General features: G+C 45.4%; 1 protein-coding gene across 1 annotated transcript; it reads right to left on the reverse strand.

The window, feature by feature from the left end:
- Nucleotides 1-8183: 8183 nt before the first annotated feature.
- LOC138487262 (nicotinamide N-methyltransferase-like) lies at nucleotides 8184-38651 on the reverse strand. Its single transcript, XM_069613888.1, has 2 exons — nucleotides 38435-38651; nucleotides 8184-8619 (listed from the first exon to the last, which is right to left on the reverse strand). Exons 1-2 carry the CDS (start codon nucleotides 38620-38622, stop codon nucleotides 8184-8186), a joined length of 624 nt encoding a protein of 207 aa, XP_069469989.1. The 5' UTR covers nucleotides 38623-38651.
- Between the last annotated feature and the right edge of the window lie 33438 nt (nucleotides 38652-72089).

The raw sequence follows: 72089 nt of genomic DNA on the forward strand, positions 1-72089 counted from the left end.
CGGCGGAGAGGTCGAGGAGTAATAGCATTGCTAATTTGCCCTTGTCCTTCAGGACATCAATCTGGGTTTTTAGGTCTAGTAAAGCCGTTTCGGTCCCATGTCTGGGCCGAAATCCGGATTGTCGTAGACCTAACAGATTGTTAGATTCAAGGTAGTTTTGGATCTGCAGATAAGCTGCCCGGTCCAGTATCTTCAGCAGAAATGTTACTGTAGTGATGGGTCGGAAGTTCGTGGGTATGCTTGGGTCAAGGGACGGTTTTTTTAGTAGCGGGATCACCCAGGCGTCTTTAAGGTTGTCCGGGACAATACCTGTTTCAAAGGATGAGTTAATGAAGGTTGTAATGAATGGGGCTAGGTCATGGGCGGAGTCCTTAATGATGGGAGCTGGGCACGGGTCACCTTGGCAGTTGGAAGGTTTCATCCTGAGGATGATGCTTTCTACTTCGGTGACAGTGAGCGGTGCGAAGGTGAAAGGTTTGATGTTGACAGAGTTGGAGAAGGTGGGCCTAGGGGGGGAGAATGAGCGGTTGTATAAAGTATGTTTTGTTCTTAAGGAGAATTCCCACCTTGTAGGATGTATGTGATTTGGTAAATGTCCGAATTGATTAGAAAAGGGAAGAAGAGATGCTACAAGATGGCAACCCGTGAATGTTAGAAGCAATTGTGGCATGTATGCAACACTCCCTATTGCACTGTGGACAACATCATTAAGAATGATTTGGAAGCCACTAGGGCTGATTTTCCATGTAGTTGAGGTATGATAAACATGAAAGATTTTAAAAAACTTGTCATCACACTAGTTATGCAGTTGAAGACTGACCCTAAAATGGCAGCAGTTTAGGACAGATGTAGAAATAGAAGAAATTGATGTAATTGTATCAGTTATGAAAGTCTCCCTCACTTTGGCTGACATTAAGATGCCGCCCACCGGCACGAAGAATATACATGTGCCCTTCATAAATCATTAATTTGAGACGCAGCCTCCGGGACAGTGTGGCAGATATATTAGCAGTTCTTCACCACTGGACTCCCATACGCCGTGAGTTTTCCCGAGATGGTTGGACTTGAATATCATGTTGGGTAAGTGGCTGTCATTATTTTATAGGTTGTAAATTAGATTAAGAAAAGTAAAACCCCAGTTGCAGATCACGTAAATATGGGTTAACCATGGCAAGATGATACAATGCAGTGATGTCAATTTAAGAAAGTCTAACATACAGAGTAGCTACATGCAACAAGGATGAATAACAGAGTCATTGATATCAATGGAATATATAAAAAAATGATGCTGCAGCATCTGAGCAAAAAAAGACTATCTTTGCTATATGAGTCTAATATATGTCAGGCAGCGATATATGCCGGGCAGTGGTGCACTAATAATAGATGATCCAAACAACATATATTAGGAGTACCAAGAAATCCCCTGTTTCTCCTTCTTTCCCTAGGGTGCACAGGACAGTGGTATTCCTTTGAAAAGTCTGAGATGGAAGACATTCCATCCATAACACGATACCTGTAATTGAAAGGTCAGTATATTTTCTGACCTTAGCTATATATACTGATGAATTGGTAGAGTAGGAGACAAAATGTGGTGAAAATAAATATATAAGTATAAATCAGTTTTTCAGAATGACTTTGTGTAAATACAATGCGGCTGGAAAAGATGAAATGGGTTCCCCTGTGATACCACACATTAAGGTCAGTGGTAAGCCTAAGAAATGCCTATATACACCACTAATGTGTGTATTGATGCAGACACTCTAACTTAGGTTATATAATTCTGTATTTCTTAGAGAGAACAAACTCAAATGGGTTAGAGAAGATCTTGAATCCCACAAGAATTAATTAAGTATTTGTCCTGACGAAGGCCTATGAGATAGATTATTTAGAGATAGGAATGTATTGACGAATCTCTATTGGAAAGGCCGAAACGCTGTGTATTGACATTTTGTTATAAGTACATACTGTAGTAGCAAATTAGGGATATTGAACAATAAGAATCCCACAGGGAAGTTGTCGTGTGCCATACCAAGCAAAGAAAGTCATTGAGAGTCTGATACAAAAAGAAGTCATATGGACCGACTAGTCCTTTGAGACCTCAACATTGCTTTTTATGTAAAGGTATAATGAGATTGCCCTTGGAGGCATTTGCTACATCACTCACTGATATCAGTGTTTGAAAAGTGGCTGAACGTAGTATTATTTTTTGTGTTTTTTGCACAGATCAATTGGCACTTTAACTAAACATATTTTCCACGTTTTTAACTTTGAAATGAGATATATAGTATGTGATGTGTTTTAAAAAATGTTGTATGCATTTGTACAAATTCATATGGATTTTAATTAAGAAAGATGTTCTCAAAACACACTTTGTACTGAAAGATTTGGAGAATCAAAAAGAGTGAGATATTGCTTTACTCGTTGAGGGATTTATAGGCTTTATTGGGAAGGTTGTTGTCCCACTTCCAGTGGCTAGGCATTCCTTCCTGTGGGCCGACAGCAGGATGCAGACCCTCAGGTGGAGGTCATCTCACCGCATATGGCAGTCTTTTTGTGTGCATGTTATGGGGCCCATGGCCGACACCTTCTGTGCCACCTCCTCCCAGATGGCATTTTTGCATAGTTGGGTACTCTGCCGGTGGTCAGTGTCAAACGGTTCCCCAGCATGTTGCACTATGGAGTCCGTTAGCATGGTGGGCACTTCAGGGACTCTAAATGTATTGCTTGCTGTCAGGATGCCAGTATCAACGTGTCCAGATGGCAACAGAAAGTAGGTGATTTAAAGTGGATTGTGTTTCTCTAAATGGCCACCAGTGAGATTGCTGTTCCTGTGGTGATGTTGTTTCGAGTCCTGGCGTTTCCGTGGCTGGTGTTTCCATTTGTTAAACGCTGGTTACGGTGCCACTGACATTTCTGATAATGGTGCCACCGATTTTAGTGCAGGGTGACAGCGTTTTTTGGCACCGTTACCTGCATTCCGAATTGCTTTCTCCCACAGGGTTGTGATGTGTCAGAGATTCCGTGGTTGTGGTTGCCAGAAACTGTGCCAGAGGGTCCATGGAATCACTGGCACATTCCTATGACTATGATTATAAATATTTGCTGGAATCCGGCTTCTCCGACATCTGAACAATTTATAGAAAAAATGGAACAAGTGCTAGATCAGATCCTCTTGGAATCAAATATTGCGAACACAAGGGTGATCATTCCAACCTTGGAGGACCCGGTAAGTCCCCATTCTGAGAACCATTCCCATTCGAGGCCTCATAGGGCTCAATGGGAATGGGGAAGGAGCTAATTAGCTCCCTGGTCCCTTAGCGGCTCCCGCTAAGGGACTTTGTAATGCGGCGGTAAGGGGTTAATGGCAACGGCACCCTTACCGTTGCCCTTAACCCCTTACTGCCGACCTCATAATGAGGCCCTCTGTGTCATTGCTCTGGAGCGCTAAGCAATGTGGCAGGAGCAGACCCTCAGTCCGAGGCAGTATAATTGTGTAGAATGGGTTACATTGGTGATGTTGAAGATAAAAACTCGTTTGACCTCGCTTTGTAAAATGTTTTGCTTCTGGAGCCATGCTGCCCTAAAATAAAGATGCCACATCATTTACATGATTTCAATAGTTTATTAAGAGCTGCTTGCAAAGCGAAGATAACAAGCATTGTTGCTATGCTTACAAAGAGTAATATAATGCTTCATAATGGTCACTGCAGTGATTTCTGTCTTGAACTTTATATCACACAGCTTTCTTGAACAGACCAATGGCTATCATGAAGCAAAGGCTGGCACCTGTATCACTAACTTTGCCCCATAAGCATACACCGATTAAACATATTGGGCCTCATTCCGAGATTGGAGGTAGTCATGGTGCTATTTGCGCCATGACTGCCACCAATAACGGTACCGGCACCGGTCTCCTTCAATGGGGACTTACTGGAGTAGTCCGACCTTTGCGGGTTCCGGTAAGTCCCCATTGAAAAAGCCATTCCCCATTCCCATTTGAGCCCCCTTAGGGCTCAATGGGAAGGCGCTAATAACGGTACCGCAATTTGTGGTACCGTTATTAGCTCTGAAATCCCTTAGCGGGTCCCGTCCATAACGCCTGGTAAAGCCAGGCATTGAAGGAGGGCCCGCTAAGGGAACTTGCAGTTGGGCGGTAACGGGAGAACCGGCACCGTTCAACTTAATGGTGCCCGGTATCCCTTACTGCCCCACTCAGAATGAGGCCCATTGACCTGCATTTAGCTTTTTTGTAATGGTTCCCTGGTAGAGATCCTATAGCAATCTGGACGCCTCTGTGCAGAACATAAAAGTCGTCCCCAACCTACACAACGTGACCCATAGCCTAATTTGGTATTCTGTAGATTTGTAAAGAGACATTCTTTTTGTATATCAATGAAATATAATAATGATACCAATTAGTTAGTCAGTGGTTACTATACGATTCTTCTCGTTTCTGACCACATCAGTGTATTATCTCAACAGAATTTGTTGTATCGGCATCAGATATTAAGGTTGAATGTCCTCTCCGGCAGTTGTTGAGCTGCCACTGGGGCGGCTTAATTGTGTAGTGAGTGCCAAAGTGTGACTGCTGAGAAGGAGGACATGAGGGCGGCAGGAGAACCTAGTTTGAAATGTGGTCTGAAGGGCTGAAACAAGTGGTGATAATTGAGTGGAATGTATTATGAAATGTCGAGTATCAAAATGACTTGTCTGAATCAAGCTATTACTTGTTTTTGGCAAGAGGGGAAGAAGTGGCTGGAGCCTACAAGAAACAAATAATGAATATAATGTGAATATTAATTAGGGATACTACGTAATGTACTTACTAGTGTATACATACATCACAGAGCCTGGTGCAAGCAAATAAATACACTCTGAAATAAACCTTATCTTGTGGATAATGTCAAGGTTCCACAGAAGATTGTGAAGCACAAGCATTGTAAACCCTATTTATTTTAAGGTGGGTGTAAAGTTATTTATCTGGGGCAAAATGTATTTTTACAATTAGCTTGCATATATTTGAACAGATATCTGTTTGAGATTCACATTTCTTTGCAGCTGGTAATTCATGCAAAGAAAATGATGCATTTTTTCCTTAACAATCCTCTTTGGATCAAGTAATAAAAAGTATAGTAGCGCCCCTTTCTGGTGCACTTCTCTGCTCGCACCACTGGTCTAAGCACATGCTGGACCGCACGGGTAAAAGTCGGGGGGCAGGATCTATGCAACCTTTATTGCTCTTCTTCGCCGGGAGCACTTCCCGGTTTTCTGGGAGTAAAGGAGGCTGGTATGCAACTTGTCTTTATGGCTGGCTCCAGTGGTTCGAGGCTGTTCTCTGTGTTAAGAAGGGGTGGGGGAAATGATAAATGGTATATAAATAAGACATCACATTCAACTCTGCAGCAGGACATCTCATGGGGTGCATGTCCCTGTTGCAGAGATATTTGTGTGTGTTTAACTGCAGGTGACAGGCTTGAAATGAGGTAGGGATCACTTGGCTTTCCCTTTTCTGAAGTATATAAAATAGGCAAAGTTGAAGTAGTGCTTCTGAGGTTGCTTATATGAGTATCATTGAGAGTGGCAGTAATACAATAGTGAGAGGTAATAGCAGAGAACTATTGAATTTGGTCATATTATAATAGGAGAGACTGCATGACATACATGTACATGCAAAAGGCCTACAGTAATCAGCAGTCACACTAGAAGCATCCAGTATGCAAAGTGTATCCGTCTGAGGACTGTTGCGTGTGTACCATCGAGATTGCTAATAATACCTGAGGGGGAGTTAATAGACAGCTAACATGAGAATCACTAAGGTTGGACAAAGTATTAGAGGGAGGGTTCATGGAAGGGATTTACTTCTAAATGGTTATTAGGAATGGGGCAATATCAGTCACATGTCAAGCACACATGATGCAATCTTTCATATTCTGAGGTTGTTTAAACAAATCCCATCAACATTTTTAATTTAGCGAAAGGTTTATTGCATTGCAGCTATGTATGCATACAGGTTTATGTAGCACAAGCCTGCAAGTAAGCATCAGAGTGTTGTATAAGAAGAGAGGGTACTGGGAAATTAAGAGGTAGAGGAACTTTTAGTGGGTTGAGGTAAGGGTGGTTTAGTTTAGTTAATTATTTATATAGTGCCGCCTGGCCCTGGGGAATCCAGGTGCTTGTTGATGGTTACATGTTACATGTTACAAGTTAAAGTTACAAAGGTTACTGGGTTGCAGGTTACAAATTGTGAAAGTGTTGCAGGCTTGGTAAGACTAGGTAAGCATTACATAGAAAGAGGACATTAAAATACAGTTGCTGGTAATGTCTGTGTAATAACGCTGTTATGGAAAAATATACAGGTTATGGCTTATTTACAAGGTTAGGGAGTATGGAGTTTATAAAATATATACAATAACTTTGTAGTAGGTCGGTATTTAAGCTTCTTTGGCCAAAAGCTAGGTTTTGGCACTATGTCTGAAGCGGTGAAAGGAAGGTTCTGATCTCAGGTCGGTAGGTAGAGGGTTCCAAAGTTTGGCGGCAAGCACTGGGAAACTTGTGCCACTGGCTTTTTGGAGCTTAAATCTGGGGATATTTAAGCAGTGAGTTTGGGCTGACCTGGTTGGGCGGGCTGGTGTATGTTGCGTGAAGTTATCTGAGAGGTATCTGGGTGCTTGGTTGGGTAGGCACTTGTGTGTGAGGGAGAGTGTTTTATAGTCAATTCTCTGGGATATAGATAGCCAGTGACAGGCGCGTCTGGTATCAGAGATGTGCTTGTGTTTGGGTATGTTCATGGCTGCTCTTAGTGCGTTGTTTTGGATAACTTGAAGTTTGTCAATGTTCTTTTGGCTGGTACCCAGGTAGAGAATGTTACAATAGTCGACTTTGGATAGTACTACTAGTGCTCTGGCTAAGGTGGTGCAGTTGGAGGTAGAGAGGTAAGGTCTTCTGGCATTGATGAGCTTACATGTGTAAGCGGTAGAAGATGATATAGCGTTAATTTGTCTTGTCAGTGTGAAGGTGGAGTCAAGGTAAATACCAAGAGTTTTAACGCTATTGGAGACAGTAATGTTGTTACCGTCAATGGTGAATGTCTGATAGAGTTTGTCAAGTTTGTTAAGTCTGGGTTGAGAGCCTAAGAGAAGAAGCTCAGTTTTTTCGTCGTTGAGGAAAAGTCCGTGTTTGGTCATCCATTCTTGGATAATGGAATAAATGTTGTTGAGTACTGTGTTGTCGGTGGAGTAATCGCCTGTTAGTGGGATGAGTATTTGGGTGTCATTGGCAAAGTTTGTATAGATGGCACACAAGTGGTCAAGTATGTCGCAGAGGGGCTTTGTAAACACGTTGTATAGAGTGGGTGAAACGCAGGAGCCCTTGGGAACACCACAAGTAACTGGGGCTGGTTCAGCAGAGGCTGTAGGGGCAAAGACACTCATAGATCTATTAGTCAAGAAGGACTGAATCCAGGCATTGGCTTTGTCAGAGAATTTGGCAGTTGAGGCTAGGTGTTTGCAGAGAATGTCGTGATTTACCAAGTCGAAAGCGGCCAACAAGTCAAGGAGGAGGATACTCATCGGTCTGCGACTGATGGTGAGGTGGAAAGCAATAGTAATAGACTTGGCTTGTACAGATCTGTATGGAAGGCATTCACATCTGAGTCATGCACAATGCAGCCATTTATCCTTCAGAGGTTACTTACACGAGTACTAATGAAGTTGGTAATGTTACCATAGCGATTGTTTGAGGCTGGCAACAAGACTGCATCTGTGAAAGCCCAGTATGGCAACCTCTAAAAGCCTGAAATACATTTGTTGTTTGGAATGTGGCTGAATGGGCTCACAGATGCCTAGTAAAGCCTTTTAATTCTGAGATGAAAAGAGGAAACGTTATGGTTGTGCTTAGCAGGAAGATATGATATGTGATTTAGGATCTTAGAATGAAAGTAGAGAGGTAAGTTAAAACATAGTGATCTATGTCTGGACTCTGCAGCTAGTCACTATCTTTTGAATTATTTTTGTAGCCCAATTGTGGGTGCAAAACATATTTTAGAATGTCATCTATTGTCACCCATGTACTTCCTAAACAAGAGGTTTCAATATCCTGGAGGGAAAAGGTGTAAAAGGAAAGAATCTGACCCATGACGTAGACCCTCAAGAGTTCTCCCTCACAGATGTTCTCATGTGAGATGACTAGCCCTCAACTTCTTTGCGTGCATTTAAAACTATTAAACCACTATAATTACTTACATCCATCAAACCTAAAGCTTTTCGTGGCAACACCTTTAGTTCTTCAACAAAATAACCATTATCAGTAAGCGTTTTCCTTAGAAAATCATCATCCACACACAGGTGAGGAAATTTGAACTTGCCGACCATGTACGTTGTTGTTTCCATGGAAACAATCATTATTAGAGCCCCCCCAGGTTTTAACAGTGATGAGACATTTTTCAGGGCACTGCAGTAAGCCTCCTTGTCCTGGGCATGGACCTCTAAGCAGTGTGACAGCAGTAGGCAGTCTGCCTGAGGCAGGACGACTGGAGAGAATGGATTACTTTTTTTCATATCGTATTTGGGAACTTGTTTCAGTTTTCTCTGCATCATATTTTGCTTCTCGATCCCCGTTTCCCTGCAATAAAGAAGATATGAAATCATTATCATGATTTTGTATATATTCAATAAGACCTGCTATTTTCAATGTGAAGTCAACAGTCATGGTTGCTATGCATACAAAGTGTTATGCAAGGTTTTATAATGGTGCCCCATGCAAGGCTTCATAATGGACCATAATTGACTTCAAGATTCCCCTGTGTATTGAATATCTAAATGGACGAATTTATGTTGCATCATACAGCCAATGATAACCTTGCATCTGTTTGTGCTCCCATCACCCAGTCTCTCACTGAACATGCTGGTATCCATTTTGCTTTTTATATGGGTTATTTTCTAGAGTGCTAAAAGCAACCTTGACGACTTTGCATATGATATAATGCATATGATATAATATAATGCCTGATTACTTATCAGTATTTATCATTATACTGGGTCATACACTTCCTTGTCCCTGTCTTTAATTCGTGAAGGTGATTTGCCGCTGGAGACGGGTGACTTGGTCCCCAATCCTACCATCTTCTCCCCGGTCAAAAGTATCAATTATTAAAGCGCTCTTCAAAATGGAGTCAAGCATCATAATCTGGGCCTTACTACTTCATATCTCCTCCTGTATCTCTAGTCCTTAACTAATGAAGCTATTGAGACTTTCTGTATACATTGAGGCTTATTTAGTGATCATCCTGCTCTGGTTTTGAGTTTGTATTGGGGAGGAGCCTGTGCTAGAGATAATATTATTCAACAACTAGCAGAGGTTACGTGTGGTGTGTTGGGGTGGATATGAGTCTATCCCACCCCCCTAGGTGCTTCAGACTGAAGTGAGTACTATAAACAGCTGTGTAGGGGGGGCAAGAACCATGCTAAGAAACTCAGCATGGCTATAATGTAATGGGAATGATAACTGCATGAATTTAGCGCATACACTGAACAGAGCGCCATTTTGTAGTTCACAGTCCTGCATGGCTGCGCTTCTCAACTTTAGCACACCAGTGGAACTCGAATAGGCCCAGAGCAGTAAAACGAGATTAGCCCACATGGCCAATTCTTACTGAAGCGTTTTCTCGTTTTGTCATTGTTGTAATGTCATAGTATCGCTGGGAGGAATGTGCCTGGCACGGCCGTGAGACAACACCAGGCTCCTTGCAGTGCCCATTCATCACAGTATAACTATCAGTAGGCCTCTAACCCCCACGGAGCCTACCCAGAGCCATAACCCACACTACTGACCCAGTCCAAAGACCCGAGCATTCCCTGATAAGCGAATGACCCCAGCCCTCAGCCATAAAACCAATGACCATAAAAGATCTGAGCATGTACAGCCATTTCAGCGCTTCACATAAATACTGCATTTGTAATGCGAGGTACAGGGAGGGATACACTATAGATCATAATGAGGGTGGGGGCCTTGGGTGCGAGAGGTCTGATATCAACAATGCAGAGAATAAGTGGGGCAGTTTGACTGTATTTCTTCCTCCCTTTACCCTGGCACCAGTCCCCGAGTCTCCCAGGTGCATGCCAGAATTTTGTAGTAGTAGTCTTAGTATATCATAATAGCAGACATAAATGTAACTCATGAGATGGCTGATCTTCACTCCTCAGAGAGATGAGCCCAGCTGACCCACGTGGGAAATGACAGATGGCAGAAAAGAGGACCAATCGTAGCTTGGCATCTCCTATGGAGCACGCCCATGTGTAGTGCCTCCCCAACCAGCTATGCTACTTTGTACTGTATGTAAAGATGTTTTTATGCATTTTAAGCTTCTGCTTGCACTGATTTTAACCAGAATGTTCTCATGCATCAGAGTCCTTTGCTGATACCTTTTGTATTTTGTACAATTAAACCTTGTTATCCTTGCAAGCAATCTCTTGGCCTTTTGCCTTACAGGGTTGTATTTATTCTGGCGTGAGCGTAAACAGGGACTTGTCTTCATTTGGTGACCCTGGTGATGTGATCCCAACTCCCCCCGCTCCTCAGAGGTACCCAGGTGGCCTCTCTGCAAGGGCTGCTCCCATTTACAGCGACCAGTCCAAAAACGTGTACCCCTGAGTGGCCCTGTGGGAGCCGTCTTTGCAGAATCCTGCCTACTCTTTGGAGCGGGTGCTGACCCAAGGAGAGGTGCAGGCCGGTTTTGGAACCCCATGAACGGAGGACTTCGGGAGAACACGTGCATGTGAGTAAAGCCTGCAAGGGATAACAAGGTAGGGTTGGATGTATGGAGCAGTGTGAATGGTGTGAGCATGCAGTGATTGAATTTGAGATTGTGGCATATTTGTGGAGCGTGTTCATTTTTTTTGCTGCGTGTTTATTAATTTTTTAGGTTATTACAGAAAAGCAAAAAGAGAAGGTAGAGAACCTCCCTGAGTGAGGGGGAATGGTGGCACCACATACACTCTTTTAATCAGTGTGGGAAAAATCATGGACAAACATAGGAGCTCTGTATAATTAGAGAGTTCTGGAATAGTACTGGTTGTTGTTTTAGCTTATTTTAGTTTGTTTTGTTAATGTACTTTACGTTGTAAGGAGGAGGCCCAGGAGGGTCGTGTATGTGTTGCGCGTGGAAGTATCAGGAGAGCGTGAGGCGTATGGTTGTGAAAAGGTTAATGGGACGGGGGAATTGAATTGACTATTTTTGCAGAACTTATTGATGACATTAGGCTGCAGTATTGACAAAACAAAACTGTGTATGTTTTGACGACTTACTGTATTACTGTGGTGCCGCTGCATAAGTGTAGTCCCACCAGCAGACACATGGGAGACTCAACCATGGGGTGAGAAACTCCCCTCGAACACCTGTGCAAGGCCCTGCACCTTGCACTGCAAAAAGATTAAGATGCATCACAATCAGTGGGTGACTGAGACTAGAGGAGGGGGAATGCCCCACTTCTAGCCAGATCAGGGATCTTTTGACAGAACTGTGCTGGAACATATGTCCACCTTTCTCACAGAAAAAATATAAGGGAAACCATTGCAGAATAGAAGGAAAGAAACAAGCTCAGGAGACAATGGGAAGAACGTGGAACCCAAAAAAAGAATATATCCGCTAGCAACTCGCCCAGCGGAAGGGTACACCAACCCGACATATGTATCAGCGGGCACAATGGCAGCAGCATCAGCCAAGGCCTCACCTACCCTGTATGTCTCACATCCAAGGTGAGCATGAGGGACCTAGAAGAAGCACTGGCATCAACACAAACAGAGTTAGCCAGGCTAAGGGCAGCATGCGATGGGACAAAGCCAGGCACACCAGTGCCACCTCTGGGTACACCGGCACAATCAGTGGGGGATGAATGGAATTCAGGAGATTTCTTGTTCAGAATAGACAGCTCACACATAAGGACTGTTCATATAGAGCATTATGGACAGACAGCTTGGGCTACAAGAATGTAGGGTCACAACGAGGGGATGAGGAATATTGGAGTGATTTCAATGCGAACGAAGATGATGGGGAAGGGGACGCAGAGCAAGTGCTGTGGCGCACACCAAGGTCAGGAGGTTTGTGGGATGGAAGATTTAGGGAGAGGTTTGGCAGAATAGCGTTAACAAGATAACAGGGAAGTGTGACTAAAGGTGGAAAAAGCAAGATAAAAATGCAAATGCCACTGATACACAAGGGAGCAGGGAGGTGTTATTATGTACATGGGCACAGATGGATAAGAAGATCCTCCTTAAGGCACTCACACCCCTCACAGTGGGGGCAGGGAAATATATTCTTTAAAAAAACACTGCAGGGTACCCTTAGCATTAGGGGATATCAAAAGCTTGTTAGTGGCCGCAGTTGGGGATCAAACAGAAAGTAACATTGAGCAATTGTGCCTATGATGGGGCCTCCTCTAACAAGATCAAAGCGAGGGTGTGGGATGCACTGTGGTGAGCATTCCCAGACACTCCAGATTAACATACAGTGTTCAGTGAGGGATGATGAAGACACTGCTCAGTTCATTCTTACGGTCTAAGAGATGTGGAGGGCAGAAACGGGCAATGCTTGGGACCAATCAACCCCCTTCTTACGGTCTAAGAGATGTGGAGGGCAGAAACGGGCAATGCTTGGGAATGCTTGGCAATGCTTGGGACCAATCAACCCCCTTCTTCTATTTCATAGTGAAGCAGGGCCTACCCAAAGAAGTGCAAAAGGCATTCTACAAAATAGTGGGTATAGAAGCCATGGTATGGCCTGAAAATCAAAGCATCATAGTCTATCATTGTAGAAAGACCAAAGAGCGTGAGAAAGAAACAATTCAACGGCGGCAGGCTGAGGAAGTGAAACTAGTCCAAAATAAGTTAGTCCAAGTAGCTGCTGTGGTGACAGGGCCAGCACCAGCACAGGCAGAAGAGGGAGGGTACGCCCCTAATGGAGCGAACTCAAGAATAGCAGCAGTATGGGCTGAGGGAGGACAGGGACATTGGGGAGGAAACCTGCACTTCTCGGGACGCCAGTGGCAGGGAGGACAACAAGGAGGATGAGATGGGTTTCGAGGGTCAGGGGAGGGTGGATTTGGGAGTATGGGCACCAAGAGGACGGGGAACAGGGAAGTGCTGGACATGCGGGATGTGGGACATTTCTCGAGAAAATGTCAAAGTAGGCATGGTGTGGGGTACAACTACAATCAGCAGAATTATGGCCCAAAACCCCAACGAAAAACCCAAGGCGCCCCTCCCACTATAACCTCCATACCCTATGAGAGCCATCAAGCATACACACAGCTACCCCTGCAAGTTCCAGGCCTATATCATCAACACCACCCGCAGCTGGCAGCCCAGCACTATCAACCCCACCCTAACCCACAGCAAGCTGAAAATAGAAACACCTTGAGTAGCGTGCCTAATGGCACAGTGGCCCCGTTTCAAGGTGCTACAGTGGTAGGGGGAAACCCTTTCTCATTCCCTGTGACAGACACATACCCTGACTGGAACAGCCCACAGAGAGCACTTGCATGTCCAGTCCTGCCAATGACCCTAAATCCAGAAGAGGAACCATTGGTCAGGGCAGACATAGGGAATAAACAATTTATCTGCATGGTGGACTCAGGAGACGAGAAGTCGTGCATCAGTAAAGGTGACTTTGCGCTATCAGGCAAAACTCTCGACATTCAGGGATTCTCTGGGGTTGTTTTAATGGTTCCATACACAAAGGTTTTAGATGTAAAGGTGGGAGGGACGGTTGTATTGGCCCTCACATCTTATACTCTGAGAGCTCTCCTGGCAATTTGCTTGGTAGGGATCTGCTAAGCAAGCTGAGCGTGATGATCTCATTTAACGACAATGGTATCATCTGCGCCACACCTGGCATGTGTTCAATGAGAGCTATGCTCGTGATACATGCCATGATACGTGATGTAGTGGTACGAGGCATCCCTGTAAATCCTGACATGTTCCTATATGACATCACAGTACTCGCACAAGCTGTGCCTTTAATTACAGAACCTGCTGGAGAGTACCCACTGATTTTATTTTTCGGCCTGTTGTGTCCCTAGAACTAGTTGCAGGCACAATACTCTCCCTGAACCTCAAGGGTCTGCTGGTGTCAGACAAAATAATTTTTGTCCTAGGTACTGACTCTTAAGGATGTCAGTGGTGCACCATCCTGCACATTGATCCTACTATGCCCCTAAAAGAATTGACAGATGCAAAACCTTTTGAGGATAACAACAGCAATGGAGAGATTATGCCTGAAATTTTGCATATCCAGTACAAAGCCCTCTTATGGCTGTTGTTACATCACCCCCTTTCAGCCAGGCAGACTTACAACAGGTTCCCGTCCATCTCTGGAAAACAAACCCGCATGATGTAGGGATGCTAAAAGAAGTGACCCACCCCCCATTAGAATCACACTAAAAGCCGGGGCAGTATTACCCTGCATGACACAATACCCGATGTCCAGGGAGGCAGAAGAAGTGATCAGGGAGGTGATGCAGGGATTACTACATCAGGGATTAATAGTACCTTCCAACTCCCCATGTAACACGGCCATATACCTCATAAAACATGCATAAGGGGCCGTTGGAGGATGATCCAGGATCTCCGCCCCCTCAATGGTGTAGTACAGGAGGAATGTCAATTTATCCCCAACCCAGCCTCCATTTTGTGCAGGATCCCCAAGGAGGCGACCCATTTTACAGTGGTTTATTTAAAGAACACCTTCTTTTCAGTACCCCTGCACGCAGATTCACAGTACCTTACAGAATTTACTCTGAGGGGAAAGCTCTGTGAACACACTTGTTTGCCGCAAGCGTACTGCGAAAGCCCCAGCATATTCAATAGGATATGGCATGAAGATTTAGGCAACATTCATGTGCTCAGCACAATAATTTCATACGTAGTTGATTTATAGGTATGAAGTGACACTGAACAGCACTGTCGCACAGACTCCATCGCACTATTGCAATTGCTGGCCCATAAGGGGTACAAGGTAGACAAAGCCAAGCTCCAGTACTGCCAGCAGGAGGCACTCAACCTGGGAAAACTCATCTCTGTGGACGGGAAGAGGATTATCCCTGACAGAGCAGAAACAGTGAGGGCCACCCCCAAGCAAATCACAGTGAAAGACATGCAGAAATTCTTGGGGTTCTGTAATTACTGCAGGGCATGGATTATTGATTATGCAGTGTACACAATGCCACTCTTACAGGGCCACAAGGAAGCACAAAAAGAGAACAAAAATAGAATAGACCACAAGCATGATTCAAAGTTTCAATGATCTAGAAGAAGTAATCTCAACAGCTCCCGTCCTTGCCACCCCAGATTACACACAGGAGTTTTACATATTCTCACACTCAAATGGCACACTCAGGACAGCACTATTGAGACAGAAGAGCACAATGGGCCACAAGCTACTGGCATACTAAAGTGGCACACTAGACTCAGTGATGCAGGGGCAGTTTACGTGCGAACAAGCTATTGCTGCTGTGGCATTTTCAATAGAAAAGAGTTTAATGATTGTGATGGGGTGCTCAGTGACTTTGTATATGGAACACTCTGTATTCGGTCATCTTAGACCGTGCAAAGTCCACCCTCACCACCCAGTGGTTATCAGCGTACGAGAATATTCTCTTGAGCCCACATATCCATATTCCATGATGTAAAACAGTGAACCCTGCCAGGTTCCTCACAGAACCATGCACAGACGAGGACTTGCAACAACATGACTGTGCCAGTTATGAGGGAGAGGAAAATGATATCCCTAAAGAAAGGGACAGCCCTTTAGATGAAGGCGAGGTACTTTCATTGATGGATCAGCAACCATTGCTCAGGACAAAGGACAGAGACATGTTCGGGCAGCAGTGGTGCGATTAGAGGCAGATGACTATGAGACACTGGTAATGAAAAGATTACCCAGCCATTACTCAGCACAGGCTGCAGAGCTTGTTGCACTTATTGAAGCTCATTGGGCCTCAAAGGAATGTTTTGCCACCATCTATTCAGACTTTACATACTTCACCATCACAGTGCATGCAGGTCTTTTGCGCTGGTGAAGGAAGGGTTCAGGCGTGCGCACAGCTCAGCAGTACAGCATGCCGCTCTGCTTACTATACTCATTTCTGCCCTAGCAGAACCATCTGCAGTGGCAGTCATCAAATGCGCAGCATATAAAAACAATTTCCAGATAATAGAGCTACAATGCAGGGCACCGCAGGACGAGAAGGAATTTTGGCTCAAACGCAGCTGTGTGTAGTCTCCAACTGACCTCTTATGGAGACAACACAGCACTGGGAAATAAGTGATGCTTGTGGAACTACTACGCATGTTTTTTGAGCACTTGCTTTACCCCTCTCACAGCTGCAAACAGCATATTGCAGCAACACCTTGCAACAATGGTCGTCCAATCCACCACATGCCAAGTGTTTAGCACAGGCATTACACTGCAAACATTGAGAGGGCCTCTACCCCGGCCCATCAGGCTGACTCGTGAGCTGCATATTGACTATGCAGACATGGGAGAAAGATGCAATGAGGATCTATACCTCATTGTAGTCTTGTGTACATTTTCGAAAAGGGATGAGGCCGGTCTGTGGGCCCACCCATATGCCAAATGTGCACAAAATTCCTTGTGGGGGAGGTTTTCCCCCGATGGGAGGTATGTGATGTTCTGAAATCAGACAACAGCACCAATTTTTTCAATGAACATTTCAAGGAAATCACAACACTCTTGGGGATCAAACACTGCTTGTGTTCCATTTACCACCCCCAAGCAAATGGTGTTGTGGAACTGATCAATGTCCTCCTCAAAATCAGGATCTCCAAATTGTGTAAAACCCTGAAAAAGAACTGGGTGCACTGCCTACCCATAGCTCTTTTCAATTAATGCACACGGCCCAGCAAGGGCCACCACCTCTCCCTCCATGAAATAGTGACTGGAAGGTGAATTAACACACCCATCTCCCTGACCCACACTAAAATCATAACCCACATCAAGTTACCTCTCCCCTCCTCACAAGAGCCATCTGTCCTAGTGGACCACTATAGCTCCTTGCTCTCCAAGGCAGTCAACCCCCCGGACACCAACATCAAAGACAACATTTGGTGTAACACTGTCCAAGACACCCACACAGGATAAATCTCCCAGCTCCATTCCAAAATTCAGCCTAAACAGGCCTCCCTGCCTATCAACAGTGCCTTGCCCACTCCCACCCATGTCGATATCCTACCTTTCAAATTCCAACCCAGCAACAACATCGACCTTGAAAGTATCATCGACGGCCTTAAACGGTCCCAAGGGAGATGTTCTCTCGGCCCACCTGGTCAAAGATTGCATAGAGCCTCTACTCCACCTCAACTCCAACATCATCAACTCCTCTTTCAACCCATGCTCTGTCCCTCTTGCACTTAAGGAATCCTGGATTGCTCCGCTCCTCAAAAAACCTACCCTCGACCCAGCCATACCCCCCCAACTACCGCTCCATCACCACTGTACCCTTCCTCCCCAAAATTATGGACAGCATGGCCGACTTACAAATTCAATCCTTCCTATCACATTTTAGGTTCTCCCCAGTCAGGCTTCTCCCGAAGCACGGAACAGAAACAGCCCTTCTCAAACTAAATCAGCTTGACAGTGCCAATGACAGGGGATCTTTGTCGCTGCTTCTCATCCTAGACCTATTGTCATGGTGCATGCTTCAAAACCTCCGGAACTGATGGGCCCACCCCAGTCACTGGCACCCACAAGAGCTTATCAAGCCCCAAAGGAGTGTCCTAGGACCTCCTGGACTCAGTCCTGGCCATGTTGGCACCAGGCTCATAATATGTGTTGAACTTCATGGGACTACTTACTCAGCCTAGTGAGGCTGAGCCTTTATGCATACCCAGGGTGTGGCTGAGGGACTACTTTACCTGAAAGGCAGGGTGTGGTAAAGGGACTACTTTACCTGGACCTACTTGCAGGGCTATTTAAGCCCTGCAGGAAGAACATGCTTCATGTTATTCTGCACTCCTGCAGCGTAACGCTCACCGTGTCTGCACAGTTCTCGAACTTCTACAGCCATGCCCGTTCTGAGATTCCAATCCATTGGTACCTGAGAGAAGAAAGAGAAGAGAACAGGAGTTAGTACAGCAACAAAGGCCTTACCTGCAGTATTCCCTCCAATCAGTCTTGCCTTGAGCTGATCTCCGGACCGCCGCCCTTGCAGAGAAGAAGTTATCCGCACAGGCATCCAACACTCACCCGAGGCATTATTCTGGAATACGTTGGAGCGGTTCTTCCCATCGCCGTCCAGGAGCCGTGCTGTGCCTGCAAAGAAGGAAAAGAAACAGCAGGTTAGTTGCGCACGAAAGGAACAGTTATTCAGACATTCAGCGCCACTCACTCGCGCTAATAATCACCTGCAGTAAATCTACTCAGCATCTGAGGAAGAGTCAATCCTTCATCCGAAATCAGTGCGAGACCGCGCCTGAAAGAAAAGACAAAACTCAGGTTTAAAACTTGGGCAATTGTCACGACCCTCGCCCAAAACCCCCTCTGGCAAACCCATTGGCCAGGTGAAGTCAGGACTCGGGCCTCTAGAGCCTGGCATTCTCTTCAAAAGCCCTCATGGGGCCAGTCCTGGCACCTATAGCACCAGGCTCAAACACCATGAAAAACAATGTGCTTGGGAACTACTTTATTGTATTGTCAGCCAACATGGAGGCATCCACATAGCTTGTTTCCTAAGAACCAAGCTATGCGGTCTAGTGTTTTGTGTGTGGTAGCCTAGGAAATTCTTTACCTGGACTATTTTGTTGGGGCTATTTAAACCACACCCGAGCAAGACAACACGCTTCGCGTTACTTTGCAGCTTGCAACGTGACGCTCACCGTGTCCAGCTATTCCCTCGAATCTCGGAGAAGCAGAACCTGCAAGGAGACAAAAGGAACATCATTAGCAGCAGCATCTTACCTGCAGTCTTCATCTTTAAACACTCGCAGCTACTGAGACAGCTTCCTCGAATCTGCATGCCTCCCGGACAGAACAACCTGAAAGAGGAAGATAGAGGCAACATTAAAGAAAGCAGCATAGACATTTACAAATTACGAACTGCTCAAAAGGCTTACCTGGCAGGTCGCCTCTCGGCTGGCACCACTCTGGACATTCCCCTCTTGCTGAAGAACACTGCGACCTACAAGGAAGGAAAACACAGGTTAGCAAAGGCAAGACTTTGCTGCGCTGCGCATAGCGCTTACTTACCGCATCATAGCACTCTTAATGTGCCATAATTTACCAGCGGGGCTCAACGAAGCCAATTCGCTGCGCTGAAGCTCCACATACCCAAGGGAGAAAAAATAGACAATTTAAACAAAGAAAGGCATGCAGGATAGCAACAAAACTAAAGAACAGCAATAAGACCTACCTGAACAATATCAAACGGGCCGGCGTCAGTGAAGTAACTGGACCGCACTCGCCCATGAAAGACAACGCACCCCTGCAAAGAAGGCAGGACAGAGAGCATGCCTAATTCTACCACAAGGTGAGGAGAGGGCACCAGAGGTACTGAAATCATATGGGGGTGGAGGAGGATACTTACCTCAGTCCGTCAGTCCTGAACACAGTCCTCCTGTATTTTCAGGCAGAACCTTTCCCGCAGACCACATCAGGGCGAAGCTGAGAAGCCTACCGGCGAGTAACCCGGATGGGTGGCGTCACTGTGGATAACAGGTGAGCGTGACAGCAATAAGGACTTTAAGCACCTATACCAAGCATCCATTGCCATAGAGACTTACCTGCTTAATCCAGCTATTCCAGACTCAGCAATAGCCACACTGGATCAGTGAAGTAACTAGGTCCGGGAAAAGACTGTGCTTACTGCGCCCATGCTAGAGAGGTTGCAGGACGGAGAGCCTACCTCATAAAATGCCTCCTGGGGTGATAACAAGGGAGAAGATGTGAGCAAGCATCATCATTCAAGCAGTGCCACGCCAGTGCAGACATCATTCATGCGGCTACATGCTATTCCCCCGCTGAGACCAGGTGAGCGTGACACCTATCTGCAGCTTTTGACCTTGTTGACCATAAGATCCTCTGCCAAGCTCTCACCACTGCTGCTCAATTCTCCCCTGAAGCCTCCAGCTGGATCACCTCCTTTTTGGTGAATAGATACTCCAGAGTATTCTCTGGCGAGGCCACTGCTTCTCCTGCACCCAACTCTTGTGCGGTTACCCAAGGCTCTTGTGTTTCACCTACGCTGTACAATGTACACACCAAGCCCTCATTCGACTTCTTGATGATCTAGGTATCCTGTATACCAACTACACAGATGATACCCAAATCCTCATCCCCCTATCCGGCGACTAACAGAAAGACACCACCAGGATCAACGAGATCTATGAAACTATCCAAACCTGGACGGCCGCACATAGCCTTTTTTGCCTGAACAACGAAAAGACCAAACATCTTATTGTGGGGCCCTCTGCCTGCCTGAAGAATCTACCCAGGAATACGCCTCCTTCATCATCAATGGCCACAAGATCCCTGTCGCATCCTCTGTGAAGACCCTCAGGGTCTACCTTGACTCTTCTCTCTCCATGTCCCGTGTGTGGGAGCGAGGGGCCAATGGGCCCCTCTCTACCATCACTTCTCAGTACAAAACTCGGACCAAGTGCCTCTAGTGGTGGGTACGCCCCTCGCCCTTATGCGATGCTAACTTTTGGTTACATTTGTGTAGATGGGACCACCAAGCAGGACACAGGGCATCCATTTTTTGTACCCCCTTTCGACTTCACCTTGTTAACCAGGTCTCACTGCGATAGTACAAAATGCATCTCTCCCTTGTGCCCGCCGCAGTAGCTCAGAGCACATGGCCCCCACCCTCGTCCCCACTCCAACTGGAAACTCTGCAGATCCATTCTCACGCTGAAGCCGGAGCTGCTTGCAACAAATAATAAACGTAACGCATCCCTTTTCCTCTGAGATCACTTCCTGCATGTGAACCAACATGAGTCAAGCACATAGCTTGTCCATCTCCACAAAAGTGTCCTTGCCCTCTTACCCCCGCCAGTTGAAACTTATTTTCATTCTAACCCTGTGTCCTTGCAAGGCATTCCTTTCATGTGCCAGACTGCCAACCATGCTATGAAGCCCACCCAACAGACCCCCAACTAACATTAGACCCCTGCTGCAGTATATCGTGCCCAATACTAACAAGTGCCACATACCTGAGATTCTTGTGAGACTAACCTTATAGTTCAATGACAGTATTACAGAGGTCAAGGCCCATAAACCTGTGACCTGTATAACCCAAATGTTGTAGATAGTATAAACTCCTGAGTGATTTGTATAACGCATGATACACTACTGAGGGTCGTTTGATCAATTATTATTTAGTGCATGCATTACTCAGAATGTATTTTCTTAGCTTAGATAGTGACCACCGTGCTTCACAGCGACCTGACCTTCACCCATACGGAGCACAGATCTCTGACGTCAATCCTCCCGCCAACCAAGCAACCAACCCGGAGGAAGAGATGATGCCCACACCTAAGACACCACCACGGCTGACCAATCCAGGTCCAACATAGCATCCTATGTTAAAGATGTCGATGTACTATATAAATGTGTTGTAACCCTGATGTGGTCAGAGTACTCTCAGAGATCTAGATAAACTTTTCCTTGGACTCTTGCAGCTGGCTCTTTTGTGCCTTATTCCGTGTCCAGGGAGTGTCTGTTTTATTCATTTTTACACGTAGAGTTAGGGTGGGCACAAATATTTGGTGACCCCCTGCGACGTGATCGTGGAGGTGCCTCAAGGCCGGCGCCGTGCGGCGAGATCCGGGACGCCCCCAGCAAAACAATCGCCTCCGCAGCCGATCAGCCTGTGCGCACTACGAAGAAGAGTCAAGGGTTCCCGGTTGACGAATACCCGATTGAAAAAGCTGCTCGCCGAGGCGGGCCACGGCTTGGTTGGGGTGCGAGCCTGACTGGGGTCGGACTGCGAGCGGCGACCCTCGGGTCACCTGACTGAACACGTGAGTGCCGGTTGCGAAGGTTACGAAGGAAAGGTAAGGGGGAAATATGGGAGACAGGTGGTAACGGGTAATAGGGAAGAGTAGGGCCTGTGTGAGTGACGATGAGGCTTTTCTGATCTATCCTTTATATGGCCATTAGGTTTTTGTAAGAAGTGAAGAGAAAAAATAGAAGTGGTATCCTAGGCCGAACGGGGTAGAAAGCGGCGCCGCGTAGCATTGTCTCGTCCAGTGCAGAATAAATAAGTGGAGATACAGAGAAATAGTAGGAGTCTCGTATATTGAGTAGACTCGGAGTAGTTATTTAGAACATTCTTTTTCTGGGTACGAAAGGATTCTTGGAAAAGAGTAAAAGGGTGTAAGAGGTGGGCAGTGAATGAGAAGAGTAGGCGAAATGGGAAAGGGGTGGAAAAAAAGAGCAAAACGGGGAGAAAAACGTACGCAGGTAGTGCATGTGCATGATAAGTGTTATATGTGCTTTTGTGTTCTGTCCATTTTTTTTTGTCAAAGATATACAAGTACTGTGATTAATTTGTGATTAAAGTGGCAAAACATTCAAAAATGAACTGTTGAATTTGAACGTGCAGCAACTATAAGGTTAACGTTGACAAGTGATTGATATATTTATCTTGATACAAGTAACTGAGAAGACTCATGATGTATTAAAGACAAGTGAAGAAGCGGTTAAGGGGAAAGGGAGGTCGTAAGGTAAGTACAGACAAAGAGAGGAAAGGACACACATCGTCATGGGGGGAATAACACCACTAGCGCATATTTGTCAGCACCTTCCGTTACACAGTGAGAAAATACAAAAATACCACGACCAATGGTTGACGGAGATAAAAGGGGTCAGTGTGATGCCAATTTGGCCAGAAGGTGGATCATTCGATAAAAGAGTATTGGATTTAGTATCTACCCACTTGTTAGCAAGGTATAAGGGGAAACAACTGCAAAACAGAAGGGAAGTACTAGACTTGTGGCAAATGTTTGAAGAAGTTACACCTACAGCAGAGGTAAATAAAGAAAGAACGAACGAAACACAGAAAACGCAGGAAGAGGTAAGCGGAATGCCAAAGGGCGAGTGCACAACCACTACAGCTAAAGGCGATACAACTAAAATATATCCTTTAATGTCAAGGCCAGCAGAAGGATATAGTGAGCCCCTGTACATACCAGCATGTCCTACTCCCACACCCACAACCAGAGCAGTTGCTACAGCACCACCACCCTATGATAAAGGAGGTTTGTATGGCCCAACAAGCGCACCCCCCGTGAATTTGGCACACTTCACTGGAGAATTAGACCATCAGCTAGCGCATGCACAGATGGAAATAACGCGGCTAAGAGCATTGTGCGATAGAGGCCAAATGCTGCCAGGGGGAGGAGAAGTGCCACCATTATCCATAGCGGATCTAACGCCAACATCGAACACAGCAGGGGAAGTGGTGCAAGCGATCTCAGAGCCAGCGCGATCAGTATCATCACAAGAAACACGCATACCACAAGGGCAAGAAAAAGAGTGGCGGGCAGGGGAGTTCCTGTTCCATCTAAATGACAAACCCGTGAGGATTATATGCCCACCCACCCCAGAAAGTGAGAGAGGAGAAGGAGGTGAAGGGAAGAATGAGCAAGAATCGGAAATAGAAGAAGTGTGGAGTGACTTAGACGAATATGAAGAGGCTGCTGCAGAGACCGGGTCCCCACTGCCAAACCGCCGGTACCCAGATACACCATCGCCACCACTATGGCACGGTAGATTAAGACAGCGAGGGGGAAATCTGATGGTAAGTAAAATAAAGAAAGGTGCGGTAAGTAAGGTAGGAAAGAAACACAAGTTACAAATGCCATTGATACATAAAGGAGCAGGTAGGCCACACTACATTCTATGGGCTCAAATGGATATAAACAATTTGCTAAAGGTCCTCCCCCCACTGTCGGGAGGGGCTGGGAAATGGATACACGCCTTTGAGAAAAACACAGCACGGGTGCCGCTAGCGATAGGGGATATGAAGAGCTTATTAGTGTCAGCAATTGGTAACCAAGCAGACACCGTGTGGGAAAAGGCCGGATTCCCTGGAGTCACTATGAGTTGTGACCGCCATGATGGATCAGCGTTCAATAACGTTCAAGCACAAGTATGGGATGCATTGAGGCGCACTTTTTCAGACATTCCAGTTTTACATTTAGTGATGCAGTGCACAATGGAGGAGAACGAGGATCCTACGCAATTCATACTGCGGGTGCAGGATTTATGGAGAAGCGAAACTGGCACGGCGTGGAACCAGTCCACCGCCTTGTTTTATTTTATCATCAAAAAGGGGCTCCCGAAGGAGGTGCAGAAGGCCTTGGACAAAATAGCTGGGATAGAAGCCAAGGGCTGGCCTGAAATACAGAGTATAATTGTGCACCACTGCAGGAGGATCAAAGAGAGAGAAAGGGAGATAGCACAAAAAAGGCTGGCAGACGAAGCAAAGCTGCTACAGAACAAGTTAGTGAAGGTCGCCACCGTCAACACCAGCGCAACCACAGACCGAGAAAACGAGGGGGACGAAGGAGCGGGAAACAGACCAGCAACAATAGCAGCACTGTGGGCCACAGGAGGACAAGGGCAGTGGAACGGGGAAGAGCAATAAGGGGGACAACAGTGGCAAGAAAGACCAGCAAGAGAAAGAGGTGGGTACCGTGGCCAGAGAGGGGGGTTTGGAGGTATGGGAAATAGAGGATTTGGCGGTCAGGGAATGAGAGGCGGACCACAAGGGGCATGCTGGAACTGTGGGAGATGGGGACACTACTTCAGAGATTGTAGAATGTGGCCTTCAGGGTATTTCCAGGGGCAACAGCCCATGGAGAACGAACAAGGTTGGGGATTCCCACACCCAGGTAGCCCCTATGGACTACCGATGGGAAGTGGGAGACAGCAAGACCAATGCTATAACGAACCTCAGGTATAGCAAGGACAGCAACTACCACCACAACCAATGGCAAGACAAAATGCAGTGGGAAGCGCAACCAATAATTGTTATGCAACATCTGCGAACGGTGCGCCCGCACTGTACCGTGGCGTGACCGTGATTGGCAGTGCCTTAAGTGGCACTACAAATCGAGCCGGGGCCCATCGAGGGGGCGTGGCCTAACAACGGGGTCTTGATGGGCCGTTAGGCCACGCCCCCTTGACGAGCCCTGGCTCAATGGCCTACTGGCACCCCTGCCAGGCAGCCTTTCGTAGAGATTAGCACCCTCTCCCCTATAGGGGAGAGGGTGCTGATCTCTGCATTTATTTTGTATGGGCTTGCCTGGCAGGGGACAGCGCCTCGCCTATTCAGCCTTAATGGTGGTGCTGCCCCTCGCCAGCTGGGGAGGGGCAGCGTCACCATTAAGGCTGAAAGGGTGAGGCCACTGGAAGCAGAGGCCTTTTTCCTAAAGACTGAAACTCCGCGGGAGCTGCAGTATTTAGAAAGCAAGGCCTCTGCTTCCAGCGGCCTCACGTTTCTCCATAATGGTGGCGCCGGCCCACGTGCATCCCTTGATTAAAGGGATGCCTCGCAGGTGCGGCGCCACCATTATAGCTGAAAGGCATTTTTTTCTGAAGCCTGAAGCTCTCGCAGACGAGCGAGAGCTTCAGGCTGTAGAAAAAAATGCCTTTTCGTGTAGTGACAGGGGCTGCCCGGGGAGATTAGTGGGCCCCGACAGGGCCCCGCCTCAAAACGAAATTTCGGAGCCTGCCGGGGCTCAGCCCCGGCAGGCCCCGGCCCACTTAAAGCCCTGGTGATTGGAGATAATGTCTTCTCAGTGCCAGTGCAACAAAGACCTTCAGATTAGGACAGCCCACAGGGAACACTTCCGTGTCCAGTCCTATCCACCACCCTATGTGCAGAAGAGGAACCACTAGTGGCGGCAGAGATAGGAAATAAGCAGTTTATCTTTATGGTAGACTCTGGAGCGGAGAAATCATGTCTTATGGAAGGGCGGTTTCCGCTCTCAGGCAGGAATTTAGAGATGCAGGGGTTCTCTGGGGCTATTTTAAAGTTCCTTACACTAAAGATCTTGATATAACGGTGGGGGAAAAACTGTGCGCGTACCCTTACTGTATCACGAAGACGCGCCAATCAATTTGCTGGGGAGAGATCTGTTAAGCAAATTAAATATGACCATCTTGTTTACAGAACGAGGAATAGTGTGTTCAACACCAGGAGTATGCCTAGTACGAGCCATATTGATGATCAGCACAGTAATAAACGAAGTTGTGGTGCGGGGAATACCCATTGATATAAGCATCTTTATTTATGGCATCAAGGTATTAGCACGAGCGGTGCCAGAGATAACAAGAAAAGAATGGAGAACACCATCAGATTTCATATTCCGCCCATTTGCACACACAGATGTCGTACCAGGCACGATAATGTCCATAGATATTGAGACATTTTAGGTATCAAGCAAACGTATTGTGGTCATAGGACTGGACGCGCATGGGTGCGAGTGGAGAACTGTGTCATGCATGGACCCAAACATAATGCTACGAGATATAACAGACGAGGAATTGTTCACTGATGGTGAGAATGATGGAGAAATAATAATGGAAATAAGCATACCATGTGACATTATGATCCAGTACAGAGAGGTACATAACCCACTGATGGCTAGCATTAAGGCCCCACTGACTATATTTGAGGAAGACATGGCAAAAGTAGCACCTCAAATTTGGACCACAGGGCCCCACGATGTAGGGCTACTACATGAGGTGACACCAATAAAAATAAAACTCAAGCCAGGTGAAATACTGCTGAGGGTAAAACAATATCCCATATCAAGAGAAGCGGAGGAGGGAATTAGGAATAAATGCACTCCTGAAACAAGGCATCATAGTGCCATCAAACTCCCCATGTAATACAGTGATTTTTCCAATTCAAAAAGCAAAGAAAGGGCGTGGCGGATGATCCAGGATCTGCGCCCACTCAATGACGTCATTCAAAAAGAGTTCCCATTAGTGCCTAACCCGGCATCAATATTGTGCAATGTGCCAAAAGAATCAACATGTTTCACTGTAATTGACTTGAAGAATGCTTTCTTCTCCATACCACTCGACCCAGGATCGCAGTACCTGACAGCATTCACATTGGGGAACAACAGGTATGAACATCGCAGACTCCCGCAAGGTTATTGTGAAAGCCCAAGCATTTTTAACAGGGTTTTACGGGAAGACATTGGAAACATAGATGTAGAAAGCACCATCATTCAATACATAGACGATTTACTCGTCTGTAGCCATACGGAAGAAAAGTGTTGAGAAGACTCGATAGCACTACTGAATGTGCTAGCTACCAAGGGATACAAGATAGACAAATGGAAATTGCAATACTGTCTTTCCGAGGTTGTATACCTCAGACAGCTAATATCAAAAGATGGGAAGTGAATACTCCCAGACAGAGCAACTGCTATATGCAACATAATAATCCCAAAAACTGTGAAAGACATGCAAAAGTTTCTTAGCATTTGTAACTATTGCCGAGCATGAATCCTTGATTACGCGGCATACACACGTACCTTATTACAAGCGTTAAAAGAGGCACAGAAAAATAGAGCGGCAATAAAATGTACGCAGGAAATGTTAACACAGTATTTGAGACTAAAAGACCTCATTGCTGACGCACCAGTCCTCGCGAACCCAGATTATGAGAGGGAATTTTTCTTGTTTTCACAAGGTCACAAACATTTGGCCTACTAGAGTGGGACACTAGATCTAATGCAAGGTCATTTCACATGCGAACAGGCTCTCACAGCTGCGGCCTTCGCGATTGAAAAAAGCGCCACCATTATCATGGGATGTTCGGTAACGCTATATGCGGAGCATTCCCTGTTCGCCATCCTTGAGCGATCAAAATCAACACTAACGACACAAAGAGCCACAGCATATGAAGTAATAATCTCAAGCCCCAACGTACATGTTGTGAGGTGCAAGACAGTGAACTCAGCAACATTTATTACAGAGCCATGCACGACAGAGGACATACAAGAACACGATTGTGCCACATATGAGGGGGAAGGTGATGACATCCCGAAAGCAAGCGAGAATGCGAGGAGGGAGAAATATATTTCATAGATGGGTCAGCATCAATAAACCCCGAAACAGGGGAAAAACACATTGGAATGGCGGTAGTGCGCATGGAGGAAGATGAATATGAGACGATTGTGCAAAAGCGCCAGAATTAAGCCGAAGGCTGTGCGGTGACAATATACTCAGATTCAGCTTATGCAACTACCACAGTGCACTCAGGGTTGTCACGGTGACGCAGACGAGGATTCAGGAGGGCAGACGATTTTCCAGTACAGCACGCAACATTGTTGAATGAACTAATAGATGCATTAGCAGCACCATCGGTAGTGGCAGTGGTGAAATGCCAAGCCCATACCAACAACACAGATGCAATCTCATTGGGAAACGCGGCAGCCGATGCAGCAGCGGAGGAGGCCTCATATTTCAATGTGACACTAACACTCGAATGCATTGCAAAAGCAGCCACCACAGATCCACAAGAGGAAGCATACAATAATACCCCAATAGGGCAGATAATAGAGTTACAAAGAAGTGCGCCCACAGAGGAGCAAGAACTGTGGAGCAAACAGGGATGTAAACAATCAGCCTCCAATCTCATTTGGAGGCAAGAGACAACAGGGAAGGTTGTAATGACCATAGAGTTACTAGAAATAGCATTCCAACAGCTGCATTTCCCCGACCATGTAGCAAAACACATGGCCGCAGACATCCAGGAACACTGGTTCATCCCCAATTTGCAAGAGCACTTGTCAAAATTCATTGTAGAATGTATAACATGCCAAACATATAATTCAGGAATGACATTAAGAACACTGCGCGGTACACTGCCCCGACCAACAGGACAATTTAGAGAGCTCCACATAGACTATGCTGATATGGGAGAGCGGTGTAATGGAGCAAGATATTTGATTGTGGTGGTGTGCCCCTTTTTAAGGTGGGTGGAAGCGGGCCCATGTCCCCACCCGGACGCAAAATGTGCAGCCAATTTCCTTGTGCGGGAGGTGTTTTCACAATGGGGAATATGCAATGTCATTAGATCAGATAACAGTACACACTTTGTGAATTACCTCGTTAAGGAAGTGACATCACTCTTGGGGGTAAAACACAAACTGTGCTCAATTTATCATCCAATGGCGAATGGGATGGCAGAAAAGATCAATGGATTATTAAAGAGTAAGTTATTTAAGCTGTGTAACACATTGAAGAAAAATTGGGTGTATTGCTTGCCCCTAGCACTGTTCCAACTCAGGACACAACCATGTAAAGACCACCATCCAAGCCCCCACGAAATTGTGACTGGGAGGCGAATACACATGCCAGTATCCCCGATTAGAAGAGCCTCAGATGCGCACAGGGCTGCCACAGTGCTGGGGGAAGAGTTCAAGGAATACCTAACCCAGTTAACGCGCGCAGTACGAAGCATAGCACGACAAATAGCACAGCCTTTTACTGAAAATGTGGCGACTGATACTACCACACCAGCCACAGACAGTTCAAGCGGGCACTGATGCCAGGAGTGCATGTGTATGACTGCAGCTTTGTGAGAAGGTGGAATTCACCCAGGTTTCATGGCCCTTATGAGGACATTTATAGCACACCCATCGTGGTGAAGGTAAAGGGATTGAAGTATTGGGTGCACTTATCCGATGTGAGGAGGGCACACAATAGTACAATCCCACAGGAAGAGCAAGATAGCGCCACTGGAACAACAAATGAGGTTGAAAACAAATAACAAAATTGTCAGTAAAGAAAATGTGCAGAGATCAAAGTCATGATATGTATTTTGTTCTACACGGCTTATCTCCTCCTTCCTTCTTTTCTGTCTTTTCCTCCTCTCCTCTTTAATTGGCCGACATATTGTCTATACACTTCAACTATCTCTCCCTCTCTGTCTCCCACCTTCATTCCGACTACTATCTCTATAGCAAAGGTACATGTGCAATAGAGTAAAAGAAGAAGCATGACTGAAAATGATGATTAAACATGAAGTTGAACAAGAATGTAAACATATGTATATATTGTGGTAACTTAACGAATTTATATCGCCCCTCCAGGTTAAAAATATCACAACAATCTACAATCGCAGAGAATTAAATAATGTTAGATAGTGATAGGGTCGCCATTAGGGCTAAAAGGTTCAGTAACGTTAAATGTGTTTTGAAATGTGCTGCGATTTTGATGGCAGTAATGTTGTTTTTCGCAGCTTGGTATTATACCCTTTTATCATTTGTTAATGACATGCAAAGGGGAGGAAGCGGGGCTAACATGATACGAGAAGGATCGCAAATGATATGGACTGAGGTAAAGGCTATATGGAAAGAGTCACATGAGATTAATGTCAACAAAACAGATGTGATACAATCCTCAGAATACATCACTGTAGGATCAACAAATGTGCCAGTGTTAGGTTTCAATGTAAATATGAGTAATACTTATGGATATAACGAATATGATGGAGATTATTATTGGTCAAATGATTTAGCTAACACTAGTATTAATGCACAAACAACCATGCACCCTACCTCACACAACATTGCTGCTACTAATGACGATACACATGCCATAATAAATAATAATGATACAACCTGGGCTGGAATGTTCCTAAAACATTATAAAAGGGTGAAAAACAATAACCAGGAAGGGAGGAGGAGGAGAAAAAGGGGGCAGGAGGGAAAAGATATGACATCTATCATGACCTCGGGTTAGACGAAATTGAAGATCCCCGCCACCCTGATCAATCAAATAAATGGTATTCCAACATGAGTGCTACGGAGAAGCAAGCAACAAATGAAAGCTGCTACAACTGTTCACTCATTCCGCACGCATCAGGAACACCGGAAATGTTAGAACCACAGGAAGTGCCCTTGTCAGAGGCACAATCTTTAATTCATCTGGTTTTATGCAGAATAAAGAGCCCGTTCCAGGCACACACCGTCACATTGAAAAAGCTGGAGAATGAGAAAACATGAACAAGCAGGCGCCAAGGAGTAATTTGCCTCAGGAACGATTTCTTGTCATCAAGGGGACACGATATGCAGAAAATAAATGGCACAAAGAAACAATCGAATGCAAAGCAGAAGCACTTTGAGGCCTACCAAATGACACTTTTCAATGGATAAAAGAGGTATGCGACCCCATCTGGTCGCAACATGTCGCAAAGCTAACGTGGGTCACAGCATTAGAGAAACATATCAAAATACAAAAAGAAGTGCCACATGAACTGTGTTTCTGTGGGGAAGGAAAAGTGAACATGGGGGAGGCAAGGAGATGTAACAAAACAGTAATAATACCCGACATGAAGAAAGGCACAGCTGCACTAATGGACATGTATTGGGTTTGCGGCAAACAAGCTTACCTGCACCTCCCTGCATCATGGAAGGGAACTTGTGCTCTAGTGACCCTCCACATAGCCCTGATGGTAATACCAGGAAGCAATATCCAGGGGTCAGCAGCACAATCAGCTGGCATATCGGTAGCAGGGCAATCGGCTGGCATATCGGCAGCAGGGCAATCGGCTGAACCATCGACAGCGCCCCAACTAATAAGAACAGAAGCTCCAGCATATTAACTATTGTCAGAATATGAATTAAAGAAAAGATTGACACGGAATAAAAGGTCCTCCAATTACCTCTCATCCGAATCATCGAAACTCCTTGCTGAGATCCCGCAGAAATACAAGCTCTTTTCATCAGCAGAAACATTTTTCGCATCACTTCTGCCCCGGGACTGCAAGCACGAGCGAACGCCAAATGGTTGCAGATAGTGCGCTGGGAGCTCATTCAACTGGCCAACGACACTGAAGAGGGGTTCAACGTGATAAAAATAGAGCTCTGCACGCTGCGCCTAATGACAATGCAAAACAGATATGTCCTAGATCTCCTCACTGCGATGGACGGCGGTGTTTGTCAGAAAATTGGGGGGGGTGTTGCACATTCATGCCAACTGAAGATGCTGATAACGGGACACTCTCCCTTGTGATAAACGCAGTGCACAACCTAGGGGAGAGAATGAGAGCAGAAAGAGGAGCAGAAGAAAGCACATGGTTCGACAATTTGTTCAGCTGGATACCATCATGGGTAAATGTGGCAATAAACATACTGATCCCCATCATCGTCTTTGTGCTCCTGTACTATTGTGTGTGCCAACTGGGACTGAGTGTTGTGAGAAAAGCATGCCGACCTCAGCTATGATGATGGTAACAATGGGCCGACCGACAACGGTAGCTACCATGATAGATGCACAAATGCAAACAGGGGAATACACTACACCACAATACAGGATGACAGCAATTTACAGGCAATATGGGGATATAGTTGATAAGTTGCATCATACAACGATAAAAGAACCAAGCGAGTTTCAATGGTACCAAGAAGTATGGGTAGATCTAGATGGGGATGGAGGTATTTACTTAATGTGCACACCAGATGAATATGCCAGAAGAGGAAATAGCCTAAGAAGTGTATGCAGAGCATGGATGCCCATAAAAGGCACCCCTGCGTGGGACGAGGCTGTGGCAGAGGCTGAGTACCATCAAAGGGAGAATGAAAAGAATAAAAAGTAGAAGTGTTCTTTACTTTAGATGTAACGAAAGGGGGGAATGTGTGGGACCGAGGGGCCAATGGGCCCCTCTCTACCATCACTTCTCAGTACAAAACTCGGACCAAGTGCCTCTAGTGGTGGGTACGCTCCTTGCCCTTATGCGATGCTAACTTTTGGTTACATTTGCGTAGATGGGAACACCAAGCAGGACACAGGGCATCCATTTTTTGTACCCCCTTTTGACTCCATCTTGGTAACAGGTCTCACTGCGATAGTACAAAATGCATCTCTCCCTTGTGCCCGCCGCAGTAGCTCGGAGCACATGGCCCCCACCCTCGTCCCCACTCTAACTGGAAAACTCAGCAGATCCATTCTCACGCTGAAGCCAGAGCTGCTTGCAACAAATAATAAATGTAACGCATCGTTTTTCCTCTGAGATCACTGTCCTGCATGTGAACCAACATGAGTCAAGCACATAGCTCGTCCATCTCCACAAAAGTGTCCTTGCCCTCTTACCCCCGCCAGTTGAAACTTATTTTCATTCTAACCCTGTGTCCTTGCAAGGCATTCCTTTCATGTGCCAGACTGCCAACCATGCTATGAAGCCCACCCAACAGACCCCCAACTAACATTAGACCCCTGCTGCAGTATATCGTGCCCAATACTAACAAGTGCCACATACCTGAGATTCTTGTGAGACTAACCTTATAGTTCAATGACAATATTACAGTGGTCAAGGCCCATAAACCTGTGACTTGTATAAACCAAATGTTGTAGATAGTATAAACTCTTGAGTGATTTGTATAAAGACATGATACACTACTGAGGGTCTTTTGATCAATTATTATTTAGTGCATGAATTACTCAGAATGTTTTTTCTTAGCTTAGATAGTGACCACCGTGCTTCACAGCGACCTGACCTTCACCCATCCGGAGCACAGATGTCTGACGTCAGTCCTCCCGCCAACCAAGCAACCAACCCGGAGGAAGAGATGATGCCCACACCTAAGAAACCACCAAGGCTGACCAATCCAGGTCCAATGTAGCATCATATGTTAAAGATGTCGATGTACTATATAAATGTGTTGTAACCTTGATGTGGTCAGAGCCTCTCAGAGATCTAGATAAACTTTTCCTTGGACTCTCGTAGCCGGCTCTTTTGTGCCTTATTACCTGTCCAGGAAGTGTCTGTTTTATTCATTTTTACACGTAGAGTGAGGGTGGGCACAAACACCCGTCATATAAACCACATTGCCACCACATCAAGGTATACGATCAAACTAACCAATGCCACCAAACGGTTCCTTCTACCACTAACTGTCTGGAAGTTGCACAATCACCTATATGCTCTAAACCTGACTCCTGCAACGCCTTGCTCTGTGGCACTTCTGAAAACAAACTGTGCAAACAAAACTCAGAACAATTTGCTTAGAGACACTCTTGACATCAGCAAATGGGACCACATCTCAGACACCCGAATTTTCGCACATCGGCTCCCTGTCAAGGATAGAATTATCTTCAAAATTCTATCATTCACCGACCGCTGTCTCTCAAACGATGCACCTTGATACCTTGTCAACAACGTCACAAAATGCGCCTCAGTAAGACCTCCCAGAGTTGCCTACAGTCATCGTCACGTCACACCATGCTTCAAACGATCTAACGTGGGAGGTTCTATTTTCTGTCATGGGCGCTACTCCCGAGGGGCCAGGACTGGCCCAGCGCCCTCGGAAGCAGACCCGTCTTCCACTACTCCGGACCCAGCAGACCCCTACACAGCCCTTTGGACCATGTCCTGGCGCCTTTGGCGCCAGGCTCATGAAGGGTTTCAGTCCCGGCGCCATAGGCGCTGGGCTCATATTGATAAACAGTGTAATAATGCTTGGGTGGACTTACCTGAGGCAGACCATGCTGCATATTTACCCAGAACAAACCGGTCTGGTTGAAGTCCCCAGCCATCAGGGCTGGGAGGAACTATTCCCTCCATTCAGGAACTCTTTTCTTACCTGGGTGGAACCGCTGGAAGAACACACACTGGAAGCACTTCTCTGCTATTTAAACCACGCCCGATGGAAAACACGTGCTTCGCGTTATTCTGCAGCAGCAGCAGGACGCTCACCGAGTCGGCTCCTGCATTCCAGGTCCAGAGTCATCTTCAGCTTCCGCGCAGCAACCTGTGGATGAAGAAAGACACAGAACAATACTTACCAGATCCCGGAATCCAGTCACCAGCAAAACCTGCAAAGAATAAACATAAGGTTAGAAAAGTGCAACTCGCTCGCAGCCGCGCCCGCTTACCTGATCCATCCGTGATTGCAACGGAGCTAACCGCGGCCTTCTCTTCGACAGCTTCTCTGCACCTGAAAGGCAAAGGACATAATTAAAAAGGGGTTCGGGTGAAGGCAGTTGTATTCATCTTAACTTACCAGTTTTGCAAGCCCAGTAGCGGCCGCATCAACCTCAGCATCCCGGCACCTGAAAAACAGGAAAAAGACATTATTTGAGGTGCCATTAAAAGCGGCCAACGATCATTATACTTATGTGCATCGGCACGTGCAGTGGCAACGGATATAAAGCCCGCAGCATCCCGACACCTGAAAACTAGAAAAAGGACATTATTAGAGGTGCCATTAAAAGCGGCCAACGAACATTATACTTACGTGCATCGGCACGTGCAGCGGCAACGGAAAACTACGCCCACAGCATCCCGAGGGCTGAAGCAAAGGAAAAGGGACATTATTGAGGTGCCCATCTTTTAAAGCCTAAAGACTACAGTATACTTACAAGCATCCGCTCGTGTAGTAACGGCGGCAACGGTCTTCGGCATCCCAGCACCAGTGCCACAACTAAGGCTGCAAAAGACTTGAGCCTCAACACTGAACTCATCCAGTGACATAACTGGAATCCACGCACCCCTGCACCAGACGCAGGATGGAGAGCTCAGCATTTATACGCCTAAGGTGAGAGCTCGCCGAGACAAGTAGAAAGCTAGGCTGCGGGAGAAACAGGCGATTGGTGGGAGAAGGAATCCCATCAAACGGTGATTAACCCTTTTTCTTCCACCTGCAGAAAACTTACCCTGCAAGTCAGACATTCGACAAGAGGAAGCCCAGTCCTGAGAGTCGTCCGAGCTCTACGCTTCTCAATTGAAGAAACGATAGCAGCCCAGCCGGGATCAGCGCCTCGTGGGAATCAGGTGAGCGTTACATTTTCCCAGTCTGGGCACCGTCTCACTGGAACAAGCTACCCCTACATCTATGCAGAGAACCATCCTACAATGTCTTCAGAAAGCACCTCAAAACTTTCCTATTCAACTGACTTTTCCTTCTCCTCACACTTCCACAGAACCTTTGATACTTGATCTGTAACTAGCGCCTAGATGCCTGCCGGCTTTACGTGCTGCTATAAATGTATGAATAAATAAACAAAACGACATTGTAATTGAATATTACAACTCAAGGTCCAACTCCCCTAGAATTACTGTGTTATCCTGAATCAGACTTGTAGGTGTATACTGTTCCTAGAATCTGTGTTTCACTAGATCTGAAATGTATATTGTGCAGTTGACTTACTATGTGATTTCATGCTGAGCCTCATGGTACAACTGGTAGGGTCTACTACCCTTGAATTAGTGAATGTAATTTGAAAGTAACCATTGGTTTTTACTCCCCAAGAATAGGTGTGTATGAAAGGGTTTGACTTAACTAGACTACTGTTTAGTTCTGTAACTAAGGTCTATGGGCCTCATTACGACCCAGGCGGTAAGTTACCGCCTGGGCCGTGACTTTACCACCATGGCGTAAACTACGTTTACGCCATGGTGGTTGGCGGACTTACCGCCCCATTCCGAGGTCGGCGGGGCGGTAAGTCCCCAATCCCCATTTACCCTTCCCCATTCCCATTTTTGCCCCATAGGGCATAATGGGAGTGGGGAAGGCGTTAATTACGCCACCGTAAATTACGGTGGCGTAATTAACATCAAGTTCCCTTACCGCCATGGTTTTTTACACCCGCTAGAAGCAGGTGTAAAATCCGCCATGGCGGAAAGGGAACTCGTGATTGGCGGTAAGGGGTCGGCGCAGCTAACGCTGGCGCTAACCCCTTACCGCCAGGGTCGTAATGAGGCCCTATGTTTTGATATATGAACCTTCAAGCATATTGTTGTGTTTTTATAAATGTGGTTATATAAAATGTGATAGTACTTATTTCCCCGCAAGATTTATCAGGGCCTACTCTTATTTAAATAAGCCATTTATTTTTACAATACAAAGGGCCTCATTCCGAGATTGGAGGTAGCCATGGCACTATTAGCGCCATGGCTGCCTCCAATACCGGGTCCGGGTCCTGTCTGGTTGGATGGGGACTTACCGAGTCATTCCGACCCTGGAGGACCCGGTAAGTCCTCATTCAACCAACCATTCCCCATTCCCATTTCAGCCCCTATAGGGCTCAATGGGAATGGGGAAGGTGCTAATTACAGGCCCGCAAATAGAAGGCCCATAATTAGCACCCTGGTCACTTAGTAGGACCCATAAAGGACGTGTGGTCAGACCGCACATCCTTTACGGTTCCCGCTAAAGAGCCTCAGAATTGGGCGGTAAGGGTTTACCGGCACCGGTCTCCTTACCGGTGCCTGGTATCCCTTACCGCCCAAGTCAGAATGAGGCCCATAGTGTTTCAGTATTTCTTTGGACCATTTGTATTACAATTTTGTTTTTACTGATTCTATAGACCTCTCTCCCTCCTAAAATAAGCCTGGCTGCCCTGTCTATGCGATCCTGAACTCAGGTGGTACAGCCTTATACTAAGAGTGGAGTCTTGTACTGCCTCAGTTGAATGGTTTTACTAAGCCCTTAGTTGGACTTCAGAAAAACTGTCCTAACAAACACTAACAAGAAAACTGTAGAAACAATGATACAGTCTCGCCTGATACAGGCTTGATCCATGTCACTCTATAGTGAAGCAAATCTCCCTGCAACACCAGTGATTCATGGCAATTAGAACTGCCTCTCTAATCGTATGGCACCCACAATCGGAAGTCTGTGGTGCAGCGTGTTGGCATTAGAGGGTCCAAGGAGAGAGAGGGTGAGATAATGTAAAACCTATGTGCAGAATCACCACAGTGTGCTCTTGGGGTTTTTGGTCTGGGGATTTTGTTGCTTAGCCCTATCAAGGAGGTGCACCTGAGCCCTTGGAGAACAAGAAGAAGAAGAAGAACCGGTTTATAAAATAATTATCGATTCACTCAAGGAGGGAAGCCTGATTTCTAAAGAGTGAGAGAAGTGTGAGGAACATAAAGTGGTGGAAACTTGTAAAAACTGTAGTGGTCTATCTGGAAGAGAAAGAGAAGCAACAGGCCATGTACGCAAGACAATTTTCTGTATCCAGAACCAATAGCGACTCTACAAGAGTCAAGCTACTGAAACACTGCAAGACATGGGATTGCTAAAACACTGCTGAGAGGCAGTAGGAGAGTTAGCAAAGTGCAGACCCAGGACATCTAATGATATCATAGTGTAGCTAAACGTTACTATATACAAGCTGTCAATTAGATCATGTAAATGTGCAGGTAGATCTTGTGATGTCATATTTTTAGGGATCGGAGTGGCGTACAAAACTACAAAATAGAATTGTTTGTTTCTCTAAGTGTCTTTGAGTAGAAATAATTGGGAATGATTGTAGCCATGGTACTTTAAAGCGCGAGAGAGGGCAAAACCATAAGGCACTTAATGACGAAGTTGGAAGAAATTTGGTCCATCTTTGGTGATTTGATTTATTATATAAATGCAGATAAGTGCATCACTGCTGATTGCATACCTGTGGCCTTCACCATCACAAACAAACTGAGCTACATGGCTCATGTCTATGGCATTGGCTTCGTTCTTCCGCCATTTCGCTAGTTCCCGGAAAGAGCTGTCAGTCCCAGTTCCAAAAATGATTTCTGTGAAATATTCACAGGCTGGAAAGTTATAATGGATGTAGGGGCATAAAGACATGTGAATCATGGTGTTTCCTTTCACGCGACCTGGTTAGATAAAAAAGAAATCAGACGGGAATATGTTAAAAGCCTAAAGTATGAAGCATATTGTTGTTTTGCAACAAACATGACCAAATTAACATGCCTGGTCCTCTCATATTCAATTTTACTTCCTATATCTGCCAACAAATTGCACATCACTTCACATCATGAAAGTGGACTATTTTTATTATTATTTTTTTTAATTAAGATGTTTGGTGTTGCAACAAGGGAAAAACTAATACCTATCCGATATACCATTTAAATATCATTAACTGAAATTTTTAAAATAAGAAAGAAAAGAACAAGAAAAAAACATTGAAGAAGAGGAAAAGGAAAAGGCGCTTTGCAGAAGTCAATATATGTCTCCTGCCTCAGGCCTTCATCAGAGTAGCAGACGGGCCACCTTTTTTGAAACAATGGCAGTAGACAGTCCTTATGTTGACACACCACCTTTGGTTGTGCTCTCCTCGATCCTTCTGAAAATCTCTTTCAACAGCCTAAGAAGGGCGAGAGTCACAGTTAGTTGTTCCCCTTGTGTTAACACATTCCACCAGACGTCAGCCGTTCTGGATTCGTATTCGTCTATAATCCTGCCCAGAATGGTAGACCTTATGTCTCTTACAGTTGGGCAGAACGATACCAAGTGTTCCTACAGAGCCTGCATGATACACCTGGACCACTATTATGCCTTCTTGAATTCAGAATTTCTCTTGTCGGGAATAGGTTCAAGTGAAAGCGCATGAATTGTGCTCTATGATGGTGATTTGCGAACCGTTGAAGATAATGTGGTAAATTATTGAGTTTCCCAGATTCCCACAACGATTTCCCATAGAGTTTATATTGTTGTCTCTCTTGTTAGGTGTCATTCCTGAGTGAGTAACTTTATTTTGGTCCCTTCGGGGTTACTGATCAAACTTTGCTCTGTTTCCCCCAGGCTGATTAGGATCAGCTGGCAGATGTTCTTCCATTCATTTAGGGATCTTTCCGTGTTCTCTCGTGGAGCTTTGTTCAATGCTGAAAAGTCTCCCGGGACATTTGGAAGTATGCATTTACGGTACAGTGCAAGGGACTTCCAGACTACTGTCGTGTATAAGGATGAAAGGCCAAGTTCCATCCTTATTGATTGAATTGGGGTGATTTTCGGTAAACCCAGAACTCTCTTCCAAAACAGGCCTTCTAATTTTGACCATGTCTCCGCTGGTAATGCAAAGGATGTTTCAGCTCCATACGTGAGCATCGGAGTAACCTTCATACGATAAAATGAAACCACAGGCACTAATGAGAAACCCCAAAACTTGTTGATGGGCAGCCTACCCTGAGTGGCTAGAGTCTAAGCTTTATTTCTAAGGATAATGTGTCTCTGGGCATTCAGGCAAACACCAAGATAGGTGATTGAACTTACTTCAGTGACTTTTTCCCCACGTAGAAACCCTGGCTGTTGTTTTTCCCTTTGTTTGCTTCCATGGTTTCCATCAAAAATCATAATTCGAGATTTTCCAGAGTTTATATTCAGACTGTTTGGCCTCATATATTCTTGCAGGGTGTCAAGTTGACATTGTAGATTGATTGGTGTTTGATCCAGTAATACAGTAATACAACGTCATCTGCGTAGAGCAGTCTACCAATGGATTAATTTCCAAGTTTAGGAGGGAAGCATCTAGTAGTGGTAAAGGCTTCCTTCCGGTCCAAAATTAACAGGTTCAACAGCTCAGGTGCCAGCAGGCATCCTTGTTTAAAGTCTTTATCATTTGGAATGGGATCAGAAAGTAGGCCATACCCGTGTAGCCTAACGCTGAGAGTTGTCTCAGAGTGGAGATCTTTCAGTGCTTCACTAGTATCAAGTGCACATCCCCATTCATCCAGTTTCGTCCATAGTTTCTGGCGGCTTATGGTGTCGAAAGCTTGGGCTAGATTTATGAATGCCATCTAGATCTTTCCCTGTTTCTCCCTCTCTGTTAAAGCTTTTAGAATATTAATGAAAAAGATGTTAAGAGAGGGCTGATCCCTTTGATGAAACTTAATTGCCAATTGTCACGTTTCCCAGAGAACACACTCCAGGCGGACAGATCTTTCAGGCAAGAGACGCAAAGATTTTCCCTGCCCTGTCCAAGAGGGCAATAGGCCTATACGTTTTTGGTTCTGACCTGTCCCCTTTCTCATAGATGGGGACTACCACAGAGCTTTTCCAGGATAGCGGGACCCTTCGTGCTTTCTCAATGTGGGTTAAGAGCTAGTGGAGGAATGATGCCCAGAGCGCCGGGTCCTTTTTTAACATTGCATTGGTCACCCTTGAATTGCTAACCGCAAGAATTACTTCAATATCTGTTTCAAAGCTACATTATCTATTGCTTAGTGGTGCCCCTGGAGTCTGATCATTTTCTTTACACTCAAAGAGTGAGGCAAAATGGTCTACCCATGCGCTTGCTGCTACTGGGTTCATAATTAAAGCGTCTTGCAGGCATAAATTGCATTAATTGTCTGCCAGATTTCTGCTGTGTTTTTCTATGACATTTTATTCAACATAGCCTCCGAGTCTGTAGCATCCTCTTCTTGTGTACAGAGACCCAGTTCCGATATTGTTGTTCAAGTTTTTTCATTTGCTCTTGGGCTTTCACTGCACGTACCTTTTTGAGGCTGTGTAATTTGGAGTTTAGGCTCTTTTTCTTCGTAGCCAATGTGGAGTCATGTTTATGGTGGTAGCCAATGATCTTCTTGTTGTTATGAGATTTGACTTCCACAAAGTCTTTCAACATGATGGTGTAATCAATGGGTTGCTCTCCAGGACTCCCACTAGAGAGCTCTGTTTGAAGTCTTCATTTGATTTTCAGCTGGTAGATTTGGTCTTGGTGAATGATCAGCCAGTTTCTTCTGGGGTTTACTTCCAGCGATCCCTGATAGAATTTTACCTGGTAATTTCTCAGTGGTGCTCAAGTTAGTCTTAGCATATTGTGGTCACTTGCTGTCATATCTTCCACTTTCAGTGATCTGACTAGCTGGGTCATATTTTAGGAAGTGAAGATGTAATCCAGAATTGGCCCATTCTCTTTTCCTGGCCTTGTGATTTGGGCTGGGATGTCCCCTCTAGTGTGACCTTTCAGGATGTTGATATTTCTCATCTCAAGGTTATGACGCCACTCGAGGCATCTTCTCTCCGCAGGGCAGGACCCAAGGTCTGTATTCTGAATATGAGAGCGATTTTTATCAAAGCAATAGATGTGTAAGTAGCCACAGATGATAATACATGGGTCATGCCACTGTTCTAACTGACGATTGAGTAGATCAGTTATGGTTTCCGTTAATGTCTGTGTATCTGGGGATTCTGGGTTCCAGTATATTTTGTAAACAATCAAAACCCTTTGGTTTTCAGACCCACTTTCTCCAACTTCTAGCGTTATCACTTGAATAAAGAGGTTTGGGTTCTCGATGCCAAAAGGTTTAAGGTTAATTCGATATTGACTGCAGTCAATAGACCTGACATTGGTCTACCTTTCCGGCCTTTTAGTGCAGGCTTTAGGTGGATAGTGAAACCTTCTTGTATAGGCATGTTCTGCAGTCAGGTTTCTTGTAAGCAAATCATGACAAAAGTTTGAAAACATAATTTGCCCTCATGGCATTATGCTTTTTTGTTTTTTTTCTGACAGGATCCCTGCCAGCCACTTCCCAAAGTTTTCTTCTTCTCTTTTCTTAATCCCTGTGATTTTGTCCACTTGGTTTCCTGTCTCCATCGTACTGTTCCCGACCGTGATTGTCATTGTAGGAAGGTTGGTTTTGTCAGTGCTGTGCGGTCTCACTTCCCCCTTTGTTTGATTGGCTCTGTTGCCCAGTACAGGGCTATTTTAATCAGTTAATTCCTGGGTTTGTATTGGGCCCTATCACATTTTGTCAAGACAAACCTCATTGGCAGCATGCAATTGGCCTCATCTCTCAACAGTTGTTTGATTGATTATCAGCGAGGTAAGGTCAATGATTGCCTTGTCCAATCTTGCTTCTTCTGGGAACTCAATGATGTGCAGGTCATTGGTTGTCAACAGCCTGGGGCTAGGAACATGGTGAAACAGGCGTAGAGCGTTTGGCCCGGTTCAAGATCAGGCCATCTTTTAGATGTAGTATTCCTTCCATTTACAGGCTGTTAGCAACCTGGGATCTTTTTCCTCAGAAGTTACTCCTTGAGTTTTGGATCAAACCCCTCAAGCATTTTTCTTCAGTCACTAAGGGAGTCTGTATGTTAACTCTACACAGCAATGCTCTCCTTCTTTGTTCCATTGTCATGAAGGGTGGAGAATGGGCTAGTTTTAGTTGCTTTGTAGTGTCCCTCGCCCTTGTTGTTAGAGCCCGCCCAATCTCACAGGGACATTATCTTCCCATTCCTCAAAGTTTTCCTCCTCTTCGTGAAATGGCCAAGAATGGTTAGCTGCCTCATTGAATTTAATAGTTATTTTACCCACGGACTGTGGTCTTCTTGGCTCATTTGGGTTAACGTGGCACATGCTGCTGATAGTATCCAGGTTATAGGAGGTGTCTTTGAGTGACTCCCTCACTGTCCTGCGGGTGCCCAATTTTGTCGATTCCTTTAATGTAAAGATTTGTTGCGATCTTAGAGGTCTGGCCTCCATAATCAAGGTTTCTTCATGCTGATCCCGTTGAAGGGACAGGGGGTGTTTACAGGTTTCCTTCATGGTCACGGATGGAGGCTCATCGTCATTTCCTTGTGTGCCATTCTCCGCAGATGAGTCCAGGACACTGTTGATCTGCTCGTCCTCTTGAGTGAGAGACTCTGATGTATCCTCCCCTTCAGTCACTGTGTAGGTGGAAAGATCCTGTAAGTCCTCGTCTATGCGTTCTTTTGATCTTCCTATTGAACCACTTGCTGAAAGATGTATAACGGGTTCCATGGGCAGACAAGTCGAGGCCTGACCTGTTGGATTACCAGATTGTAGTGGTAAATCCTGTTTCGGAGTAGTTAGGTTTCTTATGAAAGTACGACTCCAGTTAGGTTCGGGTTTTGGGGGTGGGATTCCGTTTGTTTCTGTCTGTGAGTCTCTTTATTTTGGTCGCCCTTTAGATTTTTTGTTGAGGGCTTCTTTATTGTCTGTGCTGACTTTATAGGGATATTTATTGTACCTTTTGTCCCATCATTTTTTTTTAAAGATTTTAAAGTCTTTTGCACTAGTTTTATTGCTCACACAGAGGGTTCTGTCTTTAGGCACCCCCTTCGCTGGCATTCAAGGGCCGATATCCTCATTTCGCCTATCTGTAGCGTTGCTTTGTGATGCCAGGCTCTCAACGCCAGCCGCAAGAGGCTGCAACTTGACGGGCTTGCCCGATGTCTTCTGAGTAAGGTCCAGAGCTGAGTTCAAGGTTGCAGGTTCGAGTTGTACTGGCAGTCGTGGCTTCATCAAGTTCAATAGCGATTGGGCCTCTTTGGGCATAGTGGTCAGTTGTGGCGTGCTATGCTGGTCATTGTTGCTGCCAGCAGCTTGGTCAGATGAAATAGTCAAGTAATCTGCTTTCCCAATAGATAATCTTCTTTTGTTTTTATCATTGATGATTGGGACTAATATACTGTGCAATAGGTTAGAGATCCGAGCTGGGCTATGGTACAAATAATTCTGAATGCCGGTAGTGAAACCTTCTATGAGTAGCATCTTAGAATGCATCATGGCAATAAGTATAGTTTGGTCTTTCAGTTGGCCTCCAATACTCTCATTTAGCTTCATGAAGGTCGCTATGGTGACGGATAAAGCAGCAATAATGTTGGCGTAAATCTCCTTTTGGGAGGCTAAACTGTCAATTTGGAGGCTGGATCAAGGTCTACTGAGATCATGGGCTCTGTAGCAGTGGAGATGTCCACCCCACCCTGTGCCACTATATATGGTTCTTCATGGACCAAGGAGATTCTAAATCTTTTGTTGGAACCCTGCAGCCTATGGCTAGAGCCAAGGGATATAGCCGATATGTCATTGTCTTGCCCTGCTAGGTTTGGTCGTTGCGGCTCAGGGTGAGTATTTGATGCTGCCGGACCATGGTGTGGTATACCCAGATCAGCTACCCAAGCTTGCAGGGAAGCTTTGGTTGGATTGGAGTTTCCCTGCCATGGGGCTCTCGACCCCAAGTTGATCCCTCGCTTCTCTCCTGTCACCAGTATATCTTTAGGGTGTGTCAGATGAGGCATCTCAGAAGGTGCAAGGTCATTGATGTTGGTCCCTACAGAAGTTGAGCCCATTGCCCTGAGCAATATCAGGATCTAGTACAATGGTGCTCTGAAGGCAGGCCAGCCGGAATCCTCTTCTTGAATTTGCAATTTTATGCCATCTTGGCTAGGCAGGGTACTGCCTACCGCAGGTTTTCTATAAAAGAAAAAGTGATGATGAGCTAACAAGCTCACTGAGGTTAGCCCCATTGGTTTCCAGATGTTTTTGGAAAGTTGTTTAGTTGTTCTTTTTGCAGGTACATACATACCCTGCTTCCTCATTGTCCCAGCATTGTTCTATTGTTGAGGAGGCTTTGGAGGATGCTTCAAGTGCTTCTGCATAGGGGGGCTTTTCGAGGGGATCAAGTGCTCCATACACTTAACCCGACTCAGGGTTTGGGATGGCTCTGTTCGTGGAGTTAAAAAAGTATACTGTTGAATGGTGTTTTAAGAAGGCTTTGGCCTTCTCCTGGAGGAAGGAGCTTCCGCTGGCTCCCCTCTTGTCTTCGGTTTTGATCTGTCGGTAGAAGGCTTCAGGGGCAAGGGAGAGAACTGTCAACTTGGCAGGGGATACCAGCCAGCGGTGGATGCTCCACTCTCCCCATTGTAATAGCTGTGGGTTTCTCCGTGGCCGTGGCCCCCGATCTTGAAGTATTAACCTCTGGAAGGCTTGTTTTACTACAATGGCTGGGACTGCGAGTGTTTGTGTAGGCTGGTTCCTTAATGTGGCCAGGATATTTTGAATTTTCTATAAATGCTGCTGTGCTAGTTCCAATGGTAATGCTAATATTAAACTGGCAAGCCAGGCAATGCGCGGTAACGCTGATATTAAACTGGCAATCCGGGCAATGCGCTCCGGAAACTAACGCCTGATTGTTGTTGCAAAGCCGGCTCGACAGGTTAGGAGAAGGTAGCGCTATGAGGGAGGGGCTCTCCAAGTTATTCACAGTTCTCGTAGGATCTGGGACAGTCGCTGATATGGGTGCTGGCACTGTCATCTCCACTTGGGGTACTGGTGGGACCAGGTGGGCGTCATCATTCATTGCGTCCTTGTCCATGCACAGTGGTCTTTGTGTGCTCCTCAACATGACACTTATAGACACAGCCTAAACATAATGTCAAACTCTACCAATCTCTGCAAACTCTTGTGTTACAGAGCGCCTTTTCAATGGTAGCTCCTCCTTTCTCCAATGGGCACAGTAAACAGATTGCTTACTGCACAGACTGTCAAACTTTTCCAAACTCTGCAAATGTCCGCATTAAAGAACACTTTTTCAAGGTAGCTCCTCCTTTCTCCAACAGGCAAAGTAAGCAGACTGCTTACTGCACAGACTGACAATCTCTACCAAACTCTGTGAACGGTTAGCGTTACAGGGCGCTTTTACAATGTTAGCTCCTCCTTTCTCCAACAGGCACAGTAAATAAACTGCTGACTGAGTAGACTGTCTAACTCTACCAAACTCTGTGGACTATTATGGACTATTATGCAGTGGAATACAACTTTAAAGACACATAGGTCACATAGAGAAAATAACATGATATAACATAATATAAATAAATATATATAAATACAAATTATAAAAGTCCCTTTTCATAGCGTATCTTTTTTAATAGGTATGCAATTAATTTATATATTGGGTTTAATCACATATCAGACTTTAATAAATAATTGATTATGTTGAAGATTGCCACAAGTGTGTTACCATAACATTGTAAAGAATAAGACTTTTGCCTATAATTAATCTACTTGTATATCCAAAATGTAAACTAATAAAAACCTTACATAAATACACCTTCTGTTACATACAGTAGAACACAGCAGTCAAGCCAATTTTAAAATATATTTTGGAGAGTTGTTAATGCCCAGGGAGCTGCACCTTTTATGGCCTAATTGGATGCAAGACCCTCACTTTCTCCCCCAATCTCCAGAATCCTGAGCATCTTAAAGGGGCGTCCTCCTCATAATCACATTCCTTGATGTCAGTTTCCTTTCACCCCAAGAAGGAAACTGGGGCATACTTACCCCCTTCTCATGGAACAGCTACTGAAGGCCTTTAAGGGAATGTTTAACAGCGATATAGGATCTTTCATATACAGTGGAAACATCCCTCAAGCAATATCAGTGCAAGCAGCGCCATTTTAAGCACATTGGGGCCTGGGGCACGTACACCGTTGGAGTCCCCATCCACCGAACCAAAGGAATTTTGGGATCCGAATATCTGCTTGCACCCCCCTCATCACGATCACCACCCTTAGCATGATATGCTGCCTCGCAATGATCAAAATAACCATGGGTACTCCCTTTCAGTCCCATTACCCTCTTCATCTTTGCTGTAATCAGAATTATAAGTATCATTTCAGGGGCAACATTAGCTGTCCACTATAAGGGTAATTGTGTTCCAGCATAGGTACAGGACACGTTTTATCATTAGCAGCTAAGCAGGTTACAGGAGACCAATTGGAAACAAGGAGAAAGCTACACATACCATAGCATAGATAGTGGATGAAGATTAGAAACTGCCAATTAGTTGTCCATATTCAGACCAAATGAGATTAGAAGAGGTTTCAAGTAGTGCTGCCATTAGAGAGCAAAGACAGGTGACTATGGTTTGCCATATAGCAATTATCACTATTGTTAAATAAGAAGTAACTCTATAGCAAGTGACACCATGAGTGAGGCTTTTTTGAAGATCATGGGCCTCATTACACGGTATGCGGTAAGGGTTTACCGGTACCGGCAAGGGCACCGGTACCGGTAAACCCTTACCGCCCTACTACGAGGTCCCTTTGCCGGACCCGACCTCAACGGCTGGTTTTACCAGCCGTTAAGGAACGGCCCCGCAAAGGGACCTTGGTGCTAATTATGGTACCGCAATTTGCGGTACCGTAATTACCTCCTTCCCCATTCCCATTGAGCCCTATGGGGGCAAAAATGGGAATGGGGAAGTGCCTTGGTGAATGGGGAATTACCGGCCCTGCTCACTTTGGAGTAGGCCGGTAATTCCGCCATCCACCAAGGCGGACACAGTAATATACTGGCGGCAACCATGGCGCTGTTAGCGTCATGGTTACCGCATACCATGTAATGAGGCCCCATATCTTGAGAACTAAATCACTCCGAAAGGATGACAAGCTTGAAACGTTTAGGGAATGGTTAGCAATAATGCCTCCACAGTCTTGAATTTGGTTACCTAATCACCTCTTTAGATTAACAATTTATTCTCATCATAAGGAGTGGCTTCCTAGGATTTACAACCACCCTGCTGAAGAAACCGATTTCTAGACCTCCACCATACCGATGATGTGTTTGCTATTATAGCAGCTGCTACCTGGTGCAGGTTCATTACTGCTAATAGCACCTCATGTGCTACAACACAAAGTACATATACATGTTGGATCATCAACTTCAGACATAGGAAAGGTTGAGTCGACTTTGCTGGAATTTGGTTTTGTAATCTTGCATATGAACACAGATCTCTGCAATGAGTGCTTAACACACTGAGCTATCTTCTGAACCATTGTAGCACTCACATTTATCAGTATGCATTCCAACTTTGGCTATTGCACATAATCAATGAGATCCCCACAGAAAGGCGAGAATGCTACCGGAGTTGTGTCTTGGTGAACACATATCCTGTGTATACCACAATGAACACAGAAAGCGTTACAGGATAAATGAATCCGAGCAGAATTTACTTGTCAACAACATACAAGGAAATAGGTTTTGCCTCAGCAGCATGCCTTAAAATATCCTGACGTGTGGTTTATGTTTGGTGAACAATGGAAAATTAAGTCTTTAGATCAGGCAGCTTTGTCGAGCCCCAATCCAAAGTGGGGGCCTGGGTCAAGTGCCCCCTTTGCCCTTTCATAAAGACGTCTCTGATGTGCATGCTCGGGTGAGAGAGTTCTGAAATATAGCAGCCACATTTGGCAAGGTTATTTTCAACAGCGTTAGAGGCCCTTTGCATGACAAATAGGGCAATGCTGGTCCTCGGGTGACCAACCCATATCTCTTAGGCTCTAACAGATTTGATTCTGTAAATGTATAAGGCCAATTGCAGGCATTGAATTTGAGTCAATAGAGTAACTTTTAGCTGAATATATAAAGACTCCTAAATAGCCAATTCAGATAAAAAAAAGTGCGAGTAGTATGCCTTTTAAAAAATCATCTTACACTGGCATCAACTGGGCACCTTTGGTGCCACTTAACAATGTGCTCCCCATTGCAATGACATGTCAATATAATACATGTTCCGTAAAGTCACACTGATATACAGGTGTGGACCAATGTTTCGTAATTTAGGATAGAAAATATTGTCACTTCTGTCTTTTTTAATAGAGATCACATGAGCGGAGATAGCAGCATTCCCTATTCTCTGGACCCCATGCCTTGCCAATTGTCCTTACTTCTCAAAGCAGATTGACTAGCTGTTGGCTAGATTGCTTTACAGATGGTCAATTCTCTATAATTGAGTGTGCTCACTGTATGCTGTATTTGGAAAAGCTCACCTTTACAGACTTTGTAAATATTCCCATAGACTGAATTTGTGCCAGAATCCCATTTAACAGTGTTCAAATCCCTGAGTCGTGCATTGCCAGGAAAACTGCTCAGCTCTGTGCAGAGGGTCACTGTGCATGAGTGCCCATGGAGGCATTACTATGCATTACCATCACTATCCATGAGTGCCACTGAAGGCGTTCTTATACTCTAGGGTCATTGCCCTTGATTGCTCCTGGAGGCATTCCTGTCATCTAGAGTCATTGCCCATGAGTGCCCCTGGAGGCATTCCGATCCTCTAGGGCCACTGCCCTTGAGTACTCCTTGGAGGTATTCCTGTCCTCTAGGGTCACTGCCTGTAAGTGCCCTTGGAGGCATCCCTATCCTCTAGGGTCACTACCCATGAGTGCCCCTGGAGGTATACTATTCGCTAGGGTCACTGCCCATGAGTGCCCCTGGAGGCATCCCTATCCTCTAGGGTTAGTGCCCATGTGTGCTCCTGGAGGCATCCCTATCTGCTAGAGTCACTGCCCATGAGTGTCCCTGGAGGCATCCCTATCCTCTAGGATCACTGGCCATGAGTGCCCCAAGAGGCATTCCTAAGATCCAGTGTCATTGTCCATGAGTGTCCCTGGAGGTGTTCCTATCCTCTAGTGTCACTGCAAAGGAGTTCCCCTGGAGGAGTTCCTATGCTCAGATTTACTGCCCTTGATTGCCCCTGGAGGAATACCTATGCTTTCGAGTATTTGCCCATGAGTACCTCTGGAGGCGTTATTATTCTCTAGGGTCACTGCACATGAGTTCCCCTGGAGGTGCTCATGCCCTCTAGGTTTACTGCCCATGAGTGTCTCTGGGGGTGTTCCTATGCTCTCGTTATTTCCTTGGTCCACACTATTCCGAAGTCTCCTCAGCTGCCGGTCTCCTACAGTGATATACCTATTGTTTAATTTGAATCTGAATGTCTTCTCCATTCATAGAGTAGGTGCTTGCCTCTGTGTCAATCATTGACATGGGCTCATATTCGTTAATGGTGCTCCGAACCTTTGTGTTTCTTTACACTCCACTGCATTTGAGTACATCAAGTCTATACAACCCCAAACCAAGGTACGATTGACCCTTGACATTTTTGTTTTCTTTTAAATCAGTTGGTTGGACTTTAATTGAGCCAACATACTTCCATAAAAATACTGATGCTATTGTTGCCCAAATCACCAATGAGGTATCACATCAATAAGAGCTTTTGGACTACACTGATACACCTAGGACAGTCTCTATCCCAAAGAAGACATAATGGGGAACACTAGTATGAAATGCACAAAGTTAATTCAGAAGGTTTAGACAATGTCTACTGCCTAGCTCTGCATAGAGGTGGTATCAGAGGGTGCGTACCTCCTAAAGCTAGTGGAATTTGCACCTGGTGGAAGAATGGGAAATATCCACGAGGCCCTCTCCCACTGTCTGGGCTGCTTCACAGAAAAAGTCGCACCATGATCACTAAAACCTCTCCACTCAGTGTGGCAGATGTTAGGAAACACCTCCCACACCTCAGCACGCCACAGCCCCATCACTGACCGCCTAGAAATTCTCCATGTAACCACAAGTGTTTTTGATGATTGCTGCACCCACAAGGTTGCATGTCAGCTGCAGCACTCAGAACCAAACACACTCACCAACAAGTGCAGTGTCCCCAATCTCCAAAGGTGTGAGAAACTACCCATGACTACCACATGTCCACCCACAAAGCCCCTCAGGGAGGCGACTTTAGGGAATTGAAGAATACACTGAGGGGCAATTCCGACCCACCAAAATGCAGTTATTTACAGCTTGTGCTCGAATGGTCATCTTACACAATGTCCTCACACATCCTGATGACTGGAAAGAACCCAGAAGGGCCACCATAGCAGATATAACTATGGTGGAAACTGTGAGCCCCAAGTGACCTACATATATTCATGAATGTGCCAACTCTTCTAGGAGCTGCACAGTGACTGTTGAACCCTAACCTTTCCCTTCTTCAGAAATTCACCCTAGACTAATGCACAGTTAAATGAATGGCTGCGGAGAATAAAATCCAACTAAAATGTCCCTGTAACTTGGCCCATGATTAAGGCATTCCACAGCAATGGCATCAGCATTGGCATTGGGCTATCATTCATCATTAGTGTAGATACTGACATTAAAATGACAACATCATTTTCATAACTGTAAAATAAATATTTCTGTATGTATGTATTGTGAGATTGTCTTAAACTAGTCAACCTTACACAAAAGAATGAAAACACGCACTTAAAATAGAAAACACACACAGAGTAAAATTACAATAGAGCAATCCGATTAATACATTGACTAAAGTGAAGTAAATGTAAAAATGACAGTTCATTCTGCCTTCAACACAATTATATAACAATTTCTTTCAGTGCAACATATATAGGGCAAATTAGCAAACAATTTACCCTTGTGGAATATTTGCGAGGATTTCACTATGCCAGCTAAAAGAAGCAACTTCAATGCTGCTTTTCCACATAAATCTATTTATTAAATCCCATCTCTTCGCCTTGAGTGTTTCGCATTTAACCAAAATGTGTTCCTGAGTCTGCAGAGTGTTAAGGGACCCTCACAATTCACGAATACCCGGTACCTCTAACTCTTCTGTTACCCTCACGTTTCTCACCTTCTTAATCTCACCAGTTAATAACACATTTTGGCCAATATGGGTTGGGGAATCGTCTCGGGTACAGGGGGAATGTATCCATGGGCTTTGGAATGTGCGGGGCGGGCTAATATAGTTTGTACATGACAACTTTATCTGATGTGTTACACCAGTCTAGCTCTCTCAACTTCAACATTACCTTCCCAGGGTCAGAGATCTGCAATTCCCTGCTTACATTACATTCTCCAAGGATATGCTCAGCCCCTTTCCCAAAGGCTACCAACGAGGCACACTTAACCCTTTCAAGAGCGGCACTCAGACCATTATACAGGCTATTATGTGGTGGTCTCAATATAAGCTTGTATTGACTCAGCACTTTCCACTTAAACGTGTCCCCAATTCTAGGCGAAGTGCAGTGATTGGCAGACAATTTGGCAGTGTTGTCACCTTCCTCCAAATAACAACATCATTTTCATAACTGTTATAATAAATATAATGCAAACGTTTACCCCTTTCACCTTTTTCTCTTTTCTTCAAGCCACCAGATTGCACTGGCAGGGTTCTCTATAGAATGACACAAGTTTTAGATGCACTTTACCAAAAAAGGTCTGGTGGTCACATATGATCTGGAGGTCCTCTCCATCTTGCATGGAGCCCGCCATCACTGCTGTGGGAGGCTCTGGATTTGTGAAGCCAGACCTAGAAATTGTCGCATACAGCATGCATGAATCAAAAGAAATATCAACCAAACGTACCTGAAGAGAAGAGTTTGATCAAATAAGGAAATAGCTGGTCTATACTATCATCACAGTATACAGATCCTTTCCCAAAGAATATTTCAAATATCATCTTTCCATCAAGGTATTTGTCATGGAATTCTTGGAGGCTCAGGCCAGAATCCTTTTGCTCTAGTAGGTTCTTCTCCATCTTGAGAGCTGTAATGACCACACTTGCCTGGCACATATATATAGCAAGAAACCTACATTTGAACTACCATTTTAATGGCTTATGTTTATATGTGTTTTTTTCATCTTACTTCCAAATTCCTTTCAACAGTCTGTGTCAATGTTTGTCTAATGAGTAGCTTTTTATTTCTTGCCATTTAGGCACTTTTTTTAATTTCAAAGTACACATTTGTCACTGACTTGTCAATAATGACACCAAGCCAAAAATAACACTGTTATCTCTGTTTAGTTTTCAACATGAGATCGATGTCCTGGGAGAGAGACACAAGATGAGGCTGAGAGTCAAAAGGGCTTAGACAAACAAGAGATGTATTCTATTGTGCCACGGAAATTGCTGTCTCCCAATCCTTTCATTGGGTACAAAACAACACTCTTACAAATGTTTCTACAAATCTCTCATTCAAGAATGGTTGATGGTCCAATGAAGAAACCTGATTTCTACATTTGTATTTTAGTTTTCCAAGGGTTACCAAACCCACTTCCAGTTCCTTGCAGTTGCAAGTACCACTTCAGTGGGCCTGGATACTCAGGGGTATTCATTTTCTTGATGCTCTTGCACCTGGCACAGGTGGTGTCCATTCACTCCAGGCAGTTGCCCATCCTCTCAAACAGGCATGATTGCTGGGTTGTCACAGAGAAAGGGTTACCAGAACACTCCTCTTTCTGTACTTGGGACTTACTCTCAGCAGTCACCCTCATATGAAAGAATATAAGTTCCCTGCCCTTCGATGGTGTTGCACCTGTTTAATCCTCCACCCACAATTACTGTCTACACGGGCCAACCTGATATGGCATTTATAACGCACCTATACACAAGTGTTTCATGGCGTGATGAGGCAAGGGAGGGGAACAGAGGGAAGACAGACAGCGATCCTACTAGGCCAGATGTCATTCAGATCGCGCAAGTGCATGGGAAGGGGGAAGAGGGAAAGTGCGAGGGGGAGGGGGAGGGGAAAGTGCAGTAGATGGGATAAACGAATAATAACAATAAGTAAAAACGGCCAGCTGGTGGCAAGGGTAAGTGCAGACAACCGGTGTGAAGTGCTGATAGTGGGACTATAGGGATACAGAGACAGTCATGAGTGCGGGGGTTGTCAGGATGGCAGTGCAGGTGTGCGAATGGTGGTGAAGGGGACCTGGGCCTGAGATCAGAGGGTGGCCAGGCAACCAGTGCAGTATCAGCTAAGGATTCAGCAGGGGAGAGGAGGAGAAAAAGCAGAAGCAAAGAGGAAGGTTTTAAGGTGCTTCCAGAACTGGAGATGGTTCTCCTCAAGTTTCAGTGTGGCAAGGAGGCTGTTCCAGAGGGAGGCCCCATCCGAAGTGAGAGATCTACCACCAACTCATTGCTTGAAGAAGCGACTGACCCTCAGGGAGCTGGAGGCGGATGAGCGAAGAGCTCCAGAAGGAAGATATTTAGGAAGAGAGAGTTGAAGGTATTGAGGTCCCAGGCCCCAGAAGGCCTTGTGGACAATGCAGAGTGTTTTGAACTTAAGCTAGGATGGGTATCCTCACTGTCTGCACTCACTTACTGAAAATATATCGAAGAAGACATTGTCAAAACATTAAAGCACTTTGTGGGTGCTAGGTTTATTGGTATTTTTAAACAACTTGAAGCTAGTAATGTGAAGCCAAAAACTGGGTTCATTTACTCCACTTCTCTAAGTAAACACCGACGTAAAAATAACAAGCAAGACATGTGCTTAATACTTCCTTCCGGAAACGCTAACTGTTACTTAGCAACACACTAATCATATGACCAGGCACATGACCAGAAGTGAATTTCAGAATCCCATAGTAACCGGCACCAACAGCCGATGCAGGGCGCTTTCCGATGGCGCGCTTCAAAAATGCAACTAAGCAGAAAACTTTGAACGCAACAATGCAAACAATATGGTGAGTTATACCGTTAGAGCGAAATCTGCGAAACCTATTTAATTTAAGCACAATCATTAAAAGAACATATTCGCCCGCATTTATGGAGCCTTTGGTTCTCTCGATTGCCACTACAGATCACTGTAAACCTGTCAGGAGGATGTGACTGGCGCCATTGTTTCGGAAACGTTATGACTATCTAAAGGAAATTAACACTGCAGTTCTCAAGTTTCAGGTAAACTAAAATTTAAGTAACGCTGCTCGAGGTACAGTGCAAGCTATGCAGGAAGCCCAAGTGCAAACAGGAGGAGAGGGTGGCCCCAAATACCAGATGGTGCCAGTATACCGCAATGGGGAAATAATAGACAGATTATGGCACACAACAATTAGAGAGCCGCGGGAACTTGAATGGTATAAGGAAGTGTGGGTGGATTTAGAGGGGGATGGGGACTGTATATACCTGACTTGTACACCAGACGAATATGCTAGAAGGGGGGAAAGCCTGAGGGGGGTGTGTAGGGCGTGTATGCCCATAAAGGGCGTCCCGGCATGGGACGAAGCGGTGGCCGATGAAAAGGAATGTCAGAGGTTGGGGGAGTTACAGTATTCGTTACTTAAGTAACGAAAGGGGGAAATGTATGGGAGGACAGGCACAAGAGACCACCCCTCCCCTGCAGTCCCCTCCTTGTGACGTCCATGACTTGTCAGGGGACCCCCTGCCACCATGGCCCAGGTGGTGGGTGGACCACTGACCGACGCATTGACCAAACGTACTGTATTAGGCTAGGTCCCGGAAACCATTTTGAAAACCAGAACGCCATTTTATGACATGATTCCTCGTGCGCTGCAGCACGGCCCCCACCTTCAGAGAGTCCTCGCCTACCCCTGTTGCCTCCGCTCCCTGGCAGATCCGCTGAAAGCTTGTTCCCACGAACAATCGTACATGAGCCAGTGTTAGAGAAAACACTGTATCATTCACCTTCCGTAGTGCATCATTATCCTCAGCGTGACCCGGGTAGCAGGGCTGGCTTGGAAAATAACTGTAAATCGTCCTCGATGAAAGAAAAGCCTCGATCTTATACTAAGAAATTGTATATATATATATATATATATATATATATATATATATATATATATATATTGCATTACAATGATATTCCTTCTGCATGACCCCCGTGTTAAAAATCTACAAACACTGTAAGAATAGAAGAATGTGCCCCTGGCCTCCTACTATGTGCTTCTCTAGGGGTAATGTAAAGAGAGTGATATCAAGTCCTTGCCATGATTACCCTGATGCTGCTAGAGTGCAAAGGAACACAAGCGCGACAGTATTGTAAGCTCATGTAAATTGTTTAAAGAGTTACATGGAATGCCATCAAATGTGAATTTACGAGTTTAACGTGTAATACTGCTGTCAACCATATTGGTCTGTTGTTCCTGCATGCTCCACCAACCCTAATGCTACCTCACGTATCGTGTTTACTATATAATGTAAGAGCTGCTATTTTTTGCAAATACTCACCCTGTAGTGATTAATAGAAATGTTGGTTTAGTTAACATATTTGAAATGACTATGTAATAATGCAAAGAATATAGACGTGTAACCCTAAATATCAATAAGCATTATACAATTATACAAATCCCTTTCTTTTCAATATAATTTGCAGCATACGCGAAGAATATCATCGTGGGCATATCCAAGGTCACTTCCCCTCCCTTCCCATTGAAGCCTGCCAGAGAAAGCAAAGGCCCGAGCTGCACCGCCTCACCTCCCCCAATTCGGCTGAAACCGCTTCAAGCATTCATGTTCCCCCGCAGCTCACATAGCCACGGCCAGCCACCTGAATTATTTACAGCCAAGCAGTAAAACCTGGCCACTACCAAAGGCCAAGAGGTGCCCCTTCATAGGTCCCACGACACACCAGTTCACCCCAGATTAATGACGCTTGCAAAATAAGACACCTAATATTGCACCAACATTGTGTAAAAGCATCTGTCATTACTTCTAACAAGACCTGAAGCTCAGACAGCTCACCCCGTGCCCTGAGACCCGACCCCATGGTCCAGGATACCTAGTCAACAGGAGAACAGTACCCATGTATTGATGTATCGTCAAAGTATTCCACCTAATGTGCGTTCCTCCTCTGTTGTATTAACCTGTAGAATAACCTATTGTAGGATTTACAGGACAACTGACATTGCAGCATTGAATGAATGGGGTGTGCATGGCCACTAAGGCAAAAAGCCAAGAAAGACGTTCATCAATGACACTGATCACGCCTGGCCTGGCAGCACCTCCCGGATGAGCCCAGCTGACCTGACCACCCCACGTTGGCACCCGGCGGTGTCTACCAACCACGAAGCGACGCATCAGAGCTGCACATATAGTTAGTCGACGCCACCCAATCCCCATGTACATGTGCCCCCTATAGTGTGTAGGTGCCTATGACACTTTTTGTAAATATAAACGCCTGTCTTTGCGATTGTCAGACAGAGCGCTCTCAGAGTTTGCAGAGTTCTTTGCATGCCCTATTTGACTTAGATAAAACTTCCATTAAGCTCACCCGCACTTGGTCCTAGCCTTATTCCCATTTTTGGGAGAGTCCATTATTGCCTCTCATTGCGGGGAGGGTCGTGCTTTTTGGGGACGCTCGCCTTCAGTGGTGACCCCGATTGCGTGATTACATCTCCCAATATATCCCTTCCGTCCCCTCTGGCATGAAAATCTCCAGTCGAAAGGGGAGACGCACGGTACGCCTGCTCCGGAAAGCTACCCGCCTACGGCAACTGGTACGCTTAGAAGTGCGCACTCACTAGAGAAAGGGTACGGGATCCCGTTTCAAAAAATCCCCTTTGAGTACCGCTCGCCGGAGCTGGGGCTGGCCGCTGAGCGTGTGGCAGCACCGCCTGGACGAACCCAGTTCGGAGACTCTCGGTTCAAGACGGGCACATGAGTATTAAGTGCGAGTGATCATAAAGGGAGTAGGGGAAAAGGAGAAGGGTAAAAAACAAGGTCATTTAAAAGGGGACATTTTTGGGACCACTAAAAGCTATTCTACATTTTCTTTTCTTTTTCTTTGCATATGGCCATTAGGATCAAAAAGTGAAAAGAGATAAAGAGACGGGAACCTAGCTTTGCAAGGGGGTAGAAGGCGGCGCCGCATAGTGCTATCTTGACTAGTACTGGGAATATATGAACAAGTGGCGAATAAGATAACGGTGTCTGGTGAAAAAGGGAGACACAGTGAATATATTAGTAAGTGCTATTCTTTCATTCTTTCTGGGTCTATGAATACAAATAGGTTAACACTGAGCAAAAAATAAAAAGGTTTCAAGCAAAAGGGGGACCTCATATCAAACAAAGAAAGAAAAGGCCAACTAGGGAGGGAGGGAAAAGATTAAAGGTTAATTATCAATAGAGTGTTGACTATCATTGCATATGCATTATATGTGTTAAAAAGTAGCCATGTTATGATGATTTTAGTGAATGGTAAAATGTGCACGATTATGGTGGGGTCATGGTAAGTGTGACCAGGAGACATTCTAAGGTGGTAAGCCCAATTAATTAAGCTGTTTATTTTGAATATTTGTGTTGAAAATATTGGTAGTGTACAAAAGGTGGCTTGCTCTTGTATGTGCCCCCTAAGTTATTTAAGGTATAAGCTGTACACACCCACTCCCATATTGCTCAAGTGTTAGAAACACACAGGTTTTTCGAACATACGTATATATAGTGATATATAAGCCAAGCATATACAATGGGGGCAGAAACACCCCTGGCCCATATTTGTAAGAGTTTACCTGGGTATGCTGAACCCATCAGAAAATACCACGATCAATGGGTCACAGAGTTAAAGGGAGAAGGACTGCCTCAAATATGGCCAGAAGGAGGATCTTTCGACAAAAATGTTCTAGATATGGTAGCTACCTGCATCTTTATGAAATATAAGGGGAAGGAGTTCCACAATAGGAAGGAGATATTAGATCTCTGGAGATTGTTTGAAGAAGTGCCCCCTCTCAAAAAGAAGGAGTCAGGGACCAACTTGCCATCCACCACCGATAACCCATTACCGTTACCCAAAGATGATAAGGAGATGATAGAGGAAGTAAAGCCAGGTGAAGTGACACGGTTGTACCCTATACTTAATAAACCGGTGCCCGCAGAAGTGTATAGCGACCCCACATATGTGCCTCCAACTCCAGCAACAACAACACATGGCCCGACTGCACCCCCGCTGTATGATAGCCATAGACAGCGTGGACAGATAAGTACACCCACAGTAGACATAGAAAAGCTAACAGAGGATTTAGATTCCAGGCTCTCATTAGCAAGAGAAGAATTATCACGAATTAGAAACATTTGTGAGCAAAGTGGGACTAATGTTGCCCGGTCAGAGCAAGCGCCAAGGGCACAGAGCCATGACAAGATAATTGAGGAGGGGTGGAAGAACGGGGAAATATTGTTCAGAATACAAGAAGAGCCCACGCGAATAATAGAACTAGATGGGGCGAGTGAACATGTGGATGATGAAATAATGGTCACAGGGGGAAGAGAGGACCTGTGGTGTGATGTGGAGGACGATGAAGAAGAAGGTGGGAGATTAAGTGCGGCAATGGGAGGAGAGAGTGAGAGGATGGATGGTGCATCTTTAGGGAGAACAATGGATGAGGAATGGACAGGACGATTAAGGAATAGATTGGGGAGAATGGCTCCATTAGGAAAGAAGGGAACGAAGGTGAGTACGAGCAAAGTGACAAAGGGGAAGTTACAACTCCCATTGATACACAGGGGAGGAGGGAGACCAAATTACATACCCTGGGCTCAAATGGATAAAGCCAATTTGTTAAAGCTGTTACCACCGCTGTCAGGAGGGGCAAGTAAGTGGATATATGCATTCGAGAAGCACACCGCTGGAGTCCCCTTGGCGGTAGGGGATGTAAACTGCCTGCTAGTATCAGCAGTTGGGGACCAGGCAGACAGAGTGTGGGTAAAAGCTGGTTTCCCGGGGATAACACTAGACTGTGACCGCCATGATGGTGCCTCATTCAACACAGTGCGAGCACGAGTGTGGGACGCATTAAGAGAAACATTTCCAGATACACCAGACTTACAGTCGGTTATGCAATGTACAATGAATGAGGGGGAAGACGCTATGGATTACATTTTCCGGGTACAGGAGATGTGGAGAGCGGAAACAGGCATGCCCTGGTACCAGTCAACATCATTGTTTTATTTCATAATAAAGAGAGGCCTACCTAAAGAAGTACAGAAAGCACTTGACAAAATTGCAGGGATTGAGGCGAAGGGGTGGCCCGAAATACAGAGTATAATAGTCCATCACTGCAAAAGAATAAAAGAGCGAGAAAAGGAAATAGCACAAAAAAGATTGGCAGATGAGGCCAAGTTAGTACAAACGAAACTGGTGAAGGTCGCTGCAGCAGTAGCGGCGCTCCCACATAACAGGGAGGGAGAAGAGGAGGAGCTGGTAGCAATACAGGGGAGGATGGCAGCGAATTGGGCAGGAGCGGGGCAACCACAGTGGAACGGGCAGGAGCCGTACGGAGTTCCGCAGTGGCATGATTGGGCCCCTCGAGGGGGACGAGGTGGGTACAGAGGTCACAGAGGAGGTGGGCAGGGGTACGGTGGTAATGGAGGATATGGGGAGCAAGGTCCCAGAGGTGCACAAGGGAGCTGCTGGAATTGCGGTAGGTGGGGGCACTTCTCACGAGAATGTAGGGACAGACCAAACAACGGATTTCAGGACATGCAGCAATACGGTAACCCCCACCCAGGAAGCCCATACAGACTTCCAATGGGAAGACAGCAGAGGCAACAAGAGCAAGGGTATGTAGACCAAAGACCAGCTCAGCACAATAGAGCACAGGGCCACCCACAGAATGACGAACCTATGCAGTACACACCAAGAAACCCTTTCGCAACAGTTGCGAACGGGGCACCTGCCCCAGCCCCATACAGTGGTGTAGCGGTAGTGTCAGGCAATGTCTTTAGTCAAGGGGGAGCCATGAGGCAGCCAGCATAGGACAGCCCACAAAGAACACTTGCATGTCCCGTTCTATCTACCACCTAAAATGCAGCGGAGGAACCATTAGTAGGGGCGCAGATAGGAGACAAGAAATTCATATTTATGGTGGATTCGGGAGCCGAAAAATCATGCATACGTGAAGGTCGGTTTCCGCTATCTAACCATAGGTTAGAGACGCAGGGGTTCTCTGGGACTGTCATTGAAGTTCCTTACACAGAATATTTGGATGTGGCAGTAGGGGGCAAAACAGTGATGACACCCCTTCTTTATTATGAACAGTCACCGATCAACTTGCTCGGAAGGGACCTTCTCAGCAAGCTCAATATGACTATATCGTTCACAGAACGAGGAATAGTTTGCTCCACCCCGGGAATATGTCTGTTGCGTGTAATGCTGATGGTACATGCACGAGCAACAGCACCAGAGATATGTGGCATGCCGGTAAACCCAAACGTGTTCATTGAAGGATTGAAAAAACTAGCCCGAGTAGTACCTGAGCTAAAAAGATTGGAGTGGCGGGTGCCAGCAGAATTCATCTTCCGCCCAATAGTACGCACAGACATTACACCGGGTTCAGTGATATCTTTAAATTTGCATGCGGTACAGATATCAGCCAAAAGAATTGCAGTAATTGGTATGGACATAGATGGATGTGAATGGCGCACAGTGTTGTGCATCAATGCTGACATTGCATTGCGTGATCTATCAGATGAGGATCTCTTTTCTGACTCAGAAAGTGATGGAGAGAAAATAATGGAAATAGCAATACCATGTGATATATTGATACAAGTGAGACAAGTGCCCGTACAGTTGATGGCAGTAGTAGGAGCACCACCTTCCTTTTTTGATGATGACATGAAATTAGTGCCAAGCAACTTGTGGACTACGGGTCCCCATGATGTAGGGTTGTTGCACGGAGTTACCCCAGTCACAATAAAGCATAAACCAGGAGCAATCATGCCCCGAGTGAAACAGTACCCATTGTCCCGCGAAGCTGAGGAAGGGATAAAGGAAACGATAAGTGCCCTATTGGCCCAGGGAATAATAATACCCTCAAATTCCCCATGTAATACTTGCATTTACCCGATCAAGAAAGCAAAGGAAGGGGCATGGAGGATGATACAGGATCTACGCCCACTAAATGACGTCATACAAAAAGAGTTCCCTCTAGTCCCGAACCCTGCATCGATACTTTGCAGTATCCCAAAAAACGCATCACATTTCACAGTAGTTGACTTGAAAAATGCATTTTTCTCCATTCCCTTGGCAGAAGAGAGCAGATACTTGACAGCATTTACACTAGGGGGGAAAAGATATGAGCATTGCAGATTGCCGCAGGGTTACTGTGAGAGTCCCAGCATATTCAATCGTATCCTCCATGAAGATTTAGGAAACTTGACAGCTGAAAGCACTATCATTCAGTACGTAGATGACCTGCTCATTTGCGCACAGAATGAGGATGAGTGCAGGAAGGACTCAGTTACCCTCCTAACACTGCTGGCCCACAAAGGATACAAAGTGGACAGAGGGAAACTACAATACTGTCAACCAGAAGTATTATACCTGGGACAGCTGATATCAAAGGATGGCAAAAAGATAATACCTGACAAAGTAGAAGCGATCACAGCAGTAGGAGAGCCAAAAACGGTGAAAGAAATGCAAACATTTCTAGGAATGTGCAACTATTGCAGAGCATGGATACTAGATTACGCAGAATACACAAGGCCCTTACTACAAGCACTCAAAGAGGCCCAGCGGGAGAACAGAGAAAGAAAATGGTCAAAAGAAATTAGTGATTCCTTTGCATCGCTGAAACAGTTAATTTCAAGTGCCCCAGTACTCGCCAACCCGGACTATCAGTGCAAATTTTACCTGTTTTCCCACTGCAAAGGAACTCTTATGACAGCTGTATTGACCCAAAAGACATCGATGGGACACAAGCCATTGGCTTACTACAGTGGCACGCTAGACGCAGTAATGCAAGGTCACTTCGCGTGCGAACAGTCTCTCGCTGCTGCCGCATTCGCCATTGAGAAAAGTGTCACTATAGTAATGGGGTGCTCAGTTACATTATTTGTGGAACACTCCCTTTTTGCAATACTGGAAAGATCAAAAAGCACACTAACAACACAGCGGGCAACAGCATACGAGATAATACTGTCCAGCGCCAACATCCACATAGTAAGGTGTAGAACAGTAAACCTAGCGAAATTCATCACAGAACCATGTACATTAGAAGACATGCAAGAGCACGATTGTGCAACATACACAGGAGAACAGGGAGAAGGCCCGGTGGTAAGTGAAAATGCCCTAACGGAAGGAGAAGTGTACTTTGTAGATGGATCAGCATCAATTGACATGGATACAGGTGTAAAACATGTGGGAATGGCGGTAGTGAGATTAGAAGAAGGTGAGTACGAGGTGCTAGTACAATATCGTCTGCCATCACACTTTTCGGCCCAAGCAGCAGAACTTATCGCTCTAATTGAAGCATTACGTGCAGCCAAAGGATGCACAGTCACAATATACACAGATTCAGCCTACATGACTACCACTGTACACAGTGGTCTGGCCCGGTGGGGCCGGAGAGGGTTTCGCAGGGTGGATGGGACTCCAGTACAACATGCCGAACTGTTAAAGGAATTAATTGAGGCACTAAAAGAACCTACAATGGTGGCAATCGTCAAGTGCCAAGCCCATACGTCTAATACAGATATTGTATCTTTGGGAAACCCGGCAGCAGACGCTGCCGCCAAGGAGGCGTCATATTTTCAAAAGGAAACTGCAGGTGAGTACCTATTGCAGCCACAAGCCAGTGAGGAACTACCAGAAGGGTACAATGCCATGCCCATATCGCAAATACTAGAGTTGCAGGAAGGAGCGAGTAATGAGGAAAAAGCATTGTGGGGAAAAAGGGGTTGCAGCCAGTCGGCAACAGACTTATTATGGCGCCAAAATAACACAGGTAAAGTGGTGATGCCCATTAAACTGATGGAGATAGCGTTCCAGCAATTACACTTTCCAGCACACAATGCCAAACAACACATAGCAGCAGAGATACAGGAAGATTGGTTTGTGCCCGGGCTCCAAGAACATATATCAAGATTAGCAATGGAGTGCACAACCTGTCAGATATACAATTCTGGGATGACCTTACAGACGCTCAGAGGGACAATTCCAAAACCTACAGAGCCCTTCCAGGAACTGCATATTGATTACGCAGACATGGGGGAAAGGTGTAATGGGGCACGCTACATGATAGTAGTTGTATGTCCGTTTTCCAGGTGGGTCGAAGCTGGTCCATGGGCACGCCCTGATGCTAAGTGCGCCGCAAAGTTCCTAGTGAGAGAGGTGTTCCCGCGCTGGGGGATTTGCGACGTGATTCGCTCAGACAACGGCACTCATTTTGTAAATGAGTAACTGCATTGTTGGGGATTAAACATAAGCTTTGCTCGATTTATCACCCTCAAAGTAATGGTGTCGCCAAGAAGATTAACGGCCTGTTAAAAGGAAGATTGTCTAAATTATGTTTCTTGCTCAAAAAGAACTGGGTGTATTGTTTACCCCTTGCATTATTCGAGCTGAGAAATCAGCCAAGTAAAGACCACCACCTGTCCCCGCACGAGATTGTGGCGGGACGCCGAATGCACACAGCACATTCTCCGCCGCGCAGACACTCAGATGCACACAGAAGCACCACGATTTTAGGAGATGAGTTTACTGATTACTTGAAACAACTGACTAGGGCAGCGCGTGCAATATCAAGACAACTTTCACTGCCATTTACAAGAGAAGAAGGGAACAAAGCTGTGTCACTTGTGGAACAGAGCCCCCAAGGACAACTAATGCCAGGGGATTTCATTTATGTTAGAAATTTTGTACGTTGGTGGGATACCCCAAGATTCCATGGCCCATACGAGGTAGTTTTTTGTACACCCACCGCAATCAAGGTGAAAGGACTCCGGTACTGGATACCTTTAACAGATGTACGGAGGGCGTACAATAATGTACAAGAGGAAGTAAATGAGGAGGCACAGACAACAGCAAATAATAACGAACGAAAATGTTGAATGAAAATGTACAGGTATACGGGAGTGTAAAAGGTATATTAATATGCTAATGAACAAATTGACTTACAGGTAAAAGAAAAAGATAACTGGATAATGTTAATGATTGAAATAAAATATGAAAAAAGAGATCAAATATGAATGAGAAAATGTCTTTCTCTCTCTCTCTCTCTCTCTCTCTCTCTCCCTATGATTCTCTGGTAAATACAGTACAAAAAGAAATGTTTACATGTATATACTTAATGCACTTTTATGTTTTAAATGGGAACAACCATGGCAACAAACGGGCAGCCCGCAACGGATAGCAATAGAATATATAGATGTAGAGATGCTATAGTAAAACGCTGCAGATATTCGTATGAATGTGGACTGTCTGTGTGCATCGTATTATTCTTTGTAATACTGATTGGCATAAGCACTTATTGGTTCATAGCATTCATAGCATTCATCTCTGTCGAGGTGAATGAGGGGGGAGGGGGGAACGGAAGGAATATGACAAATGAAAGCAAAACAACTGAAAGGGCAAAAGAAGGTGACTTTTTGGTATGGAACGGATACCAGCTTGTGTGGGGCTATAACACGAAACCGCCCAAAACAATCAACAACTCCAAGAAAAGCAGTGTTGAAATGAATGTTAGCATAACTCCCCTGCCAAACGCCTCTGACTATAATGCCCACAGCCTAAATGACCGCAACCCTTCTGTCATATCGTGGCTTTACAATACCCCCACTACCCAGCCCACACATGTAACTACCCCTACAGCAGACAGTATATCACATCATAGAATAAAAGAAGAGAATGAAAAAATGGGGGAAAAGTTTGCATCTCTGTATGATGAATGGAAAGAGGGGGGTGTGGGAAAAGGGGGGTCTAGAGTACACTTCACCCATGAAGCTGGGAGATACCTTAGAAATAATAGAAGGAAAAGGGAGGTGGGGAGTAGGAAGTATGACGAGTATTACGGTCTGGGTTTAGACAAAATGGAAGACCCAAGACACCCTCACCAGACTAATAAATGGTATGCAGACATGAGCACAACTGCCAAGCAAACAACAAATGAGAGTTGCTATGTCTGCTCCCTAATCCCCCATGCCTCAAGGTGCTGCTACCAAAAGAATTGCCTCTTATAAATGCCCAATGTCTCCTTCATCTTATGCTGTTCAGAATTAAGAACACCTTCGAGGCAGACAAAATAACTTTTAGCATGCTGCAGAACAAGAAAACATGCTACCCGAAAGTGGAAGGAGTAGTATGCCTGAAAGAACCATTTTTTATAATAAAGGGGACATTATTCACAGACAACAGATGGAAAGATGAAGAAGTGACATGTAAAGCTGAGGCGCTGCGAGGAGTGACACCTGAAAAGCTGCAGTGGATCGAAAAGACGTGTACACCAATCTGGAAGGAGCATATCGCAAAGCTAACCTGGGTAACTGCCATCGAAAAACCGTTCAAACTGCAAAAAGAAATAACATATGAACTGTGTTTCCAGGGCGAAGGAAAAACCGCAATGGGGGTAAACAAAAACTGCAACAGGACTCTCACCATCCCAGACATGAGGAAGGGGACAGCAGCACTCATGGACACTTACTGGGTGTGTGGCAGCCAGGCATACCTGCATCTCCCACAATCATGGAGCGGCAGCTGCTCACTGGCCACACTACATTCTGCTCTAATGGTGATACCAGAGAGCCACATCGGTGGGGGCAGGAAAGAGCAAGATGCCCCTCGTGAAAACAAGGCCCAACCGACAGAAGAGCCGCAAATGTATGTTTTGTTCTCTGGTACCAAGGAAGAAATGCAGTCCCAAAACAGGCGATCGTCCAACTACATATCCAAAACATCCTCAGAACTACTGGCGCAGATCCCAGACAGATATTGATTGTTTAGCTCAGCAGAGACTTTCTTTGCCTCACTCCTTCCAAGTATCCAGGCATGCGCAAATGCTAAGTGGCTCCAAATAACCCGTTGGGAGCTAATTCAGCTAGCAAACGACACAGAAGAAGGTTTCAACGTGATCAAGGTAGAGCTGAGACCACTGCGGCTAATGACAATGCAAAATAGGTATGTCCTAGACCTATTAACAGCGATGGACGGAGGTGTTTGCCGAAAAATCGGAAGTGCATGTTGCACTTTTGCACCTTCTGAAGACGCAGAGAATGGTACATTGTCCCACGTGATCGCAGCAGTGCACAACTTAGGAGAAAGAATGAAAAACGAAGGTGGGGCAGAAGCAAGCACGTGGTTCGACAACCTCTTCTCCTGGGTCCCATCATGGCTGGGAATGACTGTCAAACTACTAATGCCCACAGTTGTGTTTTTGCTTCTAATTTTTTGTGTGCGCTAGATGGGCCTTCGATGTTGTGCAAACGCTGTACCAAATGGTACATTGATGATGTGACAATGGGCAATGCTCGAGGGACAGTGCAAGCTATGCAGGAAGCTCAAGTGCAAACTGGGTTAATTTACTACACTTCTCTAATTAAACACCAACGTAAAAATAACAAGCAAGACATGTGCTTAATACTTTCCTTCCGGAAACGCTAACAGTTACTTAGCAACACACTAATCATATGACCAGGCACATGACCAGAAGTGAATTTCAGAATCCCCTAGTAACCGGCACCAACAGCCGATGATGGGGGGTTTTCCGATGGCGCGCTTCAACACTGCAACTTAGCAGAAAACTTTGAACGCAGCAATGCAAACAATATGGTGAGTTATACCGTTAGAGCGAAATCTGCAAAACTTATTTAATTTAAGCACAATCATTAAAAGAACCTATTCGCCTGCATTTTTGGAGCCTTTGGTTCTCTCGATTGGCACTACAGATCACTGTAAACCTGTCAGGAGGATGTCACTGGCGCCATTTTTTCGGAAACGTTATGACTATCTAAAGAAAATTAACACTGCATTTCTCAAGTTTCAGGTAAACTAAAATTTAAGTAGCGCTGCTTGAGGTACAGTGCAAGCTATGCAGGAAGCCCAAGGGCAAACAGGAGGAGAGGGTGGCCCCAAATACCAGATGGTGCCAGTATACTGCAATGGGGATATAATAGACAGATTATGGCACACAACAATTAGAGAGCCGCAGGAACTTGAATGGTATAAGGAAGTGTGGGTGGATTTAGAGGGGGATGGGGACTGTATATACCTGACTTGTACACCAGACGAATATGCTAGAAGGGGGGAAACCCTGAGGGGGGTGTGTAGGGCGTGTATGCCCATAAAGGGCGTCCCGGCATGGGACGAAGCGGTGGCCGATGAAAAGGAATGTCAGAGGTTGGGGGAGTTACAGTATTCGTTACTTAAGTAACGAAAGGGGGAAATGTATGGGAGGACAGGCACAAGAGACCCCCCCTCCCCTGCAGTCCCCTCCTTGTGACGTCCATGACTTGTCTGGGGACCCCCTGCCACCATGGCCCAGGTGGTGGGTGGACCACTGACCGACGCATTGACCAAACGTACTGTATTAGGCTAGGTCCTGGAAACCATTTTGAAAACCAGAACGCCATTTTATGACATGATTCCTCATGCGCTGCAGCACGGCCCCCACCTTCAGAGAGTCCTCGCCTACCCCTGTTGCCTCCGCTCCCTGGCAGATCCGCTGAAAGCTCGTTCCCACGAACAATCGTACATGAGCCAGTGTTAGAGAAAACACTGTATCATTCACCTTCCGTAGTGCATCATTATCCTCAGCGTGACCCGGGTAGCAGGGCTGGCTTGGAAAATAACTGTAAATCGTCCTCGATGAAACAAAAGCCTCGATCCTATACCAAGAAACTGTTTATACATATATATATATATATATATATATTGCATTACAATGATATTCCTTCTGCACGACCCCCGTGTTAAAAATCTACAAACACTGTAAGAATAGAAGAATGTGTTATTGTATGACAAAATGATCACGATACTCACACCCCCTCAGTTATGGGCAAACACTCAGTGCCACTGGTCTCCTACTATGTGCTTCTCTAGGGGTAATGTAAAGAGAGTGATATCAAGTCCTTATGCCATGATTACCCTGATGCTGCTAGAGTGCAAAGGAACACAAGCGCGACAGTATTGTAAGCTCATGTAAATTGTTTAAAGAGATACATGGAATGCCATCAAATGTGAATGTACGAGTTTAATGTGTAATACTGCTGTCAACCATATTGGTCTGTTGTTCCTGCGTGCTCCACCAACCCTAATACTACCTCACGTATCGTGTTTACTATATAATGTAAGAGCTGCTATTTTTTGCAAATACTCACCCTGTAGTGATTAATAGAAATGTTGGTTTAGTTAACATATTTGAAATGACTATGTAATAATGCAAAGAATATAGACGTGTAACCCTTTAAAATATCAATAAGCATTATACAATTATACGAATCCCTTTGTTTTAAATATAATTTGCAGCATACGCAAAGAATATCATCGTGGGCATATCCAAGGTCACTTCCCCTCCCTTCCCATTGAAGCCTGCCAGAGAAAGCAAAGGCCCAAGCTACACGGCCTCACCTCCTCCAATTCGGCTGAAACCGCTTCAAGCATTCATGTTCCCCCGCAGCTCACATAGCCACGGCCAGCCACCTGAATTATTTACAGCTAAGCAGTAAAACCTGGCCACAACCAAAGGCCAAGAGGTGCCCCTTTGTAGGTCCCACGACCCACCAGTTCACCCCAGATTAATGACGCTTGCAAAATAAGACACCTAATATTGCACCAACATTGTGTAAAAGCATCTGTCATTACTTCTAACGAGACCTAAAGCTCGGACAGCTCACCCCGTGCCCTGAGACCCGACCCCATTACCCAGGATACCTAGTCAACAGGAGAATAGTAACCATGTATTGATGTATCGTCAAAGTATTCCACCTAATGTGCATTCCTCCTGTGTTGTATTAACCTGTAGAATAACCTATTGTAGGATTTACAGGACAACTGACATTGCAGCATTGAATGAATGGGGTGTGCATGGCCATTAGGGCAGAAAGCCAAGAAAGACGTTCATCAATGACACTGACCACGCCTGGCCTGGCAGCACCTCCCGGATGAGCCCAGCTGACCTGCCCACCCCACGTTGGCACCCGGCGGTGTCCACCAACCACGAAGCGACGCATCACAGCCGCACATATAGTTAGTCGACGCCACCCAATCCCCATGTACATGTGCCCCCTATAGTGCGTAGGTGCCTATGACACTTTTTGTAAATATAAACGCCTGTCTTTGCGATTGTCAGACAGAGCGCTCTCGGAGTTTGCAGAGTTCTTTGCATGCCCTATTTGACTTAGATAAAACTTCCATTAAGCTCACCCGCACTTGGTCCTAGCCTTATTCCCATTTTTGGGAGAGTCCATTATTGCCTATCATTGCGGAGAGGGTCGTGCTATTTGGGGACGCTCGCCTTCAGCTACCACTGAAATCCAGGTTCTGTGCATACTGAAACTGACATAAAGAGGTCAGTACATTAACTCATAGTAGCCTCTACTCGTTTTTTCTATAGTTATGAGAAACCCAATCACAATGAAGAGTACGAAATAACAATAAGAACAACAGGTGCTGTATAACGTCAGTTACTACTATTCGCATGATTTAGCGTCTTTTTCAAAAAATGTCGGGTATTTTGAATACACCTAACCACTACAGCATCTAACTTTAAACTGTGCTCTGGGGGAAAATGTGGTTCTTGCCTCCTGTTAAAGAAAAAAGAAAAATGGTTACTGAAAAGTTTGAAACACTGGAGGGATTTAACCTCAGAAATAATAGTTTGCCACATGGATATTACTGTAGTGGTTGTCCATTAAGTTGGAAAAGATCCATTATTATTCTTATACCTGAGAATAGAAAACGTTCTATGTTATTGCAATCAAACATACCGGTATCAATATACATATAATGTGATGTAACATTATGGTTCTGTTTCACACATAATAACTCTGACCACCTCTTTTTCTCTTCCCCTCCCCCCTTTTTTTGTTTCCTCGTCTTACTGTCGTATTACTAGACTAAATCAGTTTGCTTTCCAATGTGATTTTTGCTTTCCAAGGTGATTTGGCATATGATTAAGGATAATTGATTTAAAAAATGTGAGTGAACCTTTTGTGTCACAAGAACTATTGTACGCCCTGAAGACGACCTTAGAGGGTCGAAACAAGTGTTGGCGTGGCATGGCTTGATTTTAAGTTACAGTTCATTCCACAATATTTATGGTGGCGTCTAAAAACGATGCACAGCCATTACTGCAAATATTTAAACTGCAACGTGTAGAAACCCAGGTGTGATACACACAATTGGTATGACAACTTACTAATACCAATTTGAAATTGTCAATTACTTTCACATTATTTGCTCTCACCTCGATGAGTTTGCACACATTTTCAGATGGGAAAACGCAAACTGTACTCCAAGTTTTTGGCTTCACATTACTAGCTTCAAGTTGTTTAAAAATACCAATAAACCTAGCACCCACAAAGTGCTTTCATGTTTTGACAATGGGCCTCATTACAGGTCGGGCGGTCTGGAAATAACAGTGGCGGTAAACCCGCCGCCACTGTTAATTCCGGACCGCCTGATCCCGACTCCTGCAGGCGGGAGGTGATGTTCCCGCCAGGTCTGACCTGGCGGGTTTAACACCGCCCGCCTGCAGGCGGATGTGGAAACACCGGCACCATCACAAGATGGTGCCGGTGTTTCCACTTCCCATTCCCATTGAGTTCTATGGGACTCAATGGGAATGGGGATTAACCAAATTCCGCTTCCGGAATTCCCGGGACACCAGGGTCGTAATGCCCTTGTATTTCCGGGAGTCATGGAGGCAGAATGGTAATACGAGTCCGGCGGTAACCAGGCGGTTTTATCGCCTCGGTTACCGCCGGACTCGTAATGAGGCCCAATGTCTTGTTCGATATATTTTCAGTAAGTGCGCGCAGACAGTGAGGATACCCATCCTAGCTCACATACACTTTTTAGGTGACAGTGAAAAATCACCTAACTCTCCCCACTGCTGCAGCACACTTGTTGATGATCTGTGTATTTAATTTAGAAGAGGATTGCGCACTTCCAGCTTAGGGCTTTTTTCACAAAACCTTACGTGTTTTGAACTTAATCCTCGCAGCCACTGGGAGCCAGTGCAGAGATTTTAGTCCTGGAGATATACGATACCTGGGCTTGGG

Source organism: Ambystoma mexicanum, chromosome 9 (assembly GCF_040938575.1).
Source record: "Ambystoma mexicanum isolate Mex_15411 chromosome 9, UKY_AmexF1_1, whole genome shotgun sequence".
In the NCBI taxonomy this organism is placed as follows: Eukaryota; Metazoa; Chordata; class Amphibia; order Caudata; family Ambystomatidae; genus Ambystoma; species Ambystoma mexicanum.

Coding starts and splice junctions, on each gene's coding strand:
- LOC138487262 (XM_069613888.1), bottom strand. CDS start 38,622: ATGATTCACATGTCTTTATGCCCCTACATCCATTATAACTTTCCAGCC. Junction 8,620..38,434: donor TGTGATGGTGAAGGCCACAG/GTATGCAATCAG, acceptor TCTTTATTGCAG/GGAAACGGGGATCGAGAAGC.